Source organism: Microcaecilia unicolor, chromosome 6 (genome assembly GCF_901765095.1).
Source record: "Microcaecilia unicolor chromosome 6, aMicUni1.1, whole genome shotgun sequence".
Lineage (NCBI taxonomy): Eukaryota > Metazoa > Chordata > Amphibia > Gymnophiona > Siphonopidae > Microcaecilia > Microcaecilia unicolor.
This window is the reverse complement of record NC_044036.1, coordinates 59,443,577-59,515,665: the sequence shown is the minus strand read 5'-3', so window position 1 is coordinate 59,515,665 and position 72,089 is coordinate 59,443,577. Positions and strand designations below refer to the sequence as shown.

The 72,089-nt window shown below is 42.5% G+C and overlaps 1 long non-coding RNA gene across 1 annotated transcript; it reads right to left on the bottom strand.

The window, feature by feature from the left end:
* Positions 1-20,631: 20,631 nt before the first annotated feature.
* Positions 20,632-40,641, bottom strand: LOC115471703. The gene is made up of 3 exons (XR_003942401.1): positions 40,558-40,641; positions 38,614-38,616; positions 20,632-20,643 (listed from the first exon to the last, which is right to left on the bottom strand). It is a non-coding gene; the product is annotated as an uncharacterized LOC115471703 (long non-coding RNA).
* Between the last annotated feature and the right edge of the window lie 31,448 nt (positions 40,642-72,089).

The window sequence follows — 72,089 nt, the reverse complement described above, 5'->3', positions numbered from 1 at the left end:
AATTGTGAGCACAGTGGAGGGGAATTGAGAGAGAAACATGGGCAACATGTAGTGGGGAGGGGGGAAGAGAGGGAGGGAATTGAGAGAAAACCATGGTCAATGTGCAGTCAGGGGAGAATTGAGATAGAACTGTGGATAGGGACAAAAGAGGAGGGAGAGATGCTGGACTGTGTACAGAGGGAGGAAGAAATACAGAGAGATGTCAAACGGGGGGAGGGGGAGAAATACAGAGAGATGCTGAACTGAGAGAGAGAAGGAGGGAAGGAGGGAGGGAAGTAGATGGGGAAGAGAAAGGAAGATATGTTGGACTCAGAGGGAGGGAGGGGAGAGAGAGAGAGAGAGAGAGTGGACCTAGGGTGGAGAGGGTGAAGGGAAGGAAGAAAGAAAGAGAAGTTGGACTCTATGCAGGGGGCTGGAGAGAGGGAAGAGAGAGATAATTGACCTGGGGTAGAGAGAAGGGAGGGAGAGATAGTTGGACCCAGAGGCAGGAGAAAGGAAGATGTTGAGCCTTTAATCAGTGACAAAGCTGGGGGGGGGGGGGGGGGCTTTGAGACATGAGTCCCCCACCTTAGGTTCAGACCCCTCCAAACTGCACTACCCATTCAGTAGCTGAAGCCCTGCCAGCTGAAGAAATCCACTGCCTGGGTCACTCCTTCCTCCTCTTATTGCTTCAGAAGGGAGAAAGTCAGCTGCATGCCTCCAGCCATCAATGCTTGCATGAACTGAGCATGCTCGGGGAATGCCAGCATCGGTCTTATTTACTAACCTTTTCCTAATAATTTCTAGCATCCTGTTTGCTTTTTTGGCCGCCGCCGTACACAAGGCAGAAGATTTCAGCATAGTGTCTACAATGATATCTAGATCTTTTTCTTTAGTGCTGACTCCCACAGTGGACCCTAGCATCAGGTAACTATAATTTGGATTATTCTTCCCAGTGAGCATCACTTTCCTTTTGCTACTTTGTTCCTTTCAGGATGGACTGGATTACTGATGCTAACCTTAGTGCCCTTTGCATAGAATCAATAGGAAAGACACCCAGGTCCATTTCTGAGCACACTGCTGCTAAGTTCTGCTACTCATGCCCCCCCCCCCCCTTCTACACAGGAAGTTACATTACAGGGGGTGTGGCCAAAGGAACAAGCAGTGGTGCATGCAGAGAAATAGTCCCACACATCTTTCCTGTTGATTTTACCATTACTGGCAGCAACACTAGCAGAAGGATGTGAGATAATGAGCAGGAAGGAGGAAAGGGAATGAGACATATACTGCCTTTCTGTGGTTTTTCCAACTACATTCAAAGTAGTTTACATATTATATACAGGTACTTATTTGTATCTGGGACAATGGAGGGTTAAGTGACTTGCTCAGAGTCACAAGGAGCTGCAGTGGGAATTGAACCCAGTTCCCTAGGATCAGAGTCTGCTGCACTAACCACTAGGCTACACCTCCACTCAGGAGGAAAGGAAAGAAAGATAGAGATGGGGTGACCTTAGGAAAATGGAAGGCTGAGCATCCAAATGGCAGAAGAAATTTTATGCGGACAGGTGCAAAGTGAAGCACATTGGGAAGAATAATCCAAATCATCGTTATCTGATGCTAGGGTCACCTTAGGAGTCAGCACCCTAGAAAAAGATCTAGGTGTCATTGTAGACAATACTATGAAATCTTCTGGCCAGTGTGCGGCAGAGGCCAAAAAAACAAACAGGATGCTAGGAATTATTAGGAAAGGGATGGTAAATAAGACTAATAGCCCTGTTTTCTAAGCCATGCTATAGGCACACTGCATTTTTAGCGTACGCTAATGCAGGAGACACCCATAGGAATATATGGATGTCTTTAGCATTAGCATGCGCTAATTTTTAACATGTGCTGAAAACATTAGCACACCTTAGTAAACAGGGCCCTAAGAATTTTATAATGACTCAGTATCACTCCATGGTGCGATCTCACCTTGAGTATTGCATTCAATTCTGGTCACTGAATCTCAAAAACATATAGTGGAATTAGATAAGGTTCAAAGAAGCGTGACCAAACCGATAACGGGGATGGATCTCCTCTCATATGAGGAAAGGCTAAAGAGGGGATATGATTGAGGTCTATAAAAACCTGAATGGTGTAGAACAGGTAAAAGTGAATTGATTTTTCACTCTTCTAAAAAAAAAAAAGTACAAAGACCAGAGGACACACAATGAAATTACATGGAACTACTTTTAAAACAAATAGGAGGAAATATTGTTTCACTCTATGAATACACGTATTTAAGCTCTGGAACTCATTGCTGGAGGATGTGGTAACAGCGGTTAGCATATCTGGGTTTAAAAAAGGTTTGCACAAGTTCCTGGAGGAAAAGTCCATAGTCTGCTACATGGGAGAAGCCACTGCTTGCCCTGGGATTGGTAGCATGGAATATTGCTACTACTTGGGTTTCTGCAAAGTACTTGTGACCTGGATTGGCCACTGTTGAAAACAGGATACTGAGCTAGATGGACCATTGGTCTGACCCAGCGTAGGATTGGAACTGGGTGGTTGAGAGGGGAATTGGAGCTGGTGGTGTTGGGAGGGGGGGGTCATAACTGTTGTTGGGGGGTTTGGGAGGGGTATCAGTGATACTTGGGGTATTGAGTGATAGCTTGGGCCATAACGAATATCTATGTTACTATCTCACAACATAGACATCCATGTACTGTGAAAGAGACATCTATGTTCTTGCTTTTTGGCCGTCCATATTTTGAACAGGGTTTTTTGTTTCCTAAAATGGACATGCCTGCTGCACAAAGCTGACCATAGAAATCCATTTCACCATTTAATTTAGAAGAGGCTCTCTGTTGGCAGATCCTCTTCTAAAATATTAACATGTCTTTAGACATCCTGAGCTTGGCTTCTGATTTCCAATTTAAAAGTCCTTTCTAAAATGCTACTTTATATGTATTATATAAATATATGTTTTAAAACCGTTATCCAGATCTGCTTTTATGACAGCTACTATCAGACAGTTTTACAATAGATGACCTTTAGAAGCCAAAATTATTTTGGGAGATTTAAGCTGTGACTTACAAACTTTAGTTCAAACATGTATTTTCCCTCTGCAGGATATGATTCAGGAATACACTTCAAACAGGAATCTGGTGTTCATCCCTGGCAATAAGTCAGGGCAAAGAACAATGTGTGCTCTTACTAATATGTATTCAGAATAATCTAAACTTCCTTCTCTTTATTGTATTCAGTTTTTAGATTTGTAGGATCCTTGAGTACTTTAAGGATGTGACCTTATCAATATTAATATTTTCCTGTCCAGGCAACAGAGATTGCTAAGGAAACCTACGCATTTCCTCATAGTGCTAGTATGAATGTAGTTTTGGTAAGGATTATATTAAGAAGTTTATATACTGTAGTTTCTTCACACGTGTCATTAAACTCTGGAATTTGTTGTCAGAGAATGTAGTAAAGCAGTTAGCTTAGCAGGGTTTAAAAAAGGGGTTGGCTATCTTCCTAAAAGAAAAGTTTATAAGCCATTATTAAGATGGACTTGGGAAAATGCACTGCTTATTTCTAGGATAATTGTCAAATATAATTGGCTATACTCTACTATATCGTCTACTACTTGCAAAAACTCCTTAGTAGAGGTAAAGGTGGGAGGACAAAGCAAAACTGTTGACTTTTGTTATATGTTGGGGAAAGTCTCATACAGTCACTGGGGTGATTTTTAACACCAATTCAGGTGAACCCCTGTCTCGTGACGCTTATAATCACAGACTGACCCCCTCCTTCCGATGTTTCTTTTTTTATTCTTTGTTTTTTAAATCTCTATAGTACTTCTAGTTAAGTTGTACTCCCTTATGAGTCTAAATGTCTGGTGGTATAGAATATATCGTGGCTGAACTTATACCACTCGAATACTTATATAACCGCACTTATCTGTAGTGATGCTGTTTAGCTCGTAGTCCCAAATGTGTAATCCCTACAGGTGCCTGTTTCATTCCTTGCTGCTTTTTCAAGGGATACTTCTGCTCAGTTTCGTCGGCTTGACTCAGGACTATCTAACAGCTACTGCTTTCAGTATTTCTAGGATAAGCAGCATTAAATGTATTGTACTGTTTTGGGATCTTGACAGGTAGTTGTAACCTGGATTGGCCACTGTTTGAAACGGGATGCTGGGCTTGGTGGACCTTTGGTCTGTCTGGCAACACTTATGTTCATATTCTGAGGTCCACTTTCCCCATTTGGGGTTTTCAGTTTAATAATTGTGCATTGTTCCTTAGAATGGGGGGGGGGGGGGATGAATGCCTTTTCATTGTTAATATGTCACTCCTGGAGACTTTTCTTTCTTATTCATTTTTTTTTGTGTGTAAAATACCCATGAAATACATGTATATGCCTTCAGAGCTCTCCTTTTCTAAAATCCTGTTTAAACATTCTGGCAGTTTCACAAAGAGTAAAAACTTGAAATAAGAATTGAAAGACCAGAAGTGACTCACTTGTTCCTTAGTGTTTTTTTTCCAGGTAGTCACCCTAAATAGGGGTGGGAGGAAGTTGTTCTAATTTATGCTTAAAGCATGTATTACTCACAGTTTTCTGATGGGAATATATTGTATATTATGCTGCATTTATTAGGATAAGGCCTGGCTGTGTAGATAATTTAGAGAATCAGAAACACAGTAGTTACATGTTTATACACAGAAAGTAAAAAGAGAAGGAAAAAAGGAGTCCTTTTATTAAGCTGCTGTAAAAGTTGGCTATAGCGCGCTTTTACGTGGGTCTTTCCGCACACTAAAGTATTTTTACTGTGACAGTAAAATGGTTGATTTTCAATTATTTTAATTAATGGCGTTATGCTAATCTTGCCATTAGCGTGTGGCCATTAATAAAAATTAAACTTGTGAGTACTGTTTAGGGTGTGGAAATACACAATCCTTAGATAATACCCAGGCACAATAATTTCCACCAAATGAAAATGATTAAAGTATCTGAAGATAGTACCGTTCTGTAGTCTAGAAGGAAAAAGGCCTCACGGGCGCCACAATGCTGAGCACAGGCAAGACACGACAGAACTAGAGACCGTTTCCAGTACAGTGGTTTTGAGACTTATTTCAATATAACACTATGGACATTTAGACTGTAAGGATGCATGTTCTTCTTTTTGTGCTTACAGAAACAGTCCCGCTACCAAGACCCTGAAGCAGCTTGATGAAAAGTTGGCCATCGTTGGCTTGGGGCAAGGGAGAGAAAGAACAAACTTTAATTGAAGAACTCCCTAGTGCTGGCAGCTAGCGGTTTGAAAGATAAGTGTTTTTTCAACACCACATTTTTTTGCATTACCCTGTAGATCAACATAGCATAACGCCAAACTATGAGTGATATTCAGTATAAACATATCACTTTTTTGCTTAATATATGTGTAAATGTGTGAGGGATATCAAAAATACCACACATCACAGAAGGTTTTTTTGTCCAATGATGAACAGAGGATCTTTTCAGACCCGTTTAAGCTCCAATAGATGGTCATAATCTAGGAGCTCTGTGAGGCCTTTTTCCTTCTAGACTACAGAATGGTACTATCATTAGATACTTTAATCATTTTCATTTGGCGGAAATTATTGTGCATTAATAAAAATTAGCATGTGAGCACTTGCCGCCACCCAATTTGTCGGCAGTAGGGGCTCACGAGTTAATGCTATGCTAATCAGGTAGCATGTAGAAATGTAGATGTGCGAACTGATTAATACAGAAACACTCACAGTCTGCCATGACACGCACCTCCACAGAAAAAGTTAGTTCTTTTACTTGCGGCTTGTACACGATAATGTTAACTGCCGCAGGACGCCTGTGTGTTGTGCTAAATCCTTTTAAACTGTGTTAAACGTGTGCAAGTGCCCAACACAGCTTAGTAAAAGGGCCCCAAAATTTTTTTCATAAAATAAAACTATTTGCATTTAGATGGCATTCTCCTTGAGGGAAACCCTGGGATTAAAGGATGACTTAACAAGACACTTTCTCAAATGTTATTTAAGGCATCTATTTTAAGCCTATTCTGTAAAGAAAAGTTAGGGACCCTTTCACTTAGCAGCAGTAAGCCCACCACAATTTTGCTGCGTGCCAATCTGGATGTACTACCAAGCTACTGCAGGAGCCCGGAGGTAGCTCCCACCCCCTAGCACACACCATTTCCATCGCTATAAAAATATGTCCTATATTTCTAGCACTGGAACTTAACTGGTGGTAATCGGGCAGTGCCGGGCACTATCCGATTACCGCCAGGTTAGCGGGGGAGCCCTTACCGCCATCTCAGTTGGGTGTTGATAAGGGCTCCCCACCAAAATGACCGTGTGGTAAGTGGTTCACTTACCGCATGGCCATTTCATTTTCCCAAAAATGGACAGCCTTTTACCCACTGCGGTAAACAGGGGCATCAGCATGCATCAAAAACACTTGCTGACGCTATTGCATGCCCCCTTCTACCGCAGCTTAGTAAAAAAAAACCTTAGTGCCTACTTTTCTTTATAAAATGTTAGTGACTGATACAAACTCCTTAATTAATGGGCATAATCTCTTACACTAGGTCTAGAGCTGCTTTAAATGCCCATGCCTTCATTTTGCAAGTATGCACGTAAGTTATCGCATTTCATAATCAATATGTGTACTTGCTCGCACAGCCTATGCATCACCCAAACTCCTCCATGTGCTTGTCCACAGTAGGAGTATGTGTCATGCAAACAATGTGAGGTCATATATATGTGTGATTACCATACCACTATTTAAGCATGCTCTTGATGCCTACAAGAGAATGGCATGTTCTCAACAAGAATATAAAAGATAAAGAATGTTCATAAATATTTAGGAAATCTAAACACGAACGAAACAAAGGCATTTTGCTTACTTCTTTCTGTTTTCTTTAAAGTCAGACGTTATATCTGAAATTTACGTCCAGATTCAAGGAAGATATAAATATTGTAAATTAAAATGCACTTGGGCTTCATTTCATAGTAGTATCAGTGTTGCAAATATTCCATAAAGGACTGTTGCCAACTTAACATAAAAAGTGCTTAAAATAAAAAATTAAAAACAAAATTTATATTCAATTACTCACAAGAACGCATACATCACCATGATTACAATGCCGTCATAGCATTGCAAAGCATAGAATACTTGTTGTGACTTTTTAAAACTACTTTACATTTGAACTGTATAGCAGCAATAAATTATGTATGATGTAGTATATTATGGTTATAAAGATTGCAACATTCCAGGCATTAAACATGGCTTCATCAGGAAGAGCAACATTAGTAGTCTGCAGAGATGCCAAATGACCATTTCTAGTGGGAGATTTTATTCTGCTCCTAGATTTGCAGACACCTGCACTGACGCATATTCGGTGCCTTCAGTGTTGTTCTTACATATTAGAAGACCAGCTATTAATACCATGTTGCACTGGGAGTTGAAGTTAAAAAAAAAAACTGACTAAAAGCCTCTCAGTAGACTTATTTGGATCTGCAATGACTCAAGTCCACTGCCAATTTCCTATGAGGCCAAGTATGTTCTCTATGGTGTCCACTAGGAGAAACTATAACTTTGCAACAGAATATGCAAAAAGGTTGCATTATTTCTGAAAGAGTGTGCTCTGTGGTTTGCGCTTATGTGATAGTTTACCCATGTGCAATGTGCACCCTCTTTGCAAATTGTGCACTCTTTCAAGAGAATGTGCACTGTATTATGTCTTACCTATTAATATGTTTATATACTTTTTAATATGGTTATGAGTGTTTTTCCAGTGCTTTCCTATCAAATTAATGGATTTCTTATATGTTTTAATGAAAATTTTAGTTTTATGATGTAAACCGTTCTGTTTTGTGAATGCAATAAGAAACGGTATAGTAAATAAATAAACGATAAACGATTATTGGCAAACTAGAAAACATGATTTTTTTTATACTCATTTTCATTTCATAACGATATGGGATTTTAAGTAAAAAAAAAAAAAGAACTGACTAAAAGCCTCTCAGCAGAGTTATTGGGATCTGATCATTGACATTTCCCATATCGTTGGAAATGACTGCCCACCTCTAGTGCTTACCACTGCACTCCCCACGCACGTGCCATGGCTAACCCTGTGAAGCCTATATTATGGAAGGGAGCTCACATGGGATGTATCATGCTGCTTCAGAACTGATAGGAAGGAAAAGTTGTTTCAGCCTACAACAAGCCGTGATGACGTTTTTCCTATCCCATGATATACAATGACCTCTAGTGGACCTTCTTTAGAAAATATCAACATGGCAGCCCAGCAGAGAGAGAAACTTCTCTGATGCAGAGAATGACCTCCTGGAATGTATAAACAAGTCACCCTATGCACAAACACCTGTAGATACTCATATAACAGAGGGATGACAACTATGAGGATAGCACATAAACTGCCATAAATACTCTCTCATCTTGCTTGGGATCTCCCTACCAAATTTCAGTTCCACAGTGACGTGAGGTTTCGAACATTTCAGGGTACCTATGTTGTACATGAAAATCATATAATCAGAGGACAAAAAAAATCTAAGTTGCAGCTCACATGCATACAACAGCCACAGTAAATCTTCCATTTGGCATGGGCACTCTAATGCACCCCTTTAGAAATAATCTGATTAAATAATGCTTGCCACAAATATCGGTGTGGCAGCAAACCTTTTCTGAGGAAAGTAAATAAAAATAAGAGGAAAAGGAGGCCGTTGAACGAAGTAGCTGAAAATGTAAGGAAAATAAAGTTAGTCTTCATAAACTATGAACAACAATAACTCTAAGAGAAACTGGTAAAGTAGTCAGGAATTCAAAGATGCAAATGGAAGGAAAAATAGCAATAAAGTAAAATGGGGATCAAGAATCTTTTTTTTTTAGATTAAAGAAAACATAAAAGTGTCAAGAGTGAAGGGGAGGAATATGTTGAAACTGATGAGGATAAAGCAGAATTTCTCAACAAATACCTGTTCTATGTTCACAGATGAAGGTCTAAGAGTATGACCAGTGGCATAGCCATGAGTGGGTCCAGGTATGCAGGGGCCCACTTAGACCCAGCCAGCAGTGGTATACTTTTATTGTAGATGCTGGGGTAGGGGGAGGAGAGATCCCCAAGCCCCACCAACTGAAGACTTCCTCCTCCAGTGGCCAGAACTCCTACCAAGTTTGACAGTTGGCATTCTTCATAGTTCTTCCTTGATGTATTTTGTGAAGGATTTACCTCTCACCGGAGACAGCATTGTCTCCACTGTAATCACTTATCTTGCAAACTATCGAATTCATGTTCTAAAGAGAAAAACATCCAAAAAGTGGCATAAATCTGCATTTGGACATTTTTCTCACAAAAACTGGAATTTTTGAAACCAATTTTTAGATTTCTTTCTATGAACTCCATCAGACGTGCATTCAAATCATAAGGGGGCGTGTTAGGGGTGTGCTAAGGGTGGGATCTGAGTATTCCTAAAACTTGAACGCTTTTTTCTGCCATAATGGAACAAAACAAAAATATCCAGGGCTATAAGTTGAACGTTTAGGTTTAGACCTGTTGTATTAATGAATAAACCACAAAAAAGTGCTTTAAATGACCAGATGACCACTAGAGGAAATAAAGGATTACTTCTCCTTACTTCCCCAGTGGTCACTAACCCCCTCCTACCCACCCACCCCAAAATATGATTAAAAACATTACTTACCTGTCTCTATGCCGGCCTCAGATGTTATACTCAGGTACATTAGAGCAGAATGCAGGTCCCTGGAGAGTCCAGTGGTGGGTGCAGTGCACTGTAGACAGGTGTACCCAAGCCCATACCTCCACCTAACTGTTACACTTGTGGTAGAATGTGTGAGCCTTCCAAAACTCACAGAAACCCACTGTATCCACATATAGGTGTCCCCCTTCACCTATAAGGGCTATTGTAGTGGTATACAGTTGGAGGTAATGGATTTGGGGGGGCTCAGCAGACAAGATAACGGAGCAATTGTGAGATGTGTACCTGGAAGCATTTATTTGAAGTCCACTTAAGTGCCCACTAGGGTGCCCCATTGTTCTCCTGGGATGTCTGTCTGGCCAGTCAACTAAAATGCTGGCTCCTCCTACATCCCAATGACTTGATTATGTGCATTTTTCACTTTGACCTTTTTTTTCCACAAATGGACCAAAAAGAAACATCTATCAAATAGCCATTTTTGAAAAAAAGATATACATTTTTCTGTTTTGAAAATGGCTATATTCCCCACTTGAATTTTGGATGTTTTTAGCAACCTCAGAGATAAGTAGTGATTTTCTTCATGTCTATGTTAATAGCAGTTTATGGACTTTTCCTCCAAAAACTTGTCCAAACCTTTTCTAAACCCAGACATGCTAGCAGCTGTTACCACATCCTCTGCAACAAGTTCCAGAACTTATTTGTTTTAGAAGTATTACCACATAACTTCATGTAGTATCCTTCACCTTTGTACTTTTTGAAATAGTAAATCGATTAAGGTCCACAGGCTCTACTTTACTCAAAATTTTGTACACCTCTATCATATCCCTCCTCAACTATCTCTTCTCAAAGCTAAATAACCTTAACCTCTTATACCTGCTTGATGAAGGTGAAGTGTCAATGAATATTCTGTATGAGATTAAAGCTTGTGAAGCACCACTTTTTCAGTGAGCTTGGAGAGGAAACATAAGATGAACACTGGTCGATAATTGGAGGGCTGGGTTAGATCGTGAGAAGATTTCTTTAGAATAGGATAAACTGTTGCATGTTTCCAGGTTGAAGGCACTGAACATAATGACAGACTATCATTGATCAAGAAGAGAACTAATGGAAGTAGCCCTTGATTAGGGACATGTGAAGGGCCATTTTCAATATGATGTTTAAATCTGATGTTGGACCTTTTGCAGAAAAAGTCCAAAAATCCAGTAGTGAACATGGCCATTTTCAAATGAGAAAAATGACCAACTTTTTGCTTTGAAAATGGCCATTTGCTTGATATTTTTATGCTCAGTACCTGTGTATCATCTTGGGTTCCTCTCCTTCCCTACAGTCTTCATCTATCGAGGGCCTGGCTGGTGGTGGAATGTCTCTTTCTCTGGACATTGCTAGCCTCACCTATCGAGTGACGTCACTCGGGAAGCATGGTGAAGAAGGGTAGCGAAGTGTCAGAGGAAGTGAGTTACCTGTTTCTTGTGGACCTGCCTGCGTGTGTCATCTTGGGCTCTTCTCCTTCCCTACAGTCTTCATCTATTGATGGACTAGCTGCTGGTGGAATGCCTCTACCCTGGGACATTGCTAGCCCCACCTACTGAGTAACATCACTCGGGAAGCATGGTGAAAAAGGGCAGAGGAGCAATGGAGGGAGGGAGTTACTTGTTTCTTGTGGCCCTACCTGTGTGTCATCTTGGGCTCCTCTTCTTCCCTAAAATCTTCATCTATCAAAGGACTAGCTGCTGGTGGAACTGCTGATGTCACTCAGAAAGCGTGGTGAAGAAGGACAGAGGAGCGCCGGAGGAGTGACATGCCAGAGGGGCGAGCTCCTTAGGATGCTCCTTTGGGGGAACTTTGGTTGGATTTGGGAGCTATTGTGGGGCCTGTGAAGTTAAGTTGGTGGTAATTTGTGTTAGATATGGCTGTGATAAAGGTGATAATGGGAAGGGGAGGTATGGGCAATTAGCTTCTGTACAGGTTAGGAATTTTTCTAATAGGAGCGTTTCTTCAGCCTTGATTGATGTACATTTGCTGTCAAAAGTGCAGATGAAGAAAAAGTGTGTTAATGTTGGTCTTATAAATGCAAGGCCTATTAATGGGAAGGCTGTTTTTGGTGCATATGATTGTTGATGGGAATTATGATGTGTTATGTGTGACAAAGTCGTGGTTACTTGAGTCTAAATAGGATGTGTGTGAAACAGTGTTGTCCTGAAGGTTATGAATGGGAATGGGTTTGTTGGATAGGAAGACGTGGGGGAGGAATTGAGTGGGGTAATTGTGCATGGCCTCCTCCTCCTCCTCCTCCCCCAGGTATTGCCTTATATTGTAAACATCTACTTTTTAGGCTTCACTCCTTAATTGGACTCACTTATGCACTCTTATTCAAACTGTTGCAAGTACTTGTATATAGAACTAGCAAAAACAGGCACATCCATGTATAATCACTGGCATTTATGCATGGAAGCTGCTGATTTCTGCCTCTTTCTTTCTACACTTGTAAGCTTTTGAAATTGTTGCTCCTGTTGTGCGTACAGCCAAATGCAGGTGTGTTTGCTAGCATCCTTTTTACATATTTTATTAAAGGTTCTGCATTTGTAAAATATTGGGGGAAACTGTGAACATCCTGACCTGGACATCCGAATTCCAACCTCAGGGGCCCTTTTACTAAGCCGCGTAGGTGCCTATGAGCGCCCAACATGTGCCAAATTGGAGTTACTGCTCGGTTACCACATGGCCCCTGTGGTAATTTCAATTTTGGCGCACATCCGCTACACACATCTGGAAAATATTTTTTATTTTCTGGAGCACGGCAGCTAGACGCAACAAGTGGTATTTGATGAGCGTAGACCATTACCACCCAGTTACCGCGTAAGACCTTTCCACTAGGTCAGTGGCTTGCAGGAAGGTCTCAGACCCAAAATGGACGTGCGGCAATTTTCATTTTGCCGCATGCCCATTTTTGGCAAAAAAAAGGTATTTTTTGTAGGTGCGCTAAAAAATAATTCTATGCATCCCCAAAACACGCATCTACACTACCGCAGGCCATTTTTCAGCACACCTTAGTAAAAGGACCACTCAATGTCCTAAGCAAAATGCAACGCTGCATGTGTTAATGACACAAGGGTTGTTATATTTTTGCACCTACACGTGCATACATTTTTGACATTTTAGCATGTATTATTTTTCACTGCACTAATAGATAATGAGCTATTTAGAATAACTTTCTGTTACATAACTTCATTAGCATAAATTTTGCATTGGTACCAATGCAAGCTGCAATATTTTACAGGCAAGAAAAGCTTTGTTGAGGTGTGATAAGCAATTGCGTTAGATGTGCATCAATTCTTGTTCTTCTCTTAATGTAATTGAGTACATTGATCTCTGTGATTGTTATATCAATTATCATGCAAAATTATCAAAACAAGGCTCAATAGAAAGCAAGATCAATATATCATACGTATTGCATTTAATATGTATTCCTATTTTAAATTAGCTTCCTTTATTATGCTAATACACCAAGCAAATCATAAACATGTCAGGATTAATAAGGTTGTGCTACAGTGTTTGGGTGTATTTGCAGCTTGTGCTCAACAGTAACGCAAGGTAAAGTAGTATTTAATGGGTCCCTGGTGGATGAATCCCAGTAGGGATCATGTCCAAACATTGCCACAATTTATCTTCATGGAACTGAATTTTGATGAAGGTTGAGACGATTATACATAATTTTCTTATGGCAATGCTAAGGAATTGAAGCTAAGTAAGGATATATTGACTGCCCATCTGGCTCCTTGGCAGGATTACTAGCACACAGGCTTGCTTAAAATAACAAAAAATGAACTCCACCAAAAATCTGGTACAATAAATAAATAACCATCTTGCAGACAGTATGAGAGGGAAACTTTTAGAGAAAATATAGGAAGCAATGAAGGATGCTTTGTTATATTAGCTGAAAATTCATGAAGCTCTTAAATGAATTCTAGGGTACAAAAACCTCAGGGAAAGGAACCCTAATAAACAGTCTAATTTCCAATATGATGCACACAGAACACTATTAAGACATGGAATGATTTGTGACTACACTGAACATTTTCAGAAGATGATTCCCATGGTGGCTCCTTGTGACCCTGGACAAGTCGTTTAACTCTCCATTGCCCCAGGCACAAAAATCTTAGGGGCCCTTTTGCTAAATGAATTAAGCTCTAATGCATGCTTAACATGGGAAAAAAGACTTACCACAAAACATGTTAAAGCATTTTGGAGTAGTTTACCTGACAACACTCGCTAATTGCACCGTTTTTCATTTTTTTTTTAAATGTTTTTTTTCAGGAGGAATTATGGAAGTGTTATTCAGCTAACACATTTATATTTGCTAACTAGATAATGTAGACTTATGGGCTCTTTTACTAAGCCGCGTAGACACATATGAGCATCCTACGTGCGTCAATTTGGAATTACTGCCTGGCTCGGGTGGTAATTTCATTTTTTTTTACATGTGTCCACTATGCGTGGGCAGAAAATAATTTTTTTCCTGCGCACGGCGGAATCAGGGTGGTAATCGTCATTCTACGCGCATAGATGATTACCACATGGTTACCGCAAAAATGGACACGTTCAAATTTTTATTTTACCGCACATCCATTTTCAGCAAAACTTTTAAAATGTCTTTTTTTTACAGGTGCACTGAAAAATGGATCTGTGAGTGCCCAAAACATGCGCCTACACTAGCGCAGCCCATTTTTCAGTGCACCGTGGTAAAAGGACCCCTCAATGTTGGAGCATTTAGCTCCTTCATGCTCCCACATTAATATTTTTGAAGTCTTGTTAGAAATGGGCTTAGTATGCAGGAAATCCTGCATTAACACTTTTTAGTAAAAGAGCCCCTTAGATTGTGAGCCCACTAAGCACAGGGATTGCATCTGTATATAATATGTAAACCACATTGGTTGTACCACAGAAAGTTGATATATCAAATGCATGAACCATTACTGGGTGTCATTTGTATATATGATTTAGAGGTGTTGGGCTGAACAGAATAACTGTAATATACAGGAAACCCAGCTAAAGGTTGTTTTATTTGTAAATAAAATATAGAAGCATGAATAGTACACCTGAGGTAAAAACAAGATGTCACTTAATCATATGCAGAGTATTTCACAGGATTCCTAGAATACACTTAGGGGTCCTTTTACTAAGGTGCACCGAAAAATGACCCCTGCTGGTGTAGACCAAAAGAAAAAAGCAACACTGGGCCTTCAAGAATGGGACAACAGGAGTACTTTATTAGCCAAAGACCCAGTATTGCCAGATCGGGAGCCATGCTTGCTCCCATCACTGTGCCTTTTATCTGTTTGTAAAAAGAATTCTGGAAACTGAAAAAATTCTCTTGCAATGCTATGGATGCCAGCTGAATGATGAAAGTCGTAGGTACTCTTAGGTTGTTATCTCTATCATTTAGTACATCAGTGATAATGTCTAAAACCGGTTGGTGTGGGATATTAGTGTAGAGTGATTCCAAGTCCAGGGTGACCATGGTTAATTCTGAAAGGTCGCCATCATATTCTTTTAAGAGATTGATCACATGGGAAGAATCTCTAATATAAGATTTTACTTGCGGGATGAAGGGTCTTAGAAAGGTATCCACGAAAATGGAGAGGGGCTCCAGAGCAGAGCCTATACCTGATACTATCGGTCTTCCTGGGGGATCAATTAGAGACTTGTGAATCTTAGGTAAGGTGTATATGACAGGAGTTATAGGATGTTTTGTAATAAGAAAATCTCTTTCTTTATTAGTAAGGAATAGTCATTCTTAACACAAGTGACTATATCAGAGAAATCAATCGTCAATTATGTGATACTCAATATTACCAAAAACTGGATAATGATCCAACAGAAGAACTTCAAAAAGAAATTAACTTTTGGGTCAATTTTGGGTTTGACTCGGGTTTCCTTACTAATAAAGAAAGAGATTTTCTTATTACAAAACATCCTATAACTCCTGTCATATACACCTTACCTAAGATTCACAAGTCTCTAATGGAAGACCGATAGTATCAGGTATAGGCTCTGCTCTGGAGCCCCTCTCCATTTTCGTGGATACCTTTCTAAGATCCTTCATCCCGCAAGTAAAATCTTATATTAGAGATTCTTCCCATGTGATCAATCTCTTAAAAGAATATGATGGCGACCTTTCAGAATTAACCATGGTCACCCTGGACTTGGAATCACTCTACACTAATATCCCACACCAACCGGTTTTAGACATTATCACTGATGTACTAAATGATAGAGATAACAACCTAAGAGTACCTACGACTTTCATCATTCAGCTGGCATCCATAGCATTGCAAGAGAATTTTTTCAGTTTCCAGAATTCTTTTTACAAACAGATAAAAGGCACAGCGATGGGAGCAAGCATGGCTCCCGATCTGGCAATACTGGGTCTTTGGCTAATAAAGTACTCCTGTTGTCCCATTCTTGAAGGCCCAGTGTTGCTTTTTTCTTTTGGTTTCTCTGATTGTATACTGTATTACCCTCTCTGTCTGTGCCCTGCTGGTGTAGATGCATTTATTGGACTCGTGTAGGTCCATTTTTCAGTGTTCCTGCAAAAAAGGCCTTTTTTTGCTGAAAATGGACGTGCGGTAAACTAAAAATTGGCACACGTCCATTTTGGGCCTGAGACCTTTCCGCCATCCATTGACCTAGTGGTAAGGTATCACACATTAACCTGGCAGTAATGGTTTATGCATGTACAATGCCAATTACCATCTGGTTAGCGCTATACGCCGGAAAATTTCTGGCACACCTTAATGGACTCACAGAAAAAATGAAATTACCGCCCAGGCCACACGGTAGCTGGGTGGTAGTTTAAAAGCGACATCTATGGGACGCATGTAGGTGCCTAGACGGCTTAATTAAAGGGCCCCTAAGTTCTTAAAGGTTACAACCTCCTATCTCAGTCATGACCACTAGGGATCAGTCAGTAATTCATACCCCCTTATATTCAAAAGCATTTAACTAGCCAGGATTGGCACCTGGCCAGTTAAATGCTTCATAACTGGCTATCTGGCGATATTCAGTGTGGGATAGCTGGTCATCTCCTGCTGAATATCGCCACATAGTGGCTAGCAGCGAGACAGATATATTGGGCAATATAATTGGCTATCTGCTGATTTTCAGCCCCACCTTAGTGGCTTTATTTGGCCAATGAATACATAGGATACATTTGACAGGTTTGAACATAATCAGCTAAGTCTGAATATCGACTTAGCTGGTTATGTTCAACCCGCCCAAAAATTAACCGGATATTCAATGTTGGTCACCGGAAATGGCCCACATTCCGGGTTTAGTTTTAACCTATGACTAGACACCCATTTTTCTACAATATTGATACAACGTTCTGCCTCTGTTCTAAAACTTAGGACCTAGAATAGGAAGCAATAAAGTCACATCATCAGCATAGATAAAATGCTCTATCCCATTCTCTTCTAGTATCCTCAAAAGGGAAAATAGCATTACATTGAACAAAATAGGTGATAAGGGAGAAGCTTGAGGAACTCCACAACCATTAGACCATGACTCCAAAAGGTTGTCATTCATTTTTACTGTATAACTACATGAAGTCAGAAAGCCCTTAAACCAATTCAAAGATGTATCTTCAATACCAAGTTCCTCAAGTAAATATAGTAAAACCTGATGGTCCACAACATCAAATGCTGTATCAATAAATAAGATGAAACTGCCTCAAAATAGCTATGAACACAACGTAATTTTGTTGTTCAAGACGGTATTTTTTTTTTAAAGACATTTTTCTTTTTTCAAACAGATCTTCTTTCCTATTCAGACTTAGACATCATATGAAAATGCCTTTCCACATGTTCGAAATAATCAGGAAATATTCTCTGTTGAAGACCTCGGTTAAGCCACTTTGTTAAACACTCTACAAAAAACTGAAGAAGGGGTCTTAAAAAATACACTGGACTGTTATCGAGATGGCATTGAGATGATGAATATTTTTTCAGGAGACATTTAACCTTCACTATCTACTGACAGAAATTAATTCCAAACCCTGGTCACCAGACATTACATCATTATCTAAAGTTAAAGAATTAGAATATTCATTCAATAATAAAAAAAATCAGTATTGGGTGGGTAGATCTTATCTTATTAGTTTTATCATGAAAACAATTGGCTAACCCCTGAGCCAAGGGAGCATTAACATTTCTGTTTTGTAAGGTCTAAAACATTAGTTAATGATATGGCTACTCTCAAAAGAGCTTTAGAATACAGAACCATGGTTCCAATTAATTGGGAGTAATATTGTTTCCTGGAGGACTTTAGTGATGACTTATAAATACTAACCTGCTTCCTACAGTTTAGTCCATCTTGCTCAAATCTGCTTTTCAGCCAAATTTTCTCCAATTTCCTACGTTATTGTGTTATTAATTTTAGGGGTTCATCAAACCATGGGGGGGATATTCTTCTTCCTTCCTTGCTTTCTTATAGAAGCCGTCTTATCTAAATAGTAAGTACTGCACTTATTCCATAATATCCCATGCTCAATTAACTCCCCGGAGTTAGCATCCAATGCCTGGTTAAGAGATAACAAAAAAAAAAACACTGGGTTCAGAAAGTTAAATAGTTCCTGAACTACTTCAGTTCTTACTTGTTCCAAATGTAAGTTTATATCTTCAAGTAAAACACAAACATCACAATCTATAGTTTCACAAGTAATAAAATCATAAAACAACTGTTCCACAGATGACCAAAAGCCAGAGGGGGCGATAGAACAGTGGAAGAGTCCCCCGTATCTGAAGAGGCCTGATTGTGCTAGGGATTGCTGTGCGCCTATACGCAATATTAGAGAAACACAATGACATCAGACATGACATCACCTGTGCATGCACGGTAGTCAATATAAATCCGATGACTCTGGAGATGTTCCATAGCCTCAGGGACTGCTGCACCATCAATTTTATTTAATTTGTGCAGGCATGTAGTTTTGAACTGAAAAGGGGTGCTATTATGATGGGACTGTTTTTTTAAAATTATGCACAATCATGCATGAGCGAATGCACGCGTATATAGCATCATTTTTATTTGTTTGGCCCATAGATTGCTGAGAAGTGTGAGGGGTTTTTGGTGACCTGGGTGAGCCCTGAATGGTGCGAAAAATCACGCATGTGCAGTGAGGTCTAAGGAAACCTGCACTGATAACTGGCAGCAAATAAATATTAAATTTTAAAAGTGCGTGCAAGAGTTTTGGTGAAAGAATTCAGGTATAGGAAGCCTGTCTGTGTGTGCTGTGATTGCATTTGGGGTCTAGTTTTATGCAAACTGGTCCATTTTTATAAAGTTCTAATTTGAGTATTTGGGGGTCTAAATTATTGCAGATTTTTACATGGTAAATGTTAGGGCATTGCTCTGATCTGAATTGTGCTATTTAAAGTCAAAAACGAGGAGGGTTTTAAGGTTTATTTTTGATATAAAATAAGGAAATGGAATGTTAGAGTGAGCTGCAGGTTTGTTAGGAGCTTTCTTATTGGCTGCACTAGTCACTAAGGGAACTTGAACAGAAACAGCTGTGGGGAGAGCAAGGAACAGCTTTGAAGAGAGCAGAAGTACTGTCTGAATAACAGAGATGTTAGTGTGTGAAAGTGCACAGAGAATCCACGTGCGTGGAGAACTCAAGCAATCCCACGGTAAAACACAACGAAGAGAGAGGAGTGGGAGTGAGAACCAGCCTTTCCAGAGACAAGACCACTGAAGTAGTTCAATATAGTGAAGTTTATTGGAAAAACAAACTGACTCGACACAGCATTGTGTTAGGTTAGGGCTCTTCAGCTTGGAAAAGAGATGGATGAGGGGAGATATGACTGAGGTCTACAAAATCCTGAGTGGTGTAGAACGAGTAGAAGTAAATCGATTTCTTACTCATTCCAAAAGTACAAAGACTAGGGGACAGTCAAGGAAGTTACATGAAAATACTTTTAAAACAAATAGGAGGAAATATATTTTCACTCAATGAATAGTTAAGCTCTGGAACTCTTTGCCGGAGGATGTGGTAACATAGGAGCCAACTTTTCAAAATTATTGGGGGTGCTAAGCCCAGTGGAAATAACCCCTCCCTGGACACATACAAGGAATTTTCTCAGTATTGGGGGTGCTCAAGCACCCACAGCACCCACAGAGTCGGCTCCTATTGTAACAGCGGTTAACGTATCTGGGTTTTTTAAAGGTTTGGACAAATTCCTGGAGGAAAAGTCCTTAGTCTGCTATTGAGACAGACATTGGGAAGCAACTGCTTACCCTGGGATTTGTAGTATGGAGTGTTGCCACGATTTGGGTTTCTGCCAGGTACTTGTGACCTGGCTTGACCACTGTTTGGAAAACAGGATACTGAGCTAGATCCAGTATGGCTACTCTTATGTTCTTATATTCTTATACACAGGCTGAAAGGATATTCAGTGCCACTGCCTGCATATCTAACTGGACAGATAGGACTGTATAAAAAGCAGGCCTAAGGATGCCCACTGACTATTAGCCAGCAACCGTATAACATCTGCTGAGGCCCTGGATATTCAATGCCAGTAACTGGACATGGCCCAGCATTGAAAATCTGAGTCTAATTTAGCTTGCAGCTGTCAGCGACTTTAAAACCGCTGACCATCATGGGTAAATATCACCCAGTACATTTTTAAAGGTGTACTAACAAATTGAATTCATGCTAATAAATTCACATCCCTAATAAAGATTTATTTTGGATAGCCTGAACACAAGACTTGGAAACTAATTTAGACCAGTGGTTTCCATTGTGTGTGTCTTGCAACATGTCCAGCACTGGATTCACTTTGATATGGCACAACATCACTGCCTGTGCCAAAAAGCTCTCCCCTGGTATCATCCTTTCCCTTCTATCATTGCCCCAATTCACCACATGGCATCATCATCTTCCCTTTCCACTTCTTTCCCCTGGCATCACTACAGACTTCTGGAATATAAAACCCTAGAATGAAGGATTATGTGATTTTACATAATAATCAAACTAAGTAAATGCTGAATGCACAAGAATAACAGGGAAATATGTTGTTGTTGTTGTTTTTTACATGTTTTTCCCATAGTTTTGTTATGCAAACATAAGCTACCCTATGCTGCAGTATTATTGATTGCATCCAACAGTAAAACCATTAACATTTGAAGCATTATAAAAGGATAATGGTTGCCCTCTGAGTGTATTATTTCAAAAATAATGAAACAAGTCTATCAAGTCTCCTCACAAACAAACTGCCTTTCATCCTGCCATATACTCCATGAAAGCACAAACACAATAATAGTAGCCCAGGAAGCAGCTGACAGTAATCCATTAGCAGTTATATCACCCAATCAGGAACTACCTATTGTTCTGTATAATGTAAAAGCATCTTGCAAGAAAAGATTTGCACAGTTAGGGCCCTGTTTACTAAGCCGCCTATAGGGTTATAAAATTGTTGACAGTTGCTTTATGTCGATAAAGGTTTAGCTTTATGACTTACAAGAGATCATTTTATAAAGGGAGCCTAGTTAAACAGCCTATGAAAAGCCTATTTTATAAAGATACATGGAGGGGCATTTTCTAACGGGGACGCCCATCTCTAAGGGCACCCATCTCTGAAGACGTCCACGTGAAGGGGAGGGGCATCCCGTATTATTGAAACAAGATGGGCTTCCATCTTTCATTTCGGTAATAAGGTCAGGGCACACAAATCTCAACATTTAGGTCGACCTAAGAGATGGTCGACCTAAATGTTGAGATGGACGACCTCGTGTTTCGCCGATAATGGAAACCGAGGACGCCCATCTCAAAAATGACCAAATGCAAGCCCTTTGATTGTGGGAGGAGCCAGCATTCGTAGTTCACTGATCCCCCTGACATACCAGGACACAAACCGGGCACCCTATGGGGCACTGCAGTGGACTTCACAAATTGCTCCCAGGTGCATAGCTCCCTTACCTTGGGTGCTGAGCTCCCCAACACCCCCCCCAAACCCACTCCCCACAACTTTACACCACTACCACAGCCCTAAGGGGTGAAGGGGGGGCACCTACATGTGGGTACAGTGGGTTTCGGGTGGGTTTTGGAGGGCTCACATTTACCACCACCACAAGTGTAACAGGTGGGAGGGGGGATGGGCCTGGGTCCGCCTGCCTGAAGTGCACTGCACCCACTAAAAACTGCTCCAGGGACCTGCATACTGCTGTGATGGAGCTGGGTATGACATTTGAGGCTGGCATAGAGGCTGGAAAAAAATATTTGTTAATTTTTTTTTTAGGGTGGGAGGGTGTTGGTGACCACTGGGGGAGTAAGGGGAGGTCATCTGGTCAGTTCGGGCACCTTTTCGAGGCTTGGTCGTGAAAAAAATTGGACCAAGTAAAGTCGGCCAAATGCTCGTCAGGGACGCCCTTCTTTTTTCCATTATCTGCCAAGGATGCCATCTCTTAACCACGCCCCCATCCCGCCTTCGGTACACTGCCGACACGCCCCCATGAATTTTGGTTGACCCCGCGACGGAAAGCAATTGAGGACGCCCAAAATCTATGGTGAGGGGGCGTGGTCTAGGCATGTTTTGGGTAGGACTAGAGAGGACCCAAAATATGGAGGTCCAACTCTGATCACAGAAGGGGAAAGAATGACCAAGTCTAAAAAGATGGACATTGTTATTTAGACCTGGTATTTGTCACGTTCAGGTTACAGAAAGGTGCTCTGATCGAACAGCCATCCAGGGGATACATTAGGGCATAACACATCCTTAGTCCCCCAGTGGTTGCTGTCCCCCTCACTCTCCCCTGAATGTGAAACCAGCAAGGGATGCCAAGCTGTTTGACAGCGTCAGGTATTATGGACATTCTTAACACAGCAGTATTCAGGTCTAAGGAGTAGCCCATTGGTTAGTACAGTGGCTTAAGAAGTGAGGGATGCAGGTTCAAGTCTTACAGCTCTTTATTTTTGTTTTTATTTTGAGACCTCCGGGGACAGAAAAACACAGCTTAGTAAGTACAGAAGGCCCCTACGAGAGCCTAGTAAATATAATATTGATCTTAAACTTGTTTGGTAAAAAAAATATTTAAGAAATTACACTAGATTATTACCTAATGAATCATTTGAATTATTTCTAATTTATGTTATATTAATCAATAATACTGCATTTTTGTTTTTGCAAAATTCATCAAGATAAAACATCTCCATAAAAAAACTTATCGGTATGCTAAGGGATAGGGTACCTGACAGTTTAATAATTTATTACGGAATTACTGTATTAGCAAATACCATTCTTTTTAATTAGTTTTTACTTTCTAATAAATAATTTATTGGTTAATTAACATCCCTATTGTCTCATCCTTCAAAACGTTGCTACAAGAACAAGAGTTATTTTAATCTTTAAACAAGAACAGGTAAGATCATTCAGCTAGGCAGAACTGGAATTCTGTATAAGAAGTCCTAACGTCATCTAACATAATTTGCCATTATTTTGACTTGACTATCAATAAAACAGTAAGGGGCATTTTTACGAAGTGACAGTAAGCCCAATGCGGGCTTATGCTCACTAAAGGGAAGTACCGCCAGGCTACCGCAGCAGCCCATCAGTAGTTCCATCCCCCAGCACACGCCATTTCTGGCACTGCAAAATGATTTCAATTTTTGTAGAGCCAGTGTGTACTCAGCAATAATCGAGCAGTGCCTCACACTGCCAAGTTACCATTGGGTTAATGCAGAAGCCCTTACCCCCATCTCAAAAAAGTGGCTGTGCGTTAAGTGCTGAGGTAAAAGAGGGCCTTGGTGCTTGTCAAAAACAGACCCCCCCCCCCCCTTTTTGCCACAGCTTACTAAGGGCCCTGTTTACTAAAGTGCACTAGCATTTTTAGTGTGTGCTAAAACTTAGCGGGCACTAATTCTAGAGACACCCATAGGAATATATGGGTGGGTCTAGGGAAGAGTGTAGGTGTGTTCTGTGCTAATTGGTTAGCACAGCTACATTGCTGTGCACTAACCAATTAGTGATGGTTAGTTCATGAGCCCTTAACACCTACAAAATAGGTGTCAGTAAGTGCTCACACACTAATGGCCACATGTGTATGGGAAAATTGGTGTGTGGCCATCATTGCCAAAATAGAAAAAATCATTCATTTCCTGACAGCGTTAAAACTAGCCTTAACATATGAGAAAAGACTGATCTGTATGCTTTCTTCTATCAGCAGTGTGAGCTGGTGAAGACACATTTATGTATAAGAAGGCATAGGTTCAGTTGGAAAGGGCAAAAAATGACAACATTCTAAGGGAAACTGCAATGATACATTACTTTAAATATAATAAATGGATCCAGTTTAAGAATAATGTGGAATAGACGACATCTTTCAGTTCAAATAATTATACTGTGCTGCAGTTATGTGTTATCGTAATGCTCTGTTGTGCGGTTTGCCGAGTACAACTTTGTGGGCCTTGCAGGTTGCACAGAACTTTGCTGCAAGGGTTCGTTTGAGCTTGGGTCGGAAGTGCATATTGCGCCTCAGTTGAGGTTGTTGCATTGGTTGCCTGTGGCGCAGCGTATTGAATTTAAACTGTTGTTATTGGTGTTTCAAGCGTGGCAGGGTGTTGCTCTTGAGTCCTTAATGTGCAGTTTATGGTCTTACTGTCCTTCTCGGGTGTTAGGGTCTCAAAACCAGAATTTATTTGTGATTTCATCTTTTCATCTGGTACGTTTGGAGGAAATTTGTAATCAAGTTTTTTTTTTCAATTGCTGGTCCTTGTTTGTGGAATTCAGTACCATTGGTTATGCGCCAGTCGGCATCTGCTCCCAAGTTCAAGAAATTGCTAAAAACCTGGCTATTTTCTAGGGCATTTGGCTGATGGGTATTCTGAGTTTATAGAGTTTGTGATTTGTAAGACTGTGTATTGTTTGTGTTTTTTAAAATGAATGGTTTATTGTACTTCATCTAGATGTTTGGATAGCCAGGTTATAAATGTAATAAATAAATAAGTATCATTATCTCAATCCATACTCTCAACCCATGATGCATTTCCTGTTGGGTAGAGGACAGAACCTGTCAATGTACCTGAGAGCTGGCCTGTAAAAAGGCTCCATTCTGGTATTGAAACAGATTTGGAACCTAGGAACAGGTATAAATGAGAGCAGGGGCGTGGAGACAGGAGGGATGCTTTAGGTATGCGACTGCTGCCAGCGCGACGGGTGAGACTCTTGGGGGGGGAATAGGGAGGGAAACCAGTGTGGGTGAGTAGGGAAGGGAATGGAAAGGGTGACACACACATGAGCCACTGCATGTAAAATATAATTAAGGGGGAAAGTATATACTCATGGCCATGCAAAGACTTGCTGAAACAAATTTGTTTTCAACTTTTTCTAAAAGACATAATGGTACATAATGGTACATAATGGTACATAATGGTACTATAGAAAGGGTGATTACGACAAAATGAGAAAAATGGTGAAAAAAAGACTGAAAGGAGCAGCTCGCAGAGTAAAAAACTTGCATCAGGCGTGGATGCTGTTTAAAAACACCATCCTGGAGGTTCAGGACAAATATATTCCACGTATTAGAAAAAAGGGAAAAAAGACTAAACGTCAGCCGGCGTGGCTAAACAGTAAGATAAAGGAAATCATTAGAGCCAAAAAACAATCCTTCAGAAAGTGGAGAAGAGAACCAACTGAAAGTAACAGGATAGATCATAAGGAATGCCAAGCCAAATGCAAAGCGGAGATAAGGAGGGCAAAAAAGGACTTTGAGAAGAAATTAGCGTTGGAAGCAAAAATACATAGTAAAAACTTTTTTAGATACATTAAAAGCAGGAAACCGGCCAAAGAGTCGGTTGGGCCGCTGGACGAAAATGGTGTTAAAGGGGCGATCAAGGAGGACAAAGCCGTAGCGGAGAAATTAAATGAATTCTTTGCTTCGGTCTTCACCGAGGAGGATTTGGGGGGGACACCGGTGCCGGAAAGAATATTTGAAGCGGGGGAGTCGGAGAAACTAAACAAATTCTCTGTAACCTTGGAGGATGTAATGGGTCAGTTCAGCAAGCTGAAGAGTAGTAAATCACCGGGACCTGATGGTATTCATCCCAGAGTATTAATAGAACTAAAAAATGAACTTGCGGAGCTACTGTTAGAAATATGCAATCTGTCCCTAAAATCGAGTGTAATACCGGAAGACTGGAGGGTAGCCAATGTTACTCCGATTTTTAAGAAAGGTTCCAGAGGAGATCCGGGAAATTATAGACCGGTGAGTCTGACGTCGGTGCCGGGCAAGATGGTGGAGGCTATTATTAAGAATAAAATTGCAGAGCATATACAAAAACATGGACTGATGAGACAAAGTCAGCACGGATTTAGTGAAGGGAAGTCTTGCCTCACCAATCTAATGCATTTTTTTGAGGGGGTAAGCAAACATGTGGACAATGGGGAGCCGGTTGATATTGTATATCTGGATTTTCAGAAGGCGTTTGACAAAGTGCCGCACGAAAGACTCCTGAAGAAATTGCAGAGTCATGGAATCGGAGGTAGGGTATTATTATGGATTAAGAACTGGTTGAAAGATAGGAAGCAGAGAGTAGGATTGCGTGGCCAGTATTCTCAGTGGAGGAGGGTAGTTAGTGGGGTCCCGCAGGGGTCTGTGCTGGGTCCGTTGCTTTTTAATGTATTTATAAATGACCTAGAGATGGGAATAACTAGTGAGGTAATTAAATTCGCCGATGACACAAAATTATTCAGGGTCGTCAAGTCGCAGGAGGAATGTGAACGATTACAGGAGGACCTTGCGAGACTGGGAGAATGGGCGTGCAAGTGGCAGATGAAGTTCAATGTTGACAAGTGCAAAGTGATGCATGTGGGTAAGAGGAACCCGAATTATAGCTACGTCTTGCAAGGTTCCGCGTTAGGAGTTACGGATCAAGAAAGGGATCTGGGTGTCGTCGTCGATGATACGCTGAAACCTTCTGCTCAGTGTGCTGCTGCGGCTAGGAAAGCGAATAGAATGTTGGGTGTTATTAAGAAGGGTATGGAGTCCAGGTGTGCGGATGTTATAATGCCGTTGTATCGCTCCATGGTGCGACCGCACCTGGAGTATTGTGTTCAGTACTGGTCTCCGTATCTCAAAAAGATATAGTAGAATTGGAAAAGGTACAGCGAAGGGCGACGAAAATGATAGTGGGGATGGGACGACTTTCCTATGAAGAGAGGCTGAGAAGGCTAGGGCTTTTCAGCTTGGAGAAGAGACGGCTGAGGGGAGATATGATAGAAGTGTATAAAATAATGAGTGGAATGGATCGGGTGGATGTGAAGCGACTGTTCACGCTATCCAAAAATACTAGGACTAGAGGGCATGAGTTGAAGCTACAGTGTGGTAAATTTAAAACGAATCGGAGAAAATTTTTCTTCACCCAACGTGTAATTAGACTCTGGAATTCATTGCCGGAGAACGTGGTACGGGCGGTTAGCTTGACGGAGTTTAAAAAGGGGTTAGATAGATTCCTAAAGGACAAGTCCATAGACCGCTATTAAATGGACTGGAAAAATTCCTCATTTTTAGGTATAACTTGTCTGGAATGTTTTTACGTTTGGGGAGCGTGCCAGGTGCCCTTGACCTGGATTGGCCACTGTCGGTGACAGGATGCTGGGCTAGATGGACCTTTGGTCTTTCCCAGTATGGCACTACTTATGTACTTATGTACTTATGTACTCATGCATCCCTTGCAATTGATCTGATTTTGCTGAAGATACATCTAATTGATTCTGACCTTCAGCCCTTAATGCTCTTGTAGGATGATAAATTTATAACATGATGTTATACATATAGATGATTCGGCATTTAAGGTTTTATGAATGTAATTCTCCATATTATTGATATTCAGCGTCATGAGATCAATGTAGGAGTAAAATGTTCACCACACCACACTCTGGTAGTAACCCATGCTGGACTCCTTATCCATTTAGCTTTATATGGATTTTTAATAGTGCTATCTGTTTAATTGCCTTTGCAAAAAATCCACATTATCCATTTAACTTTATTCCTGCTATTTGTGTAGCACCTTTTAAAAGCACGTCATTCCAATTAAAGGTACCCAAGTGTACAGCGCTGCGTACATCTAGTAGCGCTATAGAAATGATAAGTAGTAGTAGTAGTAAATCACAGGGAAGAGTAAATTTCCCAGATTTTGTAACATATCACTCAGCTTTTATTTTACAAGCTGTGGCATTGTGGTTTATGCAGCGTGGGTCATGAACACCCTTCTTGGCATGTCATAGAAGCTGATATAGATTACCTTATGTTATTGTCTTTGCTTCCAGATGAGCAGATATCTGGAAAGATAAGAGGGGAAATGCTTGGATCGTATTCCTATATGTAACAACAATAACATTTTAAGTGGGAGTAAGCCGATTAACTGCCGTTTAAGGCAAGATGTTTGGAGGGTAGGCCAATTCATACCTCTTCATTGTTTTAAAATATTTTGAATGTAACAGGGAAAATTTGGCCTCCCTCACCATCAGGCTTATTTTGGATACAGTTGTAGTACTCTTTCCAGCTGTGTCAGGAGAATGGGTTCATGATATAGACTCTTGGTTGCTGGAGGAGTGTTGCAATAAATACACATAGAACCCTAATGCAGCTTCTTTATCCTATAAATGTTTGCAAGTATAGATGGCTTGTAGCAGTTTAGGCTCTGAAAAGGTTTAGGAATGTGAGTTGCAGGATCTTTAATGCCTGTCCAATGGGGTTGGTATTGGTTGGCTACCATTTTTGGTGACATGTCACTTCCATTTACTCAAACATTTTTTTTCACTCACTGAGCATTTATTACACCTGTTGAAAAGGCCAAGATAACCCCAGATCAAGATAATTTATCTTATTCATGTCATATGGATACTGGCACACTATCAGGCTTATTTTTGAAAGAGAAGGACGCCCATCTTTCGACACAAATCGGAAGATGGGCATCCTTCGCACAGGGTCGTCCAAATCGGTATAATCAAAAGCCGATTTTGGATGTCCCCAACTGCTTTCCGTCACAGGGATGGCCAAAGTTCCCGTGGGCGTGTCAGAGGTGTACCGAATGTGAGACTTGGGTATGCCTAACACATGGATGTCCTCGACCCATAATGGAAAAAAAAGGGCATCCCTGATGAGCACTTAGACAACTTTATCTGGTCCTGTTTTTCTTATGACCAAGGCACAAAAAGGTGCTCGAACTGACCAGATGACCACCGGAGTGTATCGGGGATGACCTCCCCATACTCCCCCAGTGGTCACTAACCCCCTCCCACCCTCAAAAAAAATCATTAAAAATATTTTGTGCCAGCCTCTATGCCAGCCTCAAATGTCATACTCAGGTCCATCACAGCAGTATGCTGGTCCCTGGAGCAGTTTTAGTGGGTGCAGTGCACTTCAGGCAGGCGGACACAGGCCCATCCCCCCCTTATCTGTTACACTTGTGGTGGTAAATGTGAGCCCTCCAAAACCCACCACAAACCCACTGTACCCACATCTAGGTGCCCCCTTCACCCGTAAGGGCTATGGCAGTGGTGTACAGTTGTGGGGAATGGGTTTTTTTTTGGGGGGGGGTTGGGGGGGCTCAGCACACTATGTACCTGGGAGCAATTTATGAAGTCCACTGCAGTGCCCCCTAGGGTGCCTGGTTGGTGTCCTGTCATTTGAGGGGGACCAGTGCACTACGAATGCTGGTCCCTCCCATGACCAAAAGGCTTGCATTTGGTTGTTTCTAAGATGGGCATCCTTGGTTTCCATTATCGCCAAAAATCAGAAACGACCAAATCTAGGGATGATCATCTGTAGGGACGACCTAAATTTCAAGATTTGGGCATCCCCGGCAGTATTATCGAAACAAAAGATGGACGTCCATCTTGTTTCAATAATATGGGTTTCCCGGCCCCTCCATCGGGACATTTTGTGAGGACGTCCTCAGCAAAACTTGGGTGTTCCTTTCGATTATGCCCCTCTATGCTATATATATATATATAAACTATCCTAACTTAAAGAAATATTGGCAGGAAGTGTGGGCAGTGGTATTGTATATCACAGTATAATTGATATACCTTATCGTAGTTTGGAGATCGTTGAGGATAGTGACTCAGCTGAATGCAGATGATCCATTTCTGTTGGATTCTTTCCACACAGGGTCAGATTCTATATATGGCGCCTAGAAAATTGGTGAGGAAAACATTTCTGCCTAAGTGTATTCTATAAGGGGTGCCTATATTTAGGCATGGTATATAGAATACACTTCATTGATATCCTAGCACCTAAAACTATGCTCTTCCATTTATTCCAATGAAAATGTGGTGTAAATCCCAGTGTGTAGATTTAGGCACACTGGGCCTTATTCTATAATTATGTGTGTAAATTACAGAATGACCAGAAAATGCCCATTTCACCACCCATAACAATGCCCCATTTTGTCTGTGTGCATTAGAATTTAGGCGCCATGCATTATAGAATACGCTTAGCAAGTTATGCACGTAAATTCTAACTATTACCAATTAGTGCTCATTTATTGCTTGTTAAGTGCTGTAAACAATGCTGATTGGCTTGTTAAACCAATTAACTTATGCATGTTGTTACAGAATACACTTGGATTTCAGAACAGAATACTAGGCATGCTAAATAGAATCCTTGGGACAACGGCTACCTCTCAAATAATAACCAACTGGAAGAACAATGAGCTGGTTGGATATTAATCACTGATGGAACACGCTTTAGGGCCCTTTTACTAAGCTGTGCTAAAAGGTTGTCAGCACTATCCTCAGCATGAGACGTTCCCATGTGCTGAGGCCACTTTTAGCGTAGCCATAAAATTGCCCCAATTTCCATTTTCTCTATCAAATGGCCAGGCACTAATTTCTCCATTAATGCATGTGAGCCCTTACCACCACCTATTTTCTTGATAGTAAGGGCTCCTGCACTAACCCACGCACTAATTGGTTAGCATGCAGTGATGTAGCTGGCTAGCTGCACTAACCAATTAGCATGAAGAATGCCTACACTCCACCCCTAGATCCGCCCCCAACACCAGAAAATATTTTCTGTTTTTTAGCGTATGGGTAGCACACACCACAAAACTAACGGGGGATGCATCAGTGCCCCCTACAGCAGTGCCTTTTACACTGCAATAAGCATGTGTTAGTGCGTACCACAGCTTAGTAAAAGGGCTCCTTTGTATGTTGCACAAGTATGATGCAGTGATTGTAGATAAAGCTAATTGGGCAGTGAAATTTTAGAAGTGCTGGAAGCAACTTGATGATTACGTACTAGATTGCTGTAATACCTCCGCTGATCAATCATTTTTGACTGTAGCATCACACCAGTGTTTGTTTGATCTGTTGTGCACATTTTCTTATTTTAAATGTTTTTGAAAATTAATAAAAATATTTGAACTAAAAAAAAAGCATGTCATCCATTCAGCAGCTGAACGCTACTGCTTCAACAGAAAGCTTTTTAGCTAGCCCTGGAGTGACCTGAGTCCAGCCCCTTTTTTAAGTGGATAACTTTGTTTAGCAATTTTAACAGCCAAAGTTAATTATAAATGAGGCCTGGAATTTCTAAAAAACCCTGTTACCAAGCTGCGGTAAAAGGGGCCCTGCACCAGCATCAGCATGTGTTTTTGCCACGTGCTGAGGCCCCTTTGGCTATAGAGGGTAAAAGGGCTGAAAAAAGAAATGTCCATGCGGCAAGTTTGCTCTTGCTATGAGACCATTTCAGGGGGGAGCACTTACCGCCAACTGTTGAGGTGGTGGTAAGGGCTCCTGTACTAACCTGGCGGTAAAAATACAGAAATAAATTTCCTTAGCATTGAAAATGACACATGCTAGGGCAGAGTTACCTCTGGGCTGCTGCAGTAGCCCAGCGGTAGTTCCAGCTTGCCATGCGTCAACCCTTTAGTAAAATGTCCCTTTAATGGTTGCCTCTGTCACCATTTTAATAAGTGCTTGTGGCTGTTGGTTCCAAGTAAAATTAGCTAAGGGGAAATTTTTTCATTCCAACATACAAGTGAAGAAACACATGCAGCAGTTCTTCCTGAATATAAAATATCAAATGACAAAGCGTTATTTTGCAGACCTCTCTAGAAATCCCACCAGTCTTTTTACAGTCACAAATAAAAGTAATTAACATGTATCTCCTTTGAAGGTACTGTATTTGTATAGGTCACTATTTAATTTAAACTGCTTATATAACCTATAAAAAGCAGTTAAACTATGCTATCGCCATCAATCATGCCACTTAGAAATGTAACCTTTACTTTTATTACTTGTCCAAATTGCAAAACTTTATTCAAATGTCATGTTCTCCCAACACCCCCTTGCATCAATTGCAGAAATACATAGAAGCAATTTAAAATGAATGGTTTTCCATTATTATGAAATCATAAGATGCCTTCCATGTGATGAGCTGCTAGCTATATATGAAATATCTACAGAATGATGTGAGGTCACACCAGTTATCAATAAAGGAGTGGAGGAGTGGCCTAGTGGTTCAAGCACTGGGTTTACAACAAGGGACGCCAGCTTCTAATCCTGGTGCTGCTCCTTGTTCACCTTGGTTTGGGGAAAGCCATTGTCCACAAAATAGAGAATTTTTCAACTTGAATTAAACTTTTAACACCACTAAGTTCTCTCTCTTCCTAATGAAAGTGATCTGAAGTGTAGCCATAGAAGTAATAACATCAGAGGAACTTTCTAAAAATCCAGTTAGATCAAGGTTACTTCTAAGAAGGCGGCCTAACCCTCCTTCCATTCCATTCATCAAATGAGTTTTAGAGGAAATATCATAACAATTATATAGTCAGGTTTATGTTTTTGATTTGATATACCATCGTTATAGATATTATAATCTCATCAGATTCTGAAATGTAAAGAACTTCCCTAAAAATAATTGTTCAACAATATCTCTACTGAAAACAACTTAATAATAGAAACATTTAGAAATTACAAGACCTCAAAGAATTTTTTAATTATTCCATCATATGATGGACATAAAGACTGACCCTGATAGCTGAAATTTCCAAATTCTTATGGGAGAGTATATGTGGCTTCATAACCTGGAGCTTCCTCTCCATAAGGGAATACTTTAAATCCAAATCCTTCAACTTGTTTACTGTTTCCTGAGTACGCTGAAGAGTAGATCAAGCATCCTACATATAATAGATTCAGTTCTCATCACTACTGCCCAAATATCTGACAAGGTAAACACTTTTTAGAAATAGTTGCGACCCGCTGAGTGAAAAGGTACCAAAAGTGGGGTTACAAATGATAAAGATAAAAGCTATAAACGTTTAGAGGGGTAAATTACTTTGTTACTCAAGTCTATGTATGTTATACAGCAAACAGCAAAAATAAAATTACAACTGAAAAATTCCAGGACTTGCAAATACTACCTTAACAAAAATATTAACCAATCAAACTGCTGGTGGGCAAAATTAGGCCCAATATTCAAAGTCAGGCCATGTCCACCTACCAGCATTGAATATTTGGGGCTGATCATACTTAGGTATGTTCTGGCCAATATTCAGTTGGATCCCTCAAAAGGGGATGTGCTATGTCCTTCCCCTCACTCTGAAGAACAACAGCCTCCTCCTTCTTCCCTCCCTATCTCCTGATGAACATGGATACCCATTGCCCATACCCCCACACCTGAGATGTCCTCCCTCAGGACTACTGTTCCAGTCTTTTGTAGTCAATTGGTCTTTGGATGGGGGCAATTCCAAGTCACTAATGCCCAAGCTAGCTCCAGCAACAAAATGGCTGCTGTGACCTCTAGTTGCAGTGCAGTAGTACCATAAGACTGTCACTAGAGGTTGCGCAGCCATTTTGATGCTGGAGCCAACTTGGGCAGGAGTGACTGGGGTTTGCTCCTGCCTCACAGATTACCTGACCACCATAGACTGGAATGGAAGGCCTGGAGATACCTACTAGGGGTAGGGGTGAGGAGCTATCAGGAGAGGCCTTGTTCATCAGGGGTAGAGAGAGGGAAGAAGGGGAAGGGAGGGGAGAACACAGGCAGCTTTGGGCCTATACCCAGAAGTTATGTGGGTGCCAGCCAGTATTCAGTGCTGGCACCTGCATACCTAATGTGGCAAAGTTATGTCTGCTGTTTATGTGGTCTTACGTGTCCAGTTAGCTATGCAGGCACTGGCATCGAATATTGCCGGTGACTGTATAGCTCCTGGCTCCTCCCTGTAATGCTATTCTCTTGCCCACTTTCAACATGGCCAATTAGTGCAAATATTTAGCAGGTACCTGCCTGGTTAAGTACAGCTGAATACTGGCAGCCAGCCAGCTGAGTGTGATTTATGTGAGCAAGAGTGTCTCCTGCCTGCTTAAATTGTTTTGAATATCGAGCCCCAGGGGCTGTAATCTTTATGGTGTGCTTCTCAAAAGTCCACCATTGTTTCCAGACTCAGATAAGCTATAAATAAAACCAAACAAATGTGTATTAAATGTCTTCTTTTAAATCTTACTAACTGGATTCAATATAATAAAACACTAGATGTAGGCTTCTCATAAGATGTTACAGAAACTGTAACTGAAAGGATGTTTATAACATAAACAGTACGTCAAGCATCAAAGATTTCTTCATGACCCATAGAAATGTGTTAGTAACAAATAGGCCTTTGATATGCTAAGGGATCAGTTTTGACAATGATGGTTGTTATAATAATTATATATATCACCCATTTTCAACTAAGAATAGTTATTTTTTAGTGGATAAAACACTTAGGTGGCCCTTTTACTAAGGCACATAGGCACCTACATGCATCCAATGCATCTCAATTTGGAACTACTGCCCGGCTACTGTGAGCCCCAGGCGGTCATTCCATTTTTTATATGCATCCGATACCATGTCCAAAAATAACTGGGCGGTAATCATCAGTGTACATGCTGACGATTTCTGCCCGGTTAACGTGTGAGACCTTATCGCTAAGTCAATGGGTGGTGGTAAGATCTCAGCCTCAAAATGGACACGCGCCAATATTTATTTTGCCACATGTCCATTTTCGACGAAAGAAGGACTTTTTTCAGTGCACCTTAGTAAAAGGACCCCTTACTGCTGATTTCTAATCAAATCTCCTGATATTCAAAGCTATTTAACTGGCCAGAAATGGCCACTGACTGGTTAAATAGCATTTTGTCACCTAACTGCTAATATTCAGCATGAGATAACTGGTTATCTTCACTGAATATTACCGGTTAGTGCTGAAAAGATAAGCTGTTACATCACGCGATAACTGACAATATGCAGTGCTGACTGGCTAAATTTAGTAGCCAAATCATACTGCCTAAATACAGCCTATGTTTGGCTGCTATAAACTTGACTGGCCAGTGTTGACTATTGGCATAGCTAGTAAAGTTTGTAGTGGTGTACAGTGGGGGTAGTGGGTTTTGCATGGATTTTGGAGGGTTCAGAGGACAAGATAAGGAAGCAAAGATGAGATATGTAGCTGGAAACATTTTTATGTTCTGCACTTCACTGCCCTCTAGGGTGCCCCATTGCTCTCCTGGGATGTCTGGGGGAACAGTCCACTAAAAATGCTGGCTCCTCCTACCTCCCAGTTGCATTAATCTCTATGATTTGCACTTTTTCATTTTGTTTTTTTTTAAACTGGACCAAAAAATAAAACATCCAAAGCAGAAAGCCTTGTTTGAAACAGTAAAAGATTTTTTTTTCTTTTTTGAAACTGACCTTCTTACTTATTCAGATTTTGAACGCTTTGTGCAAAACAAGCAAAGTCGGACTTAGATGTCATATTGAAAATGCCCCTTCACATTGTACAGGATTGGAAAAAAAGCAAGAAAATGACAACACAAAATTAATATTAATAAATCTACAAGCCCACTTCAAGAGAGGTAACTTCACGACACAATCACAAAATTGTATAGGAAAAAAAGTTTTTTAAAACTATTTCCCTTCCCCAATTCTTAATCCTTTTCTTCGTTTTTTATATTGTATGACTGAATTGTATCTTTCTTATCAAATAATGGTGTTCCATTTTTCAAATGTGTATAACCTTATGTTTTATTTGTAAACTGCTTTGGTCTCCAAGAGTAAAGGTGGTATATCAAGCTTTAATAAACAATACCGAATCATGTACTGTTATACTAATTATTGTGGGGGATATGAAAATGGTTAACAGAGGAAATTGGAGGGTCATGGGATAGGAGGAAAAGTCCTATTGTGGATTAAAAACTGGTTGAAGGATAGGAAACAGAGAGTGGGGTTAAATGGGCAGTATTCACATTGGAGAAGGGTAGTTAGTGGGGTTCCTCAGGGGTCTGTGCTAGGACCGCTGCTTTTTAATATATTTATAAATGATTTAGAGATGGGAGTAACTAGCGAGGTAATTAAATTTGCTGATGACACAAAGTTATTCAAAGTCGTTAACTCGTGACAGGATTGTGAAAAATTACAGAAGGATCTTGTGAGACTGGGAGACTGGGCGGCTAGATAGCAGATGACGTTTAATGTGAGCAAGTGAAAAGTGATGCATATGGGAAAAAAGAACCCGAATTATAGCTATGTCATGCAAGGTTCCACGTTAGGAGTTACGAACCAAGAAAGGGATCTGGGTGTCGTCGTCAATAATACACTGAAACCTTCTGCTCAGTGTGCTGCTGTGGCTCGGAAAGCGAATAGAATGTTGGGTATTATTAGGAAAGGTATGGAAAACAGGTGTGAGGATGTTATAATGCCGTTGTATCGCTCCATGGTGCGACCGCACCTTGAGTATTGTGTTCAATTCTGGTCGCTGCATCTCAAGAAAGATATAGTGGAATTGGAAAAGGTGCAGTGAAGGGCGACTAAAATGATAGCGGGGATAGGAAGACTTCCCTTTGAAGAAAGACTAAGGAGGCTAGGGCTTTTCAGCTTGGAGAAGAGACGGCTGAGGGGAGACATGATAGAGGTATATAAAATAATGAGTGGAGTGGAACAGGTGGATGTGAAGCGTCTGTTCACGCTTTCCAAAAATACTAGGACTAGGGGGCATGCAATGAAACTACAGTGTAGTAAATTTAAAACAAATCAGAGAAAATCTTTCTTCACCCAATGCGTAATTAAACTCTGGAATTTGTTGCCGGAGAACATGGTGGACGTGGTTAGCTTGGCAGAGTTTAAAAAGGGGTTAGACGGTTTCCTAAAGGACAACTCCATAAACCACTACTAAATGGACTTGGGAAAATTCCATAATTCTAGGAATAACATGTATAGAATGTTTGTACGTTTGGGAAGCTTGCCAGATGCTCTTGGCCTGGATTGGCCGCTGTCGTGGACAGGATGCTGGGCTCGATGGACCCTTAGTCTTTTCACAATGTGGCATTACTTATGTACTTATGTACTTATAATTAGAGAAGGACAAAATGTTGCAGAAAGGCATTTGTAATATCACTGGAGTAACAGTGTGCTGAGTAATGAGTTAAAGATATAGATAGAGGTTAACATTACCTCTCGCCTTGATTACTGCAACTTACTCCTCACCGGCCTCCCACTCAGCCATCTATCCCCCCTTCAATCAGTTCAGAATGCTGCTGCACGTCTTATATTCCGCCAAAACCGATATACTCATATCACCCCTCTCCTCAAATCACTTCATTGGCTTCCGATCAGATATCGCATACAATTCAAGCTCCTCCTCCTTACCTACAAATGCACTCAGTCTGCGGCTCCTCACTACCTCTCCACCCTCATCTCCCCCTATGTTCCCGCCCGTAACCTCCGCTCACAGGACAAAGCCCTTCTCTCAGTACCCTTCTCCACCACTGCCAACTCCAGGCTCCGCTCATTCTGCCTTGCCTCACCCTATGCCTGGAACAATCTTCCTTTACCCATACGCCATGCCCCCTCCCTACCCATCTTCAAATCTCTGCTTAAAACTCACCTCTTCAATGCTGCCTTCTGCGCCTAACCGCTCGAGATATATAGAATGCCCCAATCTATCCACCCTATCAGACTAACTGTTCACTCGTCCTCTAGATTGTTCACCTGTCTTTAGATTGTTCTCTTGTCTTTTAGATTGTAAGCTCTTTGAGCAGGGACTGTCCTTCTATGTTTAAATTGTACAGGGCTGCGTAACCCTAGTAGCGCTTTAGAAATGCTAGTTAGTAGTAGTAGTAGTAGGTTTGGCAGATGTTTAAAGATAGATAACTTGAATTTTAGAATAATACAAATTTCCCCGGATTCTGCATTGAAATCCAAGCGTATTCTATAACAATGCACTTAACTTAATTGTCTTAACAAACTAATCAGTATTGATAACAGCACTTAACAGGCAATAATAAACAATAAGTGGCAATAATTAGAATGTATGTGCATAACTCGCTAAGCGATGTAGCTATGGGTGGGGAAATGAGTGTTTCATGGCATTCCAAAATTTACATGCATAATTATAGAATAAGGCCCAGTGTGTGTAAATCTACGCACAGGGATTTACGCCATGTTTTCATTGGTGTAAATGGAGGTGCGTGGTTTTAAGCACTGGGATATCAACTAAGGGCCCTGTTTACAAAGGTGCGCTAGCATTTTTAGCACACACTAAAAATGAACGTGCACTAACCATGTCGATGCCCATAATATTTCTATGGGTATCTACAAGGTTAATGCAAGTTAAAAACACTAGAGCATCTTTGTAAACTGGGCCCTAGGTGTATTCTGTATAGCATACCTAAATCTAGGCACCGCTTATAAAATACGCTTAGTCAGAAATGTTTACCCACGTGGATTTTTTAGGTGCCATATGTAGAATCTAGCCCATTTTCAGTGATATTAGAAATATAAGCACCAGCTTTGAAAATCCTTGTATTGAAGTTGATTTTAGAAAGGTTTTCCATGTGAAAATCTGGGGGTTTTATGTTGAAAATGCTGTTTCTAAAAGAACATACTGGACACATGTGTAACAGTACATGTGAGCAGTGATACTACGCACTGCTAAAAGTTGACATTCTCTGGGGTGGACTTGGGCATAGTTTAGGATTTATATGTATGCTTTACAAAATATAGGCTAAAACAAGTAATTGAAAATTGGGAGAAAGGTCAACAACCTGAAAACAAACTTTCTTTTTAATGTGCCCATCCTTAAAATGTATATCTGTGTCATCCAGTGCCGTAGCAAGGGTGCCTGACACACGGGGCGGATCGCCGCTGCGCCACCCCCCCCCCGGGTGCAGGGCACGGCGCCCCCCCCCATCCGGAGTGCTCCCCCCCCCCCCGAAATGCACTCTACCTTTCAGCGGGGGGCAGGCGGGAGGGCCGATCCGCCCCCAGTGCATGTCACTGGGAGCTGTGTCGGCTCTGCTGCTTCCCTGCTTTCTCTGCCCCGGAACAGGAAGTAACCTGATGTGGACTTTTTAATTTTGCATCTAGGGTCATTCCTATTTTACAACATTCTTGGTGATAAGGGGTGTATATTATAAGCATCAATATGTGTGAGTAACAGGAAAAGGTAAAGATGATTTGCAAGTATGGAAAACCTTTATGAGAAGGTTTAGTGGTATGTGGGTTTGGCAGGCACCAGTGATTCAAAGTTGAATCTTGAACTGTTCATGGATATTTCTAGAAGTTGTGGTTTTGGTATTTATAGTAAAAGTAATTGGTATGTGGACAGCTTCAGGTTGGTGTTGGAATATTGGTTTCCTTGAATTATTCCCAGTGCTGGTAGCAATTATTATTTGGGGTGACAGATTAGCACATAGTAGGGTGTTACTCTGTTTAGATATTGTTGTAGTGTAAACAGTTAACAAGTAGTCAATGATATCATAGCTACTGTTAGCATTATTGCGGGTTTTGGTATTGCAATAATTGCTGTTGACTATTACATTATTTGCAAAATATGCATTTGGGGATATTCATGCTATTGTTGGACTCTGTCTCAATTTCAGTTATCAGATTTTGGGCTTTAGCACTAGACGCAGAAGAGAATCAAACAGCAGGTGCCATAGCACATTTGGACTCTGTTACCAAACAACTTACTGGATTGTTGAGATGCTCCATGTTAGCCAGTACATGGAAGGTGCACCAGTGTAGTTGGATTCATTATTTACAAGTGTGTCCTGAACAAGGTTTTTTGTTTGGATACTCTATCAGTCAAGGAGATGTATTATGCTTCATAGCATACGCAACAATGCTGGAAATCTTATATAAGGCATTGCATGTTTCACTGGTTAGTGTGGTATTTTGGGTGAAGATTCAAGTGAACTGCAACCCAACAGTTTCATTTTTGGTTCACAAACTCATGAAGGGTTTAGTGAAGGAGGATGTGCTGTTTAAGGTTGCACTCTTGTTCATGGTTAAAGTTTACCTGGATTGTAAGGAAGTGCAGTTGTGGAGAGGTGGCAGATGGTGTTTGGATGGATTTCGAAGCCTACCCACCTGTCTTTTTATTTTGTATACAGGAATAATGAAGGGGGGTGGAAGGAGACTAAGATATGTAGCAGATGAAGCAGTAGTTGAGCAATTTGGGCAAACATTCTGTAATCCGGGTCTCGCCACTACTAACTCAGGTCCAACCTCCCAACTCGGGTGACAGAGATAATCTGCTTTCTCTATCTCTCCTGTCACAGTGTCACAGGGGATCACATGCACACCGCACCCAAGTCCCAATTCACCTGCAGTCAAGCTTAGAAGTAGGTCAATGGTCTGGAATAGAGATCCGGGGTATTGGGAGCTTAAGAGAAACTTGCTAATGATACTCCCTTCTCATTCCTGGAGCAAGTGTCCTGCTCTCATGCCAAAGACCTCTCTGCACTCTGGGAGTTTTATTTAATGCAAAATAATGTAACCCGGGTCTCACCCATGCGCTAGCTCCAGCCCCAGGCCATAACACAGATCTCAGTTCAGTCTCACATTCAGGGCCAATCTCCCCTCACTCATCAGTTCCAGCACACATGCAGTTGAGCTTGGGAGTGGGTCAATGGTCCGGAATAGAGATCCAGGAGTTTGAGAGGGTATGCTTTACCGTCTTGAGCTGATTGGTTCCCTCCGCTCTCTCCCTTCCACAAACCAGGCATTACTCAAAAAAACTCTCAAACAAGTGCAAAACCTTTATTTGAACTCTTGCAACAGGCAAATGGCAACTGGCAAATTATCAATCCAAAGTATTTCTTGTTCTTATTCCCAAAGGGGAAATTCCTTTTCCACTTCTTCCCTGAATTATATTTACAGGATACTTGATGTTATATTTATAGGTATTTACAGCTTCTCCTGTCCATGCCTATCCTGTATTGCAGTTCTATTTTCAGTGGCTGTGTCTCCTCTTCTCAGCACAAATTCAATCTCTGTGGGCTCAGACCCTCCTCCAGCAGTAACCCCTCTCTAGATCCACCCTGGTCTCTGGACAGAGCTCTTCTTGGCTCCAATTCCCTGCTCCAGGGCTGGGTCTCTCCTCTGCCCACCCGGAGCACACACAAACTCCCGGTTGCCACTTTCAGGAGGGGCAACCCTCCTTTACAGCCAGTGATCACACTCCTCACCTAGGATTCCCCTTTTCTCCTCCTGGTCTCTTGCCAGGGGACCATCAGGCAACCAAAGACCTGCAGGCAACTAAAGACACTCCCTAAAGGGCATAACTTCAGCTTTATCTCCTTCCAAACTCCTCCCCACTATCATTCTTCATTCCCAGGGCACTATTTCTCTGCATTTTATTTCAAAACTACTCCCCATGGGCTGGGCAGTCTCCCTCCCAGGTATATCCTACCATTCTAGCCCTCTTGCAGGGACCTCCCTCTCCCCAGGGCTCTGAAAAAGTTTATCACTAAGAATTCCCATTGCATGAGGTATTACAATAACTTTCCTGGAACTTCTGCAACCAATCCTGGGGTGCCAATAATAAGCCCAAGACCGCTTCTGTTACTTCTGATAACCAATCCAACCTCTTCTGGCACAGACCCTTCGTCCTTCTTCCACTGATGCACCTCTCAGGGCTGCACCCTGGCCTTGAACAGGCTTCCCCTGATCTGGTTCGTGTTTCCAGGCTGGATTCCCCTCATCCACCTGAAGCTCTGTCTCCTTTCTCAGTTGCCACTTATAGGGGCAGCAACTACTCCTTTACTCAGCCTGCATTTATTTCTTTCAGTCCAGGATCCCCCAATGCTTCTAAGTGTAGCAGGGATACAGGCAACCAAAGACCTAATGTACCTCACTCCAGTACCTTTTATTATTGTCCAACTCCACCCCTGCTGTCACTCACCACAGGGAACCTCTATCTCTGTAACTTCTCTGCCATCACCTGCTCTGGGCAGGCCTTCAATTCACACTCTCCAGCTCACTGGCAGGGACCTCTCTCCTCTGAGGGCCTCTGGAAAAATCTATCACTGCCAGACCGAGTAGGGTGAACACAGGTGACACTGCCATGTAGATGCCTGGGGAAGGATTCTGAATGAAACATCTGATCTGACGAAGAAGGGCAACCTTCGAAAGCTAATCAAGAAATGTATTAAGTTATGTCCAATAAAAAAGGTATCATCTTATTTTCTTTTCCATGTTTTATTTTGTTTTATTTCTATTGATTACCTTTAAAAGTTGACTAACACGGCTACCACACCTCTCTACTGAACGAAACATGAATCAACACTTGAATCCTGGCCTCCTTGTGTCACCACAGGATGAAGTCAGGGACAAGATTACTATCATCTAGTTTCATACAGAAGCTGATTTGGAAGGGCTGCTAATGTTAGAGTTGAATTGATATTTTAGTTATAATAAAGCTGTGACCTGATTTTGCACTACTTTATTGAACTGTGGGCGTTTTTCAAATTGCTTATGTGGGGTAAGATATAAGAGAAGGCGATAGTGTGAATGCCTATGTTAATGCTTTGAATATTGGTCTCATATTATATAATGTTTTTTGTATCTGACCATCTATATTTATTTATTTATTTATTTATTGTATTTGTATCCCACATTTTCCCACCTCTTTGCAGGCTCAATGTGGCTTACAATACATCATGAGTGGTGGAAATGTATTAGAAAATAGACATTTAGTGTTACAGAAGGATCTTGGGTAACATGATAATGAAAAACATGATAGTAGTATAACAAGTAGATACTATAAGACAATTCTGAATATATGTGGAGGAGTTGTGTAAATTCACATTGGATTATCTTTGTGGTATGCCTTGTTAAAGAGATAGGTCTTCAGTAGTTTGCGGAAGTTCGTTATATGAGATCAAATAGCTTTTCTTTAATGTAATATTTTTTCACCAATATTCAGTTCAAGATCCAGTAATAGACTTGCATCTCAGTATTACCAGTTGCTGTTATTATCTATATTTATCCATTTATACACCACTTGTTGCCTTCTCAGTCCCTCGGACACCATATACTCCCAGAAATGTTCAAGTACAGTAGTTTTCTTCTGGTTCCTCATTGTTTGAATGACTTATTGCTGGATATCAGTCTTTCACCAAATTTAACTATTATTCAGAGATGTTTGAAGACTCATTAATTCTCATTAACTGTTCTGGGATTGCTTTAAACTTCACTGCTTTATAAATTTGTGTTTTCTTTTTCTGAAGTGAAGATGTTTTCTGCACTCTCCTACTGGCACTTTAGATAAATGCATTATTTAAAAAAAAACCCATATTGTATCACTGATTTTAAACACGGCAGCAGTCACTCAGACATATGATAGAATCAGAAAAAGGAAGCCTGTTCTCTAGTTGAAGCAGCTTAACTGGGTGCCCATTGAGAGGAGCTGCCAGTATAAAAAATCCTTCTTCTGGTGTGGGGTCAGAAGGAAAAAATAGAGGAATAGCTCCAGAGGTAAGCTGCCTCAGGGAAATGAGGTGAAGGGAAGGGTTCTTGGGGGAAAAAATAACCAGGAAGGATCTGCAAATGAAGACTAGGGAAAGAGTCCATTCTGAAGGATCCAGAAGGAGAATTTCTAAGGAGGCAGCTGAAAAAAATGTTGTGATATGAGCCTGGTACAACTGGCATAAGCCTTTGTTATGACTGGAAGGGCTGTGTGTTTAGTTTGATATTTAGAATGTTGCATCAAGCTGCTATTAGAAATTATAAATTTGTTTAACAAGATTTCAAGGTTAGCAGGGCAAAGCCAGATACTGTAGAGTGCCAATGTTCATTGAAGGACTTAGGTGGCAAATGAAGGACTTAGATGGCAGGTCTATAAGTGGGAGCCTCCTTCCATTATAGCAGTCATTCCCAAACCTGGTCCTAGAAGCACCTCTCCATTCAGGTTTTCAGGATAGCTACAATGAATATTCATGAGAGAGTTTTGCATGCAGTGGAAACAGTGCATGAAAATCTCTCTCATGAATATTCATTGTGGACATCCTGAAAACCTGACTGGCGAGTTGCATTCAGGACCAGGTTTCAGAACCACTGCATTATAGAATACTAGCATAACTTTGTACCGGTGTTGTAAGTTTGGGCATCCAACTGCAGGAAAGGTATGTGTGGAACTTATAGAATGCTGTAAGTTATACATGTAACCAGGAGACCTGCCCATGCTGTGCCCATGCTTATGCCCCCTTGCATTTGTATGCAATATCACTTATGCAAGCCCTTACAGAATAGCACTTAGGGTGCTTTTGCGGGTAAGTGCTAATTTTTTTTTGTGCTTTTATGCAAGCAAAGAGGCAGAACGCCCTATTATAGAATTGTCCTTTAACTGTGGTCTCTGAATTCATTTGAAGCAATATGGGAAATGTCAGTGACCTGTCATGTTTTGTTAGTGGTTCAAACTAACCTCACACTATCATAAATAGATAATATAAGAGGAAAAACACAAGGAGGAAAACGCCTCAGTGAACCCAGACCTCATTGCAACTTTTATAGGTCTTAAATGGGTTTTAAATCAATCCTTGTCATAAAAAATCCTCCTGTGCACTCTTCTTTTTAATTTACTCAAAAACTCAACGAAAAACTTTATTCAAAATATTTTTTATCAGTACTTAGATTTTTAAAGCCCATAGAACACCACTTATGTCCGACGGTGGCCAGAGTTTCGCTTACTGCTTCAGAGACATGTGGTATAAAACATCCATGAGCCAATTTTGCTGATTCTGAGGGCTTTGGTAATTCTCCCGCTCTCATTGATCTCACCAATGATTATGCCAGTGATTGAATTTAAACCAATTTAAGACCTATAAGAGTTCTCTGAGGCTTTTTCCCCCTTGTGTTTTTCCCTCTTATTTTATTTACTTATGATAGAGTGTGAGGTTAGTTTGAATCATTAGTGTATTGTACTTCACTACCTTCTGATTGTGTGACTGCTGTCATGTTTCATATAATTTTTAGCCCAAAATGACAGGAACAAATTTAAACAAAAAAGCAACACTGGGCCTTCAAGAAAGAGATGATAGCCGTCCTTTATTGTGAAAATGACCCGACATGGGCCGTGTTTCAGTGCACAAGCGCCTGCCTCAGGGGTCAAATTATATCTTCACGGTGTGCAAGCAGGGATTTTCAAACAATCCTGATAGATTATCAGCTACCGCTGAACGTTCATCGAGAAGCCAAATGCTGTCTGTATGAAAACCGGTTTTATTCCCGAAATTGTGGATTTTTCCCAAGTCCATTTAGTAGCGGTCTATGGACTTGTCCTTTAGGAAACCGTCCAACCCCTTTTTAAACTCTGCCAAGCTAACCACCTTCACTACGTTCTACGGCAGCGAATTCCAGAGTTTAACTACGCGTTGGGTGAAGAAAACTTTTCTCCTATTTGTTTTAAATTTACTACACTGTAGTTTCATAGCATGCCCCCTAGTCCTAGTATTTTTGGAACGCGTGAACAGACGCTTCACATCCACCTGTTCCACTCCACCCATTATTTTATATGCCTCTATCATGTCTCCCCTCAGCCGTCTCTTCTCCAGTGTTTAGTAGTATGATCCATGCTCAACGATTTACACTAACAGAAAACAGGTGTAAATCCTGGTGTGAAAGTTGGGCAAAGATTTACACTATTCTATAACACTGAGAGCATCTTAAAGGAACACCCCTGACTCTCCCATTTTTACACCCCCTTTGCAGATCCACACAGAAACACTTCGGGAACCTTTTACTAAGCCACGTAGGTGCCTATGCACGCCCAATATGCATCAATTTAGAATTACCGCCCAGCTACCACGTGGTCTGGGCGATAATTTTATTTTTTATACATGTCCACTACACACGCCGTAAAATTATTTTTATTTTCTGGTGCGCAGCGCTAACCGGGCGATAAAAAGCATTGTACACGAGGAGACCTTTACCGCCTGGTTAACGTGTGAAACCTTACCGCTAAGTCAATGGGTGGCGGTAAGGTCTCAGACCCAAAATGAACACGCGCTAATTTTCAGTTTGCTGCACACACATTTTCGGCCAAAATTTTAAAGAGGCATTTTTTTACAGGTGTGCTGAAAAATGGATCTGCGTGTGTCCAAAACATGCGCCTACATTTTTCAGCGCACCTTAGTAAAAGGACCCCTTAGGTGCTAGACACTAAATGGGTGTGTAAGTGTGCTTTTGCATGGTCATGACATTTCTGCCCTGTTTCAGCACTTTGCATCCATTAGAACACTTTTCCATGCTGAAAACCTTGCATGAAAGTCATGCCTAACATGAGGCACTGTATAGTGTGCACTCTCTGTGAAGAGTGTGCATTAGTAATGTATTTATTTGTTACATTTGTGCTCCGCACTTTCCCAGTCAAGGCAGGTTCAGTGCGGCTTACATAATAATAGAGGTTACAAGGTATTGCAGAGAGAGTATAAGCTGTGGTATAACAGAGTAATGATGGAGATATGCAGATAGGTGGGATGGGCAAGAAAGAAGGGGGTAGGAGAGGCAGGAGGGGGAAGGTTGAAATGAGCAAGGGATAAGAGGGTGGGAGTGGCCGGAGGAGGGATAGCATAGGGGGAGTTGATGAAGATGTGGTCTAAGTCATGATATTCCAGCTGATATTCAATGCTATTTAATTAGCCAGGAACGGCTGCTGGCCACTTAAATAGCATGTAAGCGCTAATATTCAGCGTGAGATAGCCGATTATCTCTGCTGAATATTACTGCTTAGTACATGGGCAGATTTTTTTTTTGTTACATTTGTACCCTGCGCTTTCCCACTCATGGCAGGCTCAATGCGGCAGGCAGGCAATGGAGGGTTAAGTGACTTGCCCAGAGTCACAAGGAGCTGCCTATGCCGGGAATTGAACTCAGTTCCTCAGTTCCCCAGGACCAAAGTCCACCACCCTAACCACCACCACCCTAACCACTAGGCCACTCCTCCACTTCTATATATGGCGCCTAAAAAATCAGTGTGGAAATCAGTGCAAACTAAGTGTTATTCTATAAGTCGCGCCTAGATTTAGGCGTGGTATATAGAATATGCTTTGTTGCTATCTCAGTGCCTAAAACTATATGCATCCATTTACACCGATGAAAATGTGGCGTAAATGCCAGCACTTAGATCTACGCGCACTGGGCCATACTGAATAACCTCGCACATAAAATTTCAGAATGCCCAGAAGATGTCCATTTCCCCACCTATAACCACACCCCTTTTTGTCTGTGCATGTTAGAGGTTTGGCACACTTAGTTACGTGAATATGCTTAGCGAGTTGTGTGGATAAATTCTGATTAGTGCCAATTAGTGCTCAACATTGCTGTTATGTACTGTTTTCAGCGCTCATTAGCCTGTTAGTTTGTTAATTTACCCACATTGTTATAGAATCTCCTTGGATTTTGGTGCAGATTTCTAGGCATGCTATATAGACTCTGGGGGATAGAGGCTAACCAGCTATATTGCATGATAGAACCAGCTTTCCACGAATATTCAGCGCATCGCTGGCTAAGTTTTGTGGCCAAATAGGACCGCCTAAATAGCAGTCCTATCTTTGGCCACTATAAACTTAACTGACCAGTGCTAAATATTGACTTGGCCGGTTAAGTTTAAACCAGTGAAAAAATGGATATTCAATGCTGGTCACCGGAAATGGCCCGGTATTGAATATCCAGGCTCTGCGCAGATTGTTGGACTTATCTGACCTGCCTCCTAAGGGCTGAATATCGGCTGGATTGTCTCTGAAACACAAACAGAAAAAAAGACAGTTCAACAAAAGTGTACATAAGTATTGCCATACTGGGACAGACCGAAGGTCAATGAAGCCCAGCATCCTGTTTCCAACAGTGACCAATCCAGATTACAAGTACCTGGCAAGATTCCAAAACAGTACAATACATTTTTTGCTGCTTATTCTAGAAATAAGCAGTGGATTTTCCCCAAGTCCATTTTAATAATGGTCTATGGACTTTTCCTTTAGGAAGTCATTCAAACCTTTTTTAAACCCTGCTAAGCTAACTACTTTTACCACAATCTTTGGCAACAAATTTCAAAGTTTAATTACACGTAAAGTGAAGAAATATTTTCTCCAATTTGTTTTAAATGTACTACTTTGTAGCTTCATTGCTTGCCCCATAGTCCTAGTATTTTTGGAAAGAGTAAACTAGCGATTCACATATACCTGTTCCAATCCACTCATTATTTTATAGACCTCTATCATATCTCCCCTCAGCTGTCTTTTCTCCAAACTGAAGAGCCCTAGCCGCTTTAGCCTTTCCTGCAAATGCCATGGGAACCTAACCTAAACAAACCATTTTGCCTTTCACACCCCTAGTCCTGATACCTGATCACATAAAACTGTAAATAAATCACCAGCAAAGTAGTTCTGCACCTCTGGATCCCCCGTTGCTTACTCCAGCCTCAGTTCAGGTATTATTTCAGAACACAGATATCGCAATATCACACAAACAAAAATTATATTATGATTATCTACATCATAAATAAATAGAAAGAAAGAAAGAAAGAAAGAAAGAAAGAAAGAAAGAAAGAAAGAAAGAGAGAAAGAAAGAAAGAAAGAAAGAAAGGCAAGAAAACGTATAGAGCAGAAAGAACGTTAGCAACGTTAATAGTATCTACTACCATAATTTGCAAGGATAGATGTATCCGTGTACTAATGATAATGAGATGTATTCCCATTTGTGTCAGTGAAATTAACATTGCTGAAACTCAATCAGGCTTGATAATGTGGGTCTATTTAATTATAAAGACACAACCCCTCATTAACAAGTTGATTTTTCAGCACCAGACCTTGGCGTCCTGACCTGACCTGCACTCTTATAGCTCATTTCAGAAGTATTGGTTAGCGAAGGCTTCTGAATAGATTCTCATTTAAACAAACATGAGTTTCCATTAATACTCACCAAGTTAACTACTAAGTTATTTTACAAAGCACAGCCAGTTACTTAGATGACTATTTGCTAATTTACGATAAGGTTTTGCAGTTTCTCATAATAATTGTCAAAACGAATGCGTCATAACTGCAAGACATCTGTTGACTTATGGGAAATATTCCTGGCATCTTCTCATGCAGTCAATGTATATGGGGGTCCTTTTATAAAGGCATGCTAGCATTTTTAGTGCATGCATTAAATATGCATGTGCCAAACACTAGAGACACCCATATATTCCTAGCACGAGCTAAATGCTAGAGATGCCGATATATGGGCATCTATAGTGTTTAGTGCACACACACACATTTAACGCATATGCTAAAAACGCTAGTGCGCCTTTGTAATAGACCCCCATAGGGCAGTGCAGTTAGCCACAGCTATTGGCATTAATAACATGCAGTAACTTACTGTACTTTAAGGGAGCAATTCTATAAGTGGGCATACACCAATTCTGCATGGTGACAGCTTATTCTGTAATGGCTCAGATTCCATTATAGAATGCTAGCATCGGTACCATGAACCCGGAGTTACACCAGCTTTAGGCCCGTTGTAACTGAGGTTGTGTAAATGCAGCAAGTACTTAAGTATGTAAGTACTGCCATACTGGGAGAGACCACAGGTTCATTGAGCCCAGTATTCTGTTTCCAACAGTGGCCAATCCAGGATCCCAAAACAGTACATTTTATGCTGCTTATCTCAGAAATAAGCAGTGGATTTTCCCCAAGTCCATTTTAATAATGGCTTATGGACTTTTCTTTTAGGAAGCTAGTCAAACCTTTTTTAAACCCCGCTAAGCTAACTGCTTTTACCACAAGGGCATGTGTAACTTGCAATATACTATACTTTGGAAGTGTAGCAGCCCTGCCTATGTATCTTCCATAGCCCACCATGTGAACGCCCCCTTCCATTTGATTTTCAAGTTTATTAAGTACTTAATATACTGCTTAGGGGAAATCCATTAAAGTGGTTTATAATTCCAAATAAATGACAAAAAGAGAGTGAAATAGAACTACAATACTAAAGAAGAGAAAGGTAACATTGTGCACATCTTTTGTGAATGCCTCTGACCCACCCATGCTCCTGCCACAACCGTGGCCCCTTTTAGTTTGTGTGTGAATGAGGATTTGTGCACAGATCTTTATAGAATCATTTGCAAATCCAAATTAGTGCCAATTAATGTCAATAAATGCTTGTTAAGAAGAAAAGACACCAGCATATTCTGGCAGGTCAGTATCATTTTATTATAAGAATATTTTTTTATTTTGTAAAATAGTGTGGTTTATACTTTTTACACACGGGACCCTTTTACTAAAACTTAGCATGCGGTAAATGGTAAGAAGCTCATTTTATACCTATGGGCTTCTTAGCATAAGTGTGTGCAATTTTTTTTATTTTTAGTTAAAGGGCTCCTAGGCAACTTATGAACACTATTATAAAATAGTACTTAGCTGCCACTTACATGTGTAAGAGTACACTTTCCAACAAAATTGTTAGTATTCTATACAGTGTGTGTGTGTGTGTGTGTGTGTGTGTGTAACAGTTTATCTATATCTTGGCACCTAAAGGGTGCCAAGGTGGTGCCTATTCTATAAAGGAAAGTTGGTGCCTGTTTTCCTTTATAGACTGCTAGCATAACAGGTCAAATTTGCACCTATGATTTAGGCAAGAGCACTTAGGCCAGCCATAGAGCTCATGTTTGCACCTAAACAGTGGCGTACCAAGGGGGGGGGCGGTCCGCCCCGGGTGCACACCGCTGGGGGGGTGCTGCAGCGCACGCCTGTCAGCTGAGTTCGCTGACTTCGCTAACTTCGCTGCAGCTCCCTCTGCCCTGGAACAGGTTAGCGAAGTCAGCGAAGTCAGCGAACTCAGCTGACAGGCGCGCGCCACGGCACCCCCCCCCCAGCGGCGTGCACCCGGGGGGAGTGTCATTTCGCCGGGGGGGGGGCACTGCACCCGGGGGGGGGGGCGCATCGGCGCTCCGCCCCGGGTGTCATGCCGGCTAGGATCGCCACTGCACCTAAATACTAGAGATGCAAGTGTATCATATAGTATTGCTAAGTTTGGCATGCTTCACTCATACTCTGTCCATGTGGGCACCTAGCTGTAAAATATGCACTAGGTAAGATATGTGAACATTTATAGATTTTTCAGCATTTGCTCATGTATGGGCACACATACCTGCATATATACTGGTGTTCTAATAAATTATTTATTAAATTGATGTGTAAATAGAATTACCCCCTTACCCCCAGATTCTGTATAGCGCGCCTAGAGATTGGTTGCAAAATCGGCACAGATTCTATCACAATACACGTAATTTAACAATCATAACAAGCTAATGAGCACTGATAACAGCACTTGACAAGCAATAATGAGCACTAATTGGCACTGATTAAAATTTAGGTGCACAATTCACTAAGTTTCGTCTGTAACGACATGTGCCAAACTTCTAATGCGAGCAGGCAAAAAGGGGCGTGATTATAGGCAGGGAAATAGGTGTTTCATGGGCGTTCCAAAATTTACACACCTAGTTATTGCCCAGTACACCTACATGTATGCGCTGGAATTTATGCAACATTTTTATTGGTGTAAATGGATGCACATAGATTTAGGTGCTGAAATATCCAATACACATATACTATAATCAGAGCCTAAATCTAGGCACTGACTATAAATGCGCTTAGTCGGCACAGATTTCAGTGCCAATTTGTTAGGTGCCATATATAGACTCTCCCCATTAATGTGGCAATTAGTATGTGCTGTCAACACGATCTTACCACTCGCTAAAAAGGAAGTATTGCTGGGCTATAGCAGCAGCCTGGCAGTAGTTCTCACCAGGGGCGTAGCCAGACTTCGGCAGGAAGGGGTCCAGAGCTCGAGGTGAGGGGGCACATTTTACCTCCCGGGCACCGCCGACCCCCCCCTGCCATTTTTGATGCCCCTGCCACCGCCGCCGCCACCACCACCTTTGACCCACTCCCGGCATCAACTCTTTGGACCCCCCTTCCCGCTGCCGCCAACCCGCCATCGCTATCGGGAACCTTTGCTGGTGGGGGTCCCCAACCCCCACCATCCGAAGTCCTCTTCTCCGGCGCAGCCGCGTTGCTGAGTCTGACGTCCTGCACGTTGTAGATTGTACATGCAGGACATCAGACTCAGAGAAACAGAAGCCTTCCTTTTAGATCAGCAATGCAGCCGTGCCGGAGAAGAGGACTTCGGCTGATGGGGGTTGGGACCCCCGCCAGCAAAGGTACCCAACGGCGACGGAGGCGGGGGAGTGTTGGTGGCGGGAGGGGGGTTGAGAGGGTTGGCGGCGGGGGGGGGCCAGAGCCCGAGGTGAGGGGCACATTTTACCCCCCCCTGGCACAGTCGACCCCCCCTGCCATTTTTGACCCCCCTGCCACCGCCACCACCACCTTTGACCCCCCCTGGTGTCAACCCTTTCGATCCCCCCTTCCCACCGCCGCCAACCCGCCGTCGGGTACCTTTGCTGGCGGGAGTCCCCAACCCCCACCATCCGAAGTCCTCTTCTCTGGCACAGCCACGTTGCTGATCTGCAAGCAAGGCTTCTATTTCTGTGAGTCTGACGTCCTGCACGTTGTAGATTGTACATGCAGGATGTCAGACTCACAGATGTCCGAGTGGGTGCCCACCTGGGCGGCAGTGACCATCAAACGGTTTGGTTTGATATGACAGCTGAAGAGGAGGGTGGCCACTCAAAACTCAAAGTCCTGGATTTCAAGCATGCTGACTTTAGTAAAATGGGGGAATACCTAAGGAAGGAGCTGATGGGCTGGGAGGACGTACGAGAAGTGGAAGGACAGTGGTTAAGGCTGAAAGAAGCTATAAATAGGGCCACAAACCTTTATGTAAGGAAAGTAAATAAAAGCAAGAGAAAAAGGAAACTGCTATGGTTCTCCAAGCAAGTGGCTGAGAAAATAAAGGCTAAAGAAATACAAAAAAACTCAAGACGAGGAACACGGGGAGGAATACTGGAGGAAACTGAAAGAAACCAAGAGAGAGGTACGTCTGGCGAAAGCGCAAGCAGAAGAACAAATGGCTAGAAAGGTAAGGAGGGGTGACAAAAATTTCTTCAGGTATATTAGTGAAAGGAGAATGACTAAAAAGGGAATTGTGAGACTAAAAGATACTGCAAACCGCTATGTAGAAAATGATAAAGAAAAGGCAAATTTGCTAAATAGATACTTTTGTTGTTTTTACTGAAGAAAATCCGGGAGAAGGACCATGATGGACTGGCAAAAGTTCATTTGAGAATGGAGTGGATATAGCACCGTTCACGGAAGAGAGTGTGTATCAACAGCTAGAAAAACTAAAGGTGGACAAAGCCATGGGACCGGATGGGATCCACCCCAGGATATTGAGGGAGCTCAGAGAGCTTCTGGCAGGTCCTCTTAAAGATTTGTTTAATAAATCCTTAGAAATGGGAGAGGTTCCGAGGGATTGGAGAACGGCGGAGGTGGTCCCTCTTCACAAAAGTGGTGATAGGGAAGAAGCTGGAAACTACAGGCCGGTAAGCCTCACTTCGATTATTGGAAAAGTAATGGAAGCGATGCTAAAGGAAAGGATAGTGAATTTCCTGGAAGAAAATGAGTTGCAAGATCTGAGACAACATGGTTTTACCAAAGGGAAATTGTGCCAAATGAATCTCATTGAATTCTTTGATTGGGTGACTGGAGAATTGAACCGTGGACGTGCTATAGACGTAATCTACTTAGATTTCAGCAAGGCTTTTGACACGGTTCCCCACAGGAGGCTCTTAAATAAACTGGATGGGCTGAAGATAGGACCCAAAGTGGTGAACTGGATTAGGAACTGGTTGACGGACAGGCGCCAGAGGGTGGTGGTGAATGAAGTTCACTCGGAGGAGGGAAAGGTGAGTAATGGAGTGCCTCAGGGATCGGTGCTGGGGCCGATTCTGTTCAATATATTTGTGAGTGACATGGCCAAAGGGTTAGAAGGTAAAGTTTGCCTATTTGCGGATGATACTAAGATTTGTAACACAGTGGACACCCCGGAGGGAGTGGAAAACATGAAAAAGGATCTGAAAAAGCTAGAAGAATGGTCTAAGGTTAGGCAATTAAAATTCAATGTGAAGAAATGCAAAGTAGAAATCCAAGAGAGGCGTATGTGTTAGGCGGTGAGAGTCTGCTAGGTACGGATGGGGAGAGGGATCTTGGGGTCATAGTATCTGAGGATCTGAAGGCGATAAAACAGTGTGACAAGGCGGTGGCCGTAGCTAGAAGTTTACTAGGCTGTATAGAAAGAGGTGTGACCAGCAGAAGAAAAGAGGTGTTGATGCCCCTGTACAAGTCGCTGGTGAGGCCCCACCAGGAGTATTGTGTTCAGTTTTGGAGGCAGTATCTTGCTAAGGATGTAAAAAGAATGAAGCGGTGCAAAGAAAAGCTACGAGGATGGTATGGGATTTGCGTTACAAGACGTATGAGGAGAGACTTGCGGAACTGAACATGTATACCCTGGAGGAAAGAAGAAACAGGGGTGATATGATACAGACGTTCAAATATTTGAAAGGTATTAATCCGCAAACAAACCTTTTCCGGAGATGGGAAGGCGGTAGAACGAGAGGGCATGAAATGAGATTGAAGGGGGGCAGACTCAAGAAGAATGTCAGGAAGTATTTTTTCACAGAGAGGGTGGTGGATGCTTGGAATGCCCTCCCGCGGGAGGTGGTGGAGATGAAAACGGTAACGGAATTCAAACATGCGTGGGATAAACATAAAGGAATCCTGTGCAGAAGGAAGGGATCCTCAGGAGCTTAGCCTAGAATGAGTGGCAGAGCTGGTGGTTGGGAGGCGGGGCTAGTGCTGGGCAGATTTATACGGTCTGTGCTAGGGCTGGTGGTTGGGAGGCGGGACTAGTGCTGGGCAGACTTATACGATCTGTGCCGGGGCTGGTGGTTGGGCGGCGGGGATAGTGCTGGGCAGACTTATACGGTCTGTGCCAGAGCCGGTGGTGGGAGGCAGGGATAGTGCTGGGCAGACTTATACGGTCTGTGCCAGAGCTGGTGGTGGGAGGCGGGACTGGTAGTTGGGAGGCGGGGATAGTGCTGGGCAGACTTATAGGGTCTGTGCCAGAGCTGCTGTGCCACAGCTGGTGGTTGGGAGGCGGGGATAGGGCTGGCCAGACTTATACGGTCTGTGCACTGAAGAGGACAGTACAAATAAAAAAGTAGCACATATGAATTTATCATCTTGGGCAGACTGGATGGACCGTGCAGGTCTTTTTCTGCCGTCATCTACTATGTTTACTATGAAACAGAAGCCTTCCTTTTAGATTAGCAATGCAGCCGTGCCGGAGAAGAGGACTTCGGCTGATGGGGGTTGGGACCCCCGCCAGCAAAGGTACCCGACGGCGACGGAGGTGGGGGAGGGTTGGTGGCGGTAGGGGGGTTGAGAGGGTCGGTGGCGGGGGGGGGCAAAATCCACGGGGGCCCATGCCCCCGTGGCCCCACGAGCTACGTCCCTGGTTCCCACCCCCAGTGCATCGTCATATCCGATGCTACACAAATATATTTATATTTGTAGCAGTGGTATGTACTGCCGGGTTAGGGTGGGAGCCCTTACCGCCACCTCAATGAGTGGCAATAAGGGCTACCCCACAAAATGGCAATGTGGCAAGTGCTTCGCTTGCCACATGGCCATTTCCTCAAAGAAGAAAGACCTACCTTTTATCCGCTGCGGTAAAAGGGGGCCTCGGCACACATCAAAAACATAAGCTGACACTAGCGCAGGCCCCCTTTTGCCACAGCTTGGTAAAAGGGGCCCTAAATTTATGTTACGCTCTCCCATAACTAGAAAATCTGACATGTCATCGTATGGACAAAAGATTGGAGAGCATCTCTTTTTAGGAATCAAAAGTAAGTGAAATACCAAATTCCACATTGCCTTGTTCAGATATACGTCTACTAATATTGCTGGGTCCAATTCTGGTTAATAGTTTTTATATTTTATAATGAAAGAGGTTTGTAAGAAAGGTTTGTCTTTATACAGATATGAAAATTATTTTCAATAGGGCAGGCACTCTGTGCAGAGGTAACAGAGTTAAGGTAGTTAGATTAAGACTGTGCATAACATTCTCCTGAAGTTTAACTTCTAAACTTTTAGAAGATGGATATTGAAAATTGAAGATCACATCATCACACAAAGATCTGAATGTACAGCATTCTAGAGCTTGGAAGCTATATCTACAAGCCAAAAAGTTCCAAGGACAAATTGTAGAGATCTGCACTCCACTGTGCTTGAGAAAGAAATGTAAAGAAGTGAATAGAAAACATCTGCATCTAAAGAAGGGTGCACTATATTTCCTATGTCTTCAAAGATAGAGTCATAAGTTATATAGAGAGGCATTTTTGAAAGGGACGTCCACGTTTCGATTTCGACATCCTTGCAAAATGTCCCGATCCAGGGGCGGGGAAACCTGTATTTTCAAAAAAAGATGGACGTCCATCTTTCATTTCGAAAATACCGTCAAAGACGTCCAAATCCTTAAATTTGGTCGTCCTTAGAGATGGACGTCCCTAGACATGGACGTTTCTGATTTTCAGCAATTTTTGAAACCAAAGATGCCCATGTCAGAAATGACCAAATGCAAGCCATTTGGTTGTGGGAGGAGCCCGAATTTGTAGTGCACTGGTCCCCCTGACATGCCAGGACACCAACCGGGCACCCTAGGGGGCACTGCAGTGGAGTTCATAAATTGCTCCCAGGTATATAGCTTCCTTACCTTGTGTGCTGAGCCCCCCAAACCCACTACCCACAACTGTACACCACTACCATAGCCCTTACATAGTAACATAGTAGGTGACGGCAGAAAAAGACCTGTACGGTCCATCCAGTCTGCCCAACAAGATAAACTCATATGCGCTACTTTATATGTATACCTGACCTTGATTGTACCTACCATTTTCAGGGCACAGACCGTAGAAGTCTGCCCAGTACTGCTCCGCCTCCCAACCACTAGCCCCGCCTCCCAACCACCGGTGCTGCCACCCAATCTCCGCTAAGCTTCTGAGGATCCATTCCTTCTGAACAGGATTCCTTTATGTTTATCCCAGGCATTTTTGATGGGTGAAAGGGGGCACCTAGATATGGGTACAGTGGGTTTGTGATGGGTTTTGGAGGGCTCGCTGTTTCCTCCACAAATGTAACAGGTAGGGGGGATGGTGCTGGGTCTGCCTGTCTGAAGTGCACTGCTCCAGGGACCTGCATACTGCTGTCATGGACCTGAGTATGAGGCTGGCATAGAGGCTGGCATGACATTTTTAAAGATGTTTTTTGAGGGTGGGTGCCTCCTGTCAGGGTGGGATATGTACTTTAATGTCTGTTGAACTCTCCTCAACATTATCTTCTGGTGTCTCTATGCCTGAGGTGGTGAAGTATCCAACTTTTAAGGATATCAAAGTAGAAATAACACAATAAATAACTGAGATATCTGGGAAGTGGCTGAGGGGTGGGCAAAGCCAACTGTGCCATAATTGTGTCAGTTTTCACAGCAGATGATGTGAAGCTAACATGAGGGCTAAGGATTCTAATTCAGATTGTCTCAAATGGCTGTTTTGGCCTCTATGTTGTAAGCTGCTTCAGTGTCTTCTATTACAGACAATATGGTAATACATACATAATTGGTATACCTTGAGAATCGAATGAATTTTCATAAATGCTGTCTTCTTTCTTCTGAGATTTTGCTATGTAGATATTTGTAGGAAGTATTACCTTTGAAAATGTTGAAAATATGAATTTCTTTGTTACTATTTACCTGCAAATCAACCTGGATAAGCAGAGGGAGTACAAGAGATCACACCAATGAATCTGAGTTTTTAGATCTGACAGCTTTTTGGAAATGTCTCAAGAAGTCATTGCTATACACGCTCTCTCTCTCAGTAAGAAAATATTACTTTCTCTAAGGCTTTTTTTTGTGGTCAGCTCATCTGGATTTTTGCAAATGTTGTGCGGGCAAGTCAATTGCACAGGAAGGAATTTCTGAAACTGAAAGACAGGGTAAGAGCGATTAGAGGTTTCTTCTTTGTGCAGTTCCCCTATAAATGTTTGATTAGGGTTAATGATACTCACGTATGTTTTCTTTGATTCTAAACAGCTATCCAAATAAGATAAAACACAAGCTTGAACTAAACTGCAAAACGATCTTGAGAAAACAATGGCTGTAAGAGGAGCAATAGCAGGGATTTAGATGAATATTGGCAAGATTAGTGAATTTGGATTTTGTTATCTAAATTTTGATTTACTTTGTAATTAATTTTCTGAAACTAGTACCATCTGTTTTCCCCAAATATGTGTTTCTTTATTTCTGTATGGAAATTTAAATATTAAGTTTCAAAAATAAAACTTAGTACATAAAAAATCTCAGATTTTTGGCTTTTAAAGTCACCTTTCAATTCCCCTATTCGTCAAAGTCAGAGAGAGAAAAACATATGACCCATTGGGATTTGGTCCTGCTTTTTTGCTTTTGTTTTTTTGTACCTAAGAATGTCTTTTTATGTATAAAACAGATATAGTAAGTGTAAAAATGCCAACATACAAATGGTGCTTCAGAACTTGAAGAATCCACACTGACACCAAACTGATTAGTTAAAAGTTTTTATAACTCTATTTATGAGGCCTTCTAACTTCTCTTTAGTTCACAGAAAATCATTTGTTGCAAAACTAGAATGAACTATTGACTTCATAAAACCAAGAGTTCCTGTAAGAAGTAAGTCAATGCAATGATATGTTCACTCTGCTTTTTCTTTTGACTTCAAAATGGTTTAATACAGAAAATATAGCCTGACACTTTAATATAATGGCAAAACATGCTGGCCCTCCTTGCACGCCAAAGCAATATTATTGTAATAGAGTTATGTTCTATATGCGTCAAAAGATATATTAAATAAATTGATCCTATGTGATTTATACCTTTGTATATGACTCCTTGCCATCAAGAATTCATTCAGTCTCTCATATTTTTATAGCTTGGATATGTATCTCCTCAGCTACTTTATGTTAATGGCTATATTGAATAGACCGCTTTCTTTTTGTTTTTGTCTAATGCTCTAATATTTGCAAGTATTTAGAGGGTAGTTTATAAATGGCACCCAAATTTGGGCACCAAACAAGAATTGTACTGAGTGCTATTCTATAAATGGTGTTCCAAGATAGGCCCAAAAATTCTAATAAGCTGTAGAGCAAAAATGTATATAGAAGCTACTCAAAATTATATATTGCTCTAAACTTGAATCTAGCTCATTACATAGACAATGGTTCAAAATAACTATCAAATGGAACCTCAACTGCCTTGGGGTGCCTGCAGAGATAGACTACTCCCACTACAATGGCTGCTATCACTGGTTCCAATATAACCTCTGAAACCCACTGCGAGAAAAACAACTCCCTAATGGAGAAAAAACCTTGCAGTCAAAGGAGGCTGGAAAAAATCCATATGCACTAATATAATGAGAGAGTCAATGTGTTCCTGACTTAAATATAAAGTGTACATAGGGAAACCCGTTCACTTAGCTTAACCACACAAGTGGTGACCGTCGACTTCGAAGCTTCAAAAACAGAATCCAATTCTTCCAAAATCTCCCTGGGAGTTGGTTGAGGTATTTCAACTGTAGCACTATATAGTATCCCCGACAAAAGGCCTACTGTTTTGTTTCTGCCTCACAAGGTTTTTTCTCCATTAGGGAGTTGTTTTTCTTGCAGTGGGTTTCAGAGGTTATATTGGAACCAGTGATAGCAGCAATTGTAGTGGGGGTAGTCTATCTCTGCAGGCACCCCAAGACAGTTGAGGTTCCATTTGATAGTTATTTCGAACCATTGTCTATGTAATGAGCTAGAGCCAAGTTTAGAGCAATATATAATTTTGAGTAGCTCCAAGATAGGCACCATTTATAGAATAGAGTGTACCTCGGGGATCTGCACCCAACTTTTAGGTGCAAGCATTTATATCAACTAAACGTTAGTGTAAATCCTGGCATGTCTCCCAAAAAGCGCACCTGTAAAAAATCCCTTTTTTTAAATTTTGGCCAAAAATGGACGTGTCAAAATGAAAATTGGTGCACGTCCATTTTGGGTCTGAGACCTTACCGCCACCCATTGACTTAGCGGTAAAGTCTCATACATTAACTGGGTGTTCATGGTCTACGTGCATAGAATGCCTTATACTGCCTGGTTAGCACCATGCGCTGGAAAAGAAAAATTATTTTCCAGCGAGCGTACTGGATGTGCATAAAAATCAAATTACTGCCTGGGCCATGTGGTAGCCGGGCAGTAATTCCAAATTGACACATGTTGGGCGCACATAGGCGCCTATGTGGCTGAGTAAAAGGGCCTCTAAAAAAAAAAATCTAAGATTGTGCAGATCATTGATTGACTCTGGTCTAATAAACTGGTTTTGAATCCCAAGAAATGTAATCTTCTTCTCTTCACTGGCAATAAACTCCCCTTAACTCTCCACTACTTCTTTGTCAGTCTCCTGTCCCTCTGGCTTCTAGCACCAGAATTCTCGGAGTAGTCCTCGATAACAAACTCACTTATCATCTGCATCTCTCACATGTCATCTGTTGGTCATTTCATAAATTAAGACTAATTCACTCTGCTCAATCACTTTACACCTGCTGGGCTAATTCACTCTGCTCAATCACTTTTACACCTGCCGGCCCTCATTGTCTTAGTTCACTCCCTTATTCTTAGTCAACTTGATTATTGTAACTCACTCTATAAATTGCTTACGTTGAAGGACCTTTACCGCCTGCAGCTTGTTCAGAATATGGCAATTAAACTCATTCATGGTGCTCGGAAATACAATCATCTTATGCCCTTATTACAGTCTTCCCACTGGCTCCCACTCCCTCACCATATTACATATAAAACCCTACTCTTGGTATTCAAAATAAGGTCTACTGGGCATGCTTCATTCCTTGCTTGCCTACTGTCTCACTATGTCCCAGCCCGGTCTCTCCGTTCCTCCACACAGCACCATCTAATCGTCCCTACATTGAGAGATATTGCTCATACTAGAAATAGACTTTCCATTGTTTTTTCTCTTCAAGGCCCAGAGCTCTCTGAACCCAGCTTCCAGAGTGTTTTAGATCTCAATCTTCTTTGGAACGGTTTAAGACTGAACTAAAAACCTGTCTCTTTTTAGAGGCATTTCACTTTCCTCCGTCGCTCCATTCATAGGCCCTGGCACCACCAGGCTCTGAGATTGCTTCCCCTCCTGATGTGCCTCTCTTCCTGCTTCCCTATCGTGACTATTGTAGTTCTCCCCCTTTTCCCTTTCTTTGCTGTGTTGTCTTTTCCTTTCTCTCCTCTTCTCTCTCCTTTACAATAGTCTATAAGCTGCTTAGTTGACATTGTTGATAGTCGGGCTAGTAAGTTCTTAATAAACTTGAAAAATGGAGGCCTGATTGAGATGAAATGGGCCACACCATGAATTAATGCAGTTAAATATAAAAAGACCCCCCAAAAAAGTGGGGGATGATAACACAAGAAACCAGAGATAATAGAGGACACTTAGGGGTCCTTTTACAAAGGAATGCTGAAAAATGGCATGCGGTAGTGTAGGTGTAGGTTTTGAGCGTGCAGTGATCCATTTTTTAGCGCGCCTGTAAAAAAGGCCTTTTTGTTTTTATTTTTGCAGAAAATGGACGTGTGGCAAAATGAAATTTGCTGTGCATCCATTTTGGGTCTGAGACCTTACCGCCAGCCATTGACCTAGCGGTAAAGACTCACGCGGTAAATGAGCAGTAATGACCTATCCATGCCAAATGCCACTTGTTGTGCGTCCATTGCACACGCCCGAAAATAAAAAAAAATTTCAGAAGTGCTTATCAGACGCACGCCAAAAATGAAATTACCACAAGAGCCATGCGGTAATTGGGCGTTAAACTCCATTTTGGTGTGCATTAGGTACGTGTTGACACTTATGCAGCTTAGTAAAAGGGCCCCTTACTTGTTACTTATATATAAAATATTTAATTCTCTATTTAATTTTTTTATTTAGTTTTTATATATTTTTTAATTTATATAAAACAAAACAAAAAGTTCAAAAACTAAGGGGCCCTTTTACTAAGTGCTGGTAAAACGCATGCTTACATATGTTTATAGGAACCATTGCAGGACATGCTCAGGTGTTCTATGGTAGTTCTGGGATCAACGCATGCAAATCCTGCGCTAAAAAATATAAAATATTTTTTAGCATGGGGGCATGTTTGGGGTGGAGAGTATGTGTGCTATGCACTAATCAGCTAGCACATGCAAATCACTGCACTGCCATATATCGCGGGGTTAGTGTGTGAGCCCTTACCGCATACAAAATAGGTGGCAGAAATGGCTTATTCGTTAATGTAACTCAGAAAGTGGAAGGAGATTCACACATATCAATCACTTTAAATGCTTATTCTTAATCCACTATCCAGCAGGAGGAAAAAGACCTCAGAGATTGCAAAGAGTTCACTAAATAATGCGTGGATTAAAATAACTGACTTTTAGCAATAAATCAACCATCGGTCAAGAAACCTCCTTCCTGCTGGTATCATAAACTTTATTGATACTGGTCCATTTATTTCAAAAATGTTTTTCTTTTTCTTTTTTACTTCTAGAAAATATAAAATAATTATTGCTTCTATGGAGACAACATCAGCCCTCCATCTTCATATGAAACCAGCAATTAATCAAAAAGTCAATGCTTTCAGTGACACTTATATATTGTAAAGTGGATCCTCTTTTCTCAGCGGTTGCAGCTCTCCACAGCCTGAAGACACCTTCCAGTACTGCTCCTTTTTCCCTCAGAACAAAGAAGCTTTTTATTGCCTAGGAGGGGCTTCCCTCCTTCCCTCAGTTGTGGCACCAAAACACAAAACAAAGCATGGTTATCATTCACCTTTCTCAATCCGGTTAGTTTCCCAGTCCCGGCTTCCACAGCTGCTGCCTCTCCCTCCCTCCTGGGGGAGAGTAGCAGCACATAATAAAAAAAAGAAAGAAAACAAATACCCTGTTCAGTGTAGCGGGTTTTTCCAAAACCCAGTTCACTTTTAGTCAAGCTTTACAAAACACAGCTCAGTCCATCTAGGCTTTCAAAACACAGTTCAATTTTAGGCCAAGCTTTCAAAACACAGCTCAGTTTAGCCAGGCTTTCCAAAACACAGTTCAGTTCTAGCCAAGCTTCAAAAACATAGCTCAGTCCAGCTAGGCTTTCAAAAAAACACAGTTCAATTTTAGGCCAAGCTTTCAAAACACAGCTCAGTTTAGCCAGGCTTTCAAAACACAGTTCAGTCCTAGCCAAGCTTCAAAATACAGTTCAGTTCTAGCCAAGCTTTCCAAAACACAGCTCAATTTAGCCAGGCTTTCAAAAACACAGTTCAGTTCTAGCCAAGCTTGCAAAACACAGCTCAGTTTAGCCAGGCTTTCAAAACACAGTTCAGTTCTAGCCAAGCTTTCAAAAACACAGTTCAGTTCTAGCCAAGCTTGCAAAACACAGCTCAGTTTAGCCAGGCTTTCAAAACACAGTGGCTCTGCGCGGGCTCAAAGCCTAGGGTCCCACCCTCTTGGTCAGTCATACTCCTACCTGACCTCCTCCCGCTTGACCCGGCTTGGCCCCGCTACTTCCTTGGCTTTCGCTGAGCCAGAGCTGAAAAGTCCATCGGCTCTTCCAGGGTGTTCTCTGGTTCAGTCAACTCCATAGGGCAAGGCTCACTCTCTGCCTCTCTCTCCTCAGGAGCCCAATCCATATTCTCCTCGCCCCGCCCTTCTCCCAGCTGCTCACCCTTTTCATTAAAGCTCTTTGGTGTCTCTTCTTTCTCCACCCACCTGTTCCACCACCTCTTCCACCAGGTTGGAGAATCAGCCTTATTCCTTCCCCTGCGGTCCTCCTCTGGAGACTCCTGGGAATGCAGATAGTTTCTCTTATCCCCGGTCTCCCTTGGGGCATGCTGGGAGTTGTAGTTCTTTATTTCTAGTTTTTTCCTGGGGAATGCCTGCCTATAACGGGGGTATTCTGGCCTATCCCCGGGTTCCTTTGGGGCCTGTCCTACATACTCTTTACATACCCCCCCCCCTTAAATTTCCACCCCCGCATTCTTTTTCCTCCTCCTCCTCCACCCGGGACAGAGCATCAACATTTCCTAAACATCGCCCGGGACGATGCTCCACAGCATATTGGAAAGGCTGCAATGCTAAGTACCATCGCATTAGTCTCCCATTATTATTCTTCATTACATTCAACCATTTCAGGGGAGCATAGTCCGTTACCAACTTAAATTTTCTCCCTTCCAAATAGACACTACACTCCTGCACTGCCCATCGTATGGCTAAACACTCCTTTTCTATGGTGGAGTAATGTTCCTCATGAGGCAGGAGCTTTCGGCTTAAATAAAGCACCGGGTGTTCCTCCCCTCCATGCTCTTGGGACAGCACTGCGCCTAACCCCCTCCCTGAAGCATCTGTTTGAAGGATAAAGGGCTTTTCAAAATCAACTGCCTTCAGCACAGGTTCCTGGCACAGGGCCCTCTGCATCTGTTCAAATGCCCTCAACTCCTCCCCTCCCCACCTCAAGTGGTCCGGATTCTTCCCTCTCAGCATGTCAGTCAAGGGAGTGGCCATTGCGGAAAAATGAGGGATGAACCTGCGGTAATACCCTACCATCCCCAGGAATCTACGCAATTGTTTCTTGGTGTTTGGTCTGGGAAACTCTTGGATGCTTTTAACCTTATTCAATAAGGGCTGGACCTCTCCCCTTCCCACATTATACCCTGTACTGCGCAAAATAACATTTTTTTGGGTTCAGGGTGAGACCTGCCTCCCTAAAAGCCTGCAGCACTGCCTCTACCTGGTTTAAATGGGTGTTCCAGTCTCCACTATGTATTACCACATCATCCATATATGCGGCGGCATATGCCTGATGTGGTCGGAGAACCCTGTCCAGCAACCTCTGGCAACTTGCAGCAGCTGAATTAAGGCCAAAGGGCAATCTTTTGAACTGGTACAGGCCTATGGGCGTACTAAAGGCGGTCTTAGCTTGTGCCCCTGACGTAAGGGGAATCTGCCAGTACCCTTTTGTCAAGTCCAGGGTGGTGAGATATTGTGCAGATCCTAGCCTGTCCACCAGCTCCTCAATATAGGGCATAGGATATGCATCTGCTTGAGAAATATTATTAAGCTGGCGGAAATCTATGCAGAATCTCCACTCCCCTTCGGGTTTTGGTACTAACACCACTGGGCTTGACCAGGGACTATTTGACTCTTCGATCACCCCGAAGTCTAACATTTCCTGGACCTGTTTTATCACCTCCCTCCTTTTCATGGGGGACAGCCTATATGGCTTTTGCCGAACTACTTTACCCCTTTCCGTTATGATGTCATGCTCCACTAGGTGAGTATTTCCAGGGCAGGCCGTCAACACATCATCAAACCCTTTCAAGAGCCTTCCTATCTCTTTCTTTTGTACTTGTGTCAACCGGGGATTAACCCCTGGCTCACCAAGCTTGAAAATATCTCTTATTTGCGGTCCCAACTCCTCTCCCTCCTTTTCATCTCCCCGGGTCTGAAAGCCTACCCTTGCTACCCAGGGTTTCATCAGGTTAACGTGGAAGGTTTGGACCCGCCCCTTTTCGTTCGCCACCTCATATGTAAGAGGCCCAAGTCTCCTCCTCACCACCCAGGGACCCTTCCACCTAGAGGCAAACTTATGAGGATCCTCCGAGATTAGGATAAGGACCCTATCTCCTATTACAAACTCCCTCTCCCGAGTACCCTTATCATAATATTCCTTTTGCCGATTTTGGCTCTGTTCAAGCCTATCCTGGGAATATTCCTGTAACTTATCTAATCTGGTCCTCAGATCCTGTAGGTATTCGACCACTGACTGATCGGAGGTGTCCGGGGGTACCCAGTGTTCCTGTAAAATATCCAAAATGCCCCTGGGCCTCCGTCCAAACATCAATTCATAAGGCGCAACTCCTAATGAGTCTTGCACCTTCTCCCTGTAGGCATATAGCACGAAGGGTAACAGTTGGTCCCAACCCGTCCTATCCTCGCCTAACGCTTTTTTTAACATACCCTTTAAAGTTCTATTAAAACGTTCCACCATCCCATTAGTTTGAGGATGGTAGGCCGCTGTACGGATATGTTGTATCCCAAAAGCCTCCCACACTTGCCTTAAGGTACTTGACATAAAGTTGGACCCCCTGTCGGTCAAAACTTCTTGGGGGAATCCCACCTCACAAAAGATTTTTATCAGTTCCCTGGCAATGACCTTCGCTGATATGCTTCTCAAAGGAATGGCCCAGGGGTACCTAGTGGCCATATCCATAACCACTAAAACGTAGAGGAAGCCTCTCTGAGATTTTGTTACTGGGCCAATAATATCCATGGCTATTCTCCTCCCCGGTTGTTCCACTCTAGCAAGGGGTTTTAACGGTGCCCTAGGCGGTAGCCGGTCTGCCACCTTCTGACAGTTGGGGCAGGACTTGCAATACCTCTCCACCTCCCCATAAACTCCTGGCCAATAAAACCGGCCCAATATCTGAGTCAGGGTAGCTTGGGAGCCCTTATGCCCCCCCAAAGGGTGATCATGTGCGAGCCTTACTACTAGGGGACGGAAAGCTTGGGGGACTACTAGCTGTCTCCCCGCTTCAGAGTTCTCCCAATTGGGTACCCTGCAATATAGAATGTCCCCCTCTATCATGAACCCCGGGGCTTCCTGGCCCTCCCCCTGTCGGGCCCGTTCCCAGGCATATTCTAAAGTAGGGTCCGTGGCCTGCTCCCTATGAAACTGGGGAAACTGCTCGCTCAATTCTTTCGGGGCCACTGGCAGATAACTTTCTTTTCTTGCCTGCTCCAAGGCCTCCCGTCTGCCCCTCTGCTCCTTTTTTTTCAAAGCTTTCCCCTTTCTCTCTTTTCCCGGCTCCCCTAAAACCTCCCCTTGAAAAGGAAAAATACCTCCTATTCCCTCTTCCTCAGCCTCAGGGTCTCGCCGAGCCTGAGAGCGGGTAGTGACCAACACTCTTTTTTCACTAATACACTCGGTAAAGGGGGGCCAGTCCCTTCCCAAAATCATCTCCTGTGGCAGTCTGGGCAGAACGGCAACGGCTATCTCTATCTCCCCTGTAGGCCCCTTCATGTGAACCCTATGGAGGGTATAACGAGTACTGGCCCCATGTATACATTGAATAGCCACTGCTCCCTCATAGGTATCCTTACCTCCTGTCCTCCTCTTTCTTATTTGTTCCCATAACCTCCTGGAGATCATGGACTGGTCTGCCCCGGAGTCTAACATGGCTACAATCGGTAAACCCTCAACCTCCACCTTAGCAGTATACCGAGGTCTAAACCCTTGGGCAACCTGCGAGGTCCATCCCTCTCGACCTGGGCAATCCCTCCGGAAGTGCCCAGTCTTCCCACACTTATAACAGAGTTTTCCTTCATACGAGGGGGCCTTTTTTTCAGGGCCTGAGGGCACTACGGGCTTTTTACCTCCCCAGCCGTAATCGGGTTTCCCCCCCTGGGGATCTGTCTTAAAGAAGGAACTTTTGGAACCCCAGCCTCCCACAGGTCGGGGCTTACCCCCCTCCAGGTCGGGTTCTCCCCAATGTTGGGCTTCCAAATAACACTCCAACCCGACTGTCACGGCCTCCACCGTCTTACAGCCCCTTTGGACCAATCCTGCCCTAATCTCCCTAGGAAGGCCCTGCAGGAACTGCTCCACTACTAATTCTTGAAGAATCTCTCCCGTGGTGTGGCGATCAGGTTCCAACCATTTTTTTACCAAGTCCATCAGTCTAGTGGCCAGCGCTTTAGGGGTTTCCCCTTTTTCCCATTTAGTGGACCGAAACTTACGCCTATAAGCCTGGGTACTCAGTCCATACCGGTCTTTAATGGCCTCTCTCAACCTCCCATAGTTGGCAGCGTCCCCAGGAGCCAAGTCTCTAAAGGCTCCTAGAGCCTCCCCAGATAATGAAGGCACTAACCGCATGGCCCACTGCTCTTGTGGCCACCCTGCGGCCACTGCCACCCTCTCGAAGGCGGTCAGGAAATCATCTACATTATCCTGCTCAGACAACTTTCCCCAAGTAAGTGAGTTCAGGGATAAAGGTCCTACCGCACTGCTTCCTCCTGGCCCCTGTCCAGTTGCTCCGGCTCCACCGCCCCTGGGAGCCTCGATCCCTCGCTGAAAAAAGTCCTGGAGCATATTCAGCACCGGTTGTTGCTGCTCTCGTGCCGCCGTCAAGGAGTCTTCCACCATCTTCCCCATCAGTTCTTGCTGTTTCTGGAACTGCATCGTCATCCAAGCGAAGATCTCCTTGGGGTCCATCCTTGCTCCGGAACAGCGACTCCTGGTGGGGAAAAAAAAACAGAGGACACCTCCAAGTGCGGTTTCACTACTTATGTTTCCCTTTTTACTAGGATCCCTTTATTTCCCCCAATCTAGGCCCCGCTTACCGGAACCCCAGACGGGTCTGCGCCTTTCTCAGCGTTGGCCCCTCCGTCGGGCTTTTCTGTCCTGCTGGTCTTGGCCTCCTCGAGCGACAGGTCCGCGAAGCGATCCCACTCCTGACACCAATTGTAAAGTGGATCCTCTTTTCTCAGCGGTTGCAGCTCTCCACAGCCTGAAGACACCTTCCAGTACTGCTCCTTTTTCCCTCAGAACAAAGAAGCTTTTTATTGCCTAGGAGGGGCTTCCCTCCTTCCCTCAGTTGTGGCACCAAAACACAAAACAAAGCATGGTTATCATTCACCTTTCTCAATCCGGTTAGTTTCCCAGTCCCGGCTTCCACAGCTGCTGCCTCTCCCTCCGTCCTGGGGGAGAGTAGCAGCACATAATAAAAAAAAGAAAGAAAGCAAATACCCTGTTCAGTGTAGCGGGTTTTTCCAAAACCCAGTTCACTTTTAGTCAAGCTTTACAAAACACAGCTCAGTCCAGCTAGGCTTTCAAAACACAGTTCAATTTTAGGCCAAGCTTTCAAAACACAGCTCAGTTTAGCCAGGCTTTCCAAAACACAGTTCAGTTCTAGCCAAGCTTCAAAAACATAGCTCAGTCCAGCTAGGCTTTCAAAACACAGTTCAATTTTAGGCCAAGCTTTCAAAACACAGCTCAGTTTAGCCAGGCTTTCCAAAACACAGTTCAGTTCTAGTCAAGCTTTACAAAACACAGCTCAGTCCAGCTAGGCTTTCAAAACACAGTTCAATTTTAGGCCAAGCTTTCAAAACACAGCTCAGTTTAGCCAGGCTTTCCAAAACACAGTTCAGTTCTAGCCAAGCTTCAAAAACATAGCTCAGTCCAGCTAGGCTTTCAAAAAAACACAGTTCAATTTTAGGCCAAGCTTTCAAAACACAGCTCAGTTTAGCCAGGCTTTCAAAACACAGTTCAGTCCTAGCCAAGCTTCAAAATACAGTTCAGTTCTAGCCAAGCTTTCCAAAACACAGCTCAATTTAGCCAGGCTTTCAAAAACACAGTTCAGTTCTAGCCAAGCTTGCAAAACACAGCTCAGTTTAGCCAGGCTTTCAAAACACAGTTCAGTTCTAGCCAAGCTTTCAAAAACACAGTTCAGTTCTAGCCAAGCTTGCAAAACACAGCTCAGTTTAGCCAGGCTTTCAAAACACAGTGGCTCTGCGCGGGCTCAAAGCCTAGGGTCCCACCCTCTTGGTCAGTCATACTCCTACCTGACCTCCTCCCGCTTGACCCGGCTTGGCCCCGCTACTTCCTTGGCTTTCGCTGAGCCAGAGCTGAAAAGTCCATCGGCTCTTCCAGGGTGTTCTCTGGTTCAGTCAACTCCATAGGGCAAGGCTCACTCTCTGCCTTTCTCTCCTCAGGAGCCCAATCCATATTCTCCTCGCCCCGCCCTTCTCCCAGCTGCTCACCCTTTTCATTAAAGCTCTTTGGTGTCTCTTCTTTCTCCACCCACCTGTTCCACCACCTCTTCCACCAGGTTGGAGAATCAGCCTTATTCCTTCCCCTGCGGCTCTCCTCTGGAGACTCCTGGGAATGCAGATAGTTTCTCTTATCCCCGGTCTCCCTTGGGGCATGCTGGGAGTTGTAGTTCTTTATTTCTAGTTTTATCCTGGGGAATGCCTGCCTATAACGGGGGTATTCTGGCCTATCCCCGGGTTCCTTTGGGGCCTGTCCTACATACTCTTTACAATATGCTGGATCCCGACAGGCACCCATTTCACAAAGGCTTCATCAGGGGATCAAATCCAGCTGTCACTGTGTGAACATCTGCATGTATGTTAGCTGCCTTTGGGATAAATGCATTTTTTGAAATAGATTGGCCAGTAGCAATAAAGTTTATGACGCAAGCAGGATGGAGGTTTTTTGACCAATGACTGATTTATCGCTAAAGGTTAGTTTCCTCCTGATGGATAGTGGATTAAGAATAAGAATTTAAAGTGATTGATATGTGTGTGTATCTCCTTCCACTTTCTGAGTTACAGTTTTTGAGTTACAATTTGTGGAAGATTTGTTTCGCCATAACTTTTTGTTAAGTGTTCTTGCTGAGTGATGTCCATGCGGCCATTAGTAGAAAAAAATAAATTGCAGCCATTTTACAGCCTCACTAAAAGTGGCCTTACTGAACAGGAAACCCATATTTTAGTGCAACTTTGTAAAAGGGCCCCTAAGGGGAGAATTCATCAAGGTGGGGTAAAGATTTGCCCTTTACCGCACCTTGATCCCCTGCAGGATTTGGCACCCATTGCTGGTCCAGAGAGGGGTCCTGGAGAGTCCAGTGGGATCCATAGATTTCCAAGAAGGATCATGGATGTCCTGGGTAGGTCTAGATAGGTCCGGCAGAGTCGTACCAAGGAAGTCTTCTCTTCTGGGGGTCTTGAGACATGACGAATGTCCAATAGTTCTTGCCCTCTCCAGGTGCTGTGCTGTAATGGTGCCCCTAGCAGTAGTCTCATGTGACTAACACTAGGGTCGCTATTGCAGCACTGTGACTGGAGTAAGCAGGAGCGATTGGGCATCACTCCTGCCTAAAGACCCCCAGAAGGGAAAACCCTCCCAGAACGACCCATGGACCTACCAAGATCCACCCAGGACATCCCTAGTCCCTCCATGACATCTCCAGAATCCCCCTGAACCCCACTCTAGACCACCAATGAGATGAGATGGTAGGCACAAGAGAAAGGATGGGCCTAGGGAGGAGCCAGACATTGGGGAGGACATTGGAGGGGACCTAGACCTGTAACCCAGAAGCATTAGGCTGCGGCTTGGCGGCCCAGTGCTCCTGGTCAGTAAAATAATCCCATCTTTTATCTGGGGCAATTTTACTGTGTGTGTTTTTGGCCCTAATGCAACTTGTGGTGTATCACCACAAGTCGTGTTAGGGTATTACCATAGTAATGATATGCAAAACATGCATTTGCATATTTTGCATTTAATTACTGTCTAACGCACTGTGTCATAAATATTGCGATGGTATTTTGGGTCAGTGTTAGGGCATTTTAAGTCACATTAAGGCCCAATTAACACGACTTAAGGCCCCAGCGCTGCTTGATGAATTCCCACCCCTCCTAATGAAAAAATAAATAATTAAATATTTTATATATCAATGTGTCAACTGTTATCACTGGTTTCATAAGATATTATCCCCCACTTTGGGGCCCTTTTACTAAGCCATGGTAGGCCTACCACAGGCCTACCACATGGTAAAAGGGCACTACCGTGGTATGCGCTGAGGCATCACATAATAGTTTGGGCAGCAGTGCACACTACTCCTGTGGTAAAAAGTATTTGTTATTTTTTGCCATGGGAGGCATGTCTGGGGGTAGAGAGTAGGTGTGTCTGCACTAATCGGGTAGCATGGGCACATTACCACATGCTACCCGATTAACACAGGAGTAGCTTGGGAGCCCTTACTGCCTCCTAAACAGGTGGCAGTAAGGGCTCCTGGAGGTAATGGCCATGCGCTAGTGGGGAAAGTAGCACATGGCTATACAATAAAAAGCTGACCATGGCTATTTTTCTGCTATGCTGGAAAGTGACCAGAGCGTGCGGCAAACCCATGTACTAACTGCAGTGCCAGCCACTTTCTAGCACACCTTAGTAAAAGGACCCCTTTATTTTTTTTTGGGGGGGGGGTTCTTTATATTT